The following is a 57,521-nucleotide window of genomic DNA, read 5'->3' as shown; positions in this document are numbered from 1 at the left end:
CGCTGTGCCTGCAGTGCCCCTGCCTACTCAGGGTTAACACGGAAAGCTTCAGAAGAAAATCAGATGCCTTAATGACACATCCCTACTTTTATTTATAATATGTTCTCCTTCTCTGATCACACATACTTGTCTGAAATACATTGTAAATCAATGTGCCCTAATTCAATCTTGTGTTAATTAATTCTTCCACTTGCCTTCTACTTAGTGGAAGCAGAAGAATAGATGTAAAAACCGTGATAGTGATGTTGGAGTGGCTGATTATTATTTTTTACAATAGCGTATTGATAAGAAAATGAGCACGTTCTTTTCCCATTTGCAGCACAACCTTGGGCAGGAGTTTGTTATATTAGAAAAAAAGCAATTTGAAAAAATTGCTCCCTGGCTCCTGTACAGCCACTTGAAAATTGATTTATTTTGGGGTTTCCACAGCTGTGTGTGGGTTTCCACAAGACTTTATTTCATGTTATTAAATCTGGCCGTTGAAATGTTCCTTTGATTTAATGTGAAGTGTGTTTTATTTGATAATTCCTTATAGATATGGAGGGGAGGACTTGTCGAAGCCAGGGAGGAATAAACAAATAAATAGGTAAAGCGACGGCTTGGTGCTGCGAGACACGGCCAGCACCCACTGGAGACGCCCCGGCAGCCCCTGGGGTGTGCGGATGGGAGAAGAAATGAGGAAAACAAGAGGAAGGCTATGTCCTGAGGGTCAGGAGACATGGCCAGTGGGGATGGGGGCGAAATAGGGCCTGGTGGAGCCAGGCAGAAGGGGGAGCAGCATGGGGAGGCAGGGGCAGCGCTGGCCGGGCTCTTCCCAGCTCTCATTCCAGCGTCTCTCTGAGTTAGACCAGAGAGGGACCCTGCCTGCCATCCAAACACAATGTTAAAAAGAAGAATGCTTTCCTCATTGGAACGAGCTGCAGCCTTCTTCCTTTATTAGTGAGTTTTGTGGCTTATCCTCACAGGGCTTGCTAGGGCTGATGCCAGCTTCACCTCCCCATTGTAGCTGCCTTTCTTGATAAGCAATATTTACTTCCACAGTCCCCCCAAAAATCCTCAACAGGAAAAGAGCAGAGCTGCCAATGAGCCATGCGAAGCATGTGGATGCCCCGCAGCACGTGGACACCGTAGGGACGGTGCATTCTGCAAGCTTTCAGATAGATTTTTAACACCATTAAAATTAAAGAAGAGTTTTGCAGCGAGCCTCAGACGAAATTGCTGAAGTTTGGGTTTGAAAAGCTCGTTCTGTGTCAGGAAAAGGCAAATACTTTTCCTTCCAGTTGCAACAAAAGATTTCGGACCTTATAAAATGTTTCCCAAGAAGGCCCTGGTTGAATTTGTTGTGACAGCATTCCCAGAAGAGCCTTGTGGTTTGGTTTTGTAATGGAAATCCTAGTCACCTTAGATAGCTTTTGAATTACAATCATAATTTATGGACAGAGTGACTCCAGTAGTGTTTTTATGTATTTTCATTTAACAGCTCTGGAAATACAAGATTTGGAGCTTGTAGCAGCTGGAGCGAAGCTCCGTCTTAATTTATGTTGGGCCAGGTTCAACCTTATGTGACTCTGCTGAACTCGTTCACCCTTCATTTCCCTTCCTGCTCCAGTTATGCTTCCTAATATTCTGGTTCCCTCCTCCCACTTCCTTCCTGCTCCAGGCCTTGGCTCGCTGCCCTCCCTCGTCTGCCTGGCCCCGGAGCCAGCCCCTGCCCTCCTGCTCCCTCGTGCCTGCGCCCGCAGCCCCCGAGCCCCCCTTCAGCAAACGGCCCCTTGTGCTCCCTGCATTTCGGAGTCCCCGCATACATCTCTCCTGGGGTCTTTGTTAGCCCCAGAAGGTGGGTTTGGGCACATAAACATGTATTTTCCTACGACTTCTCGAAGCAAACTTCCGTGGCGTTGTATGGAGAGATGGCACCAAACGTTTCCTTAATAATTGGTGGGGCCGGATTTGCCCAATTACCTATGCACAAGGAGATGTTCCAGCCCTGCAATATCTCCTTAGTCCAATTGGTTTCATTACAAGTAAACAGACCATCCAGCCAAGTCGAAAGGGCTTGTCATGGTCATGTTCTTTCGGAGACGTTGGGATTAATGCCAATTGCCAAGTCATTTTGCAAATGATATTGCTTTGTTCGGTTCTTCAAATGTTCCTTCATTTCTGAGCCAGGCGAAGGCTCTGCCCGGGTTTGCGGTAGCAGCCCTGGCCCTGGTTGAGGCTCAGAGCTGGACCTTTGCAGGCGGTGAGCACGTCCAGAGGGGCAGGTCGGAAAAGGGAGGGTTTTTAAATCTGCTGGCCTAAAGTACATCATGCAGCCCAGTGGGTCCTGAGCATTCAGGGGCATTTCCACCGGAGCGTGATGTGCCCTAGAGGGTGGATCTGTAAGTCCTGCAAGCATCGATGCCTTTTTTTGTTACAGTGCATCATTTCTCTTGTCGCGCCTCCAAGGGGGGGGGGTCCAGGAACTTCCAAATTTCTTGAGCGTAAATACTCGCTAAATCCTCAGGTGAAATTTCTGAAAAAAATAGCAATTCCTGCACTTGTTCTGCCAGAATTATCCTGGCCTTGTATCCTCTTGGGACAGTTAAAACCCAGCCAGCACGTGCACAGGACCTGGGTGCCTGTGGTTTGTGGGCACAAAGTCACACCACGGGGACTGCATCCACAGAAAACATCGCAGCCTGTCCCCAGACAGCATCCTCCTGCGGCAGCCGCCACGTCCAGGCGTGCAAGGAGGAATGGCAAAATAGGCAAATGCAGCGAGACTGCCCCAGAAAAGTACCCCAGCCCCAGGGACATGCGGGGGCAGAGGCGCTGCCGCTGTGCCGGGAGCCGGAGCCGAGCCTGACCCCGGCTTATTAAAACGCCCTGACCTAATTTAACTGATGGCTCTCTGGATTTGCATAGGCTGCCCGCAGAATAGGCTGGCGCTGGCCAGATTAACTGCAATTATTTGGGACTTACGGAGACTGTTTGCAGAATAAACTGGCAGATTAACTAACTAAAATAATTTGGGATTCGGGCAGACTTCCCACGGCAAATAGACAAATAAAATTACGAGAGAACCAGGGGAAATACATTTGTCCTGCTTATTCGTTGCGGCTAAAATTTCTGTATTCCCTCTTTGCGCCGCTCCGTCTCCTACCTTGCCCCCCCCCCCAAAAAAAAAACAAATAAAAGGTATTAAGTATATGGAGCGATCAATCCTCGCGACCGTCTCCACCGCCATCAAACACAATAAGAAACCAATTACGGATGGGTCGTTTACTCCAGCGCGCTTTCTCCTGTCTTTCGGTTTTATTTGTTGTCGCTGTCGCTCCTGGAAACGCGCCGCGCGCCCCGCGTTCCTGCCCGCAGTCACAACACGATGCTGGTTTTCCTCCGAGAGCGCGTTACCACGGCCTTGATTTACGACCTGTGACCGACCAGGAGCCTGGTGCGGGGCCTGGGGCTGAGCTCCGAGGAGCCATGTGGGAGGCGAGGGCCCGGGGGGGGCCGGCACAGGTCCCCCCAGCCCCAGGGACGGGGCCACGGCCGGGGTCAGGGGCTGAGCACGGGCAGCGGGCTGGGGACCCCCAGCACCCCACAGCCCGTAAAACAAAGTTCTCGTGCTGAGCTTTTGGTGGAATCCCACGTGCGCTTGTGGCCCAGCCTCACGGTGACCGCATTAGCGGCCTTTTCCTTTCTGCTCGCCGCCTTCTGCCTTCTCCTCACGGCATCTCCCAGGCTCTCGGGATGCCGAACACCCCGAGGACGCTCAAAGGCTCTCGGGGCGCTCTGGGACGTGGCAGCCGTGCTTGCGGTGCCCCAGCCCTTTGGCAGGGGGGTAAGGAAAAATCCAGCGGCACGAAGCGGGGGCACGAGGGGCCGAATCCTGCTGGGGACAGCCGCCAGCAGCAGCGCGGCTCGGCACGGAGCGGGGACAGCCAGCAGGCCACAGTGCCACCTAGCGCGGCACGGCCGGAGGAGAGCTGCCAGGGAGAGGGGCCGCCACTTCTCTGGGGTCTCCGCCACCTCTTAGGGGTCTCCGCCACCTCTCTGGGGTCTCCGTCACCTCTCTGGGGTCTCCGCCACCTCTCTGGGGTCTCTGCCACCTCTTAGGGGTCTCCGTCACCTCTTAGGGGTCTCCACCACCTCTCAGGAGTCTCCGTCACCTCTTAGGGGTCTCCACCACCTCTCTGGGGTCTCTGCCACCTCTCAGGGGTCTCCACCACCTCTCTGGGGTCTCCGCCACCTCTCTGAGGTCTCTGCCACCTCTCCGGGGTCGCTGCCACCTCTCCGGGGCGTTCCAGTTCTCAGAGCCGCCATAAACGTAGTCAGGCAGACATTTCCATACTGATAGTGCCAAATAAACGCAGTGGGAGCCCAAAGTACCTTGAGGGACGTCCTGCTGTGCTTATTACCCCGCACTTCTCCGCTAATTACTAGAGCCTCAACTTGGGTACCGGGGGGATTTGTTCACCTACCGCTCCGTCAGCTGCCGCAGCCTGCCGGTGACGGCGCCGACATTTTCCTTCCCGACGGGCTGCGGTGGGGTGGAGGCCGAACGGGGCAGAGCTCCCGAGAGAGCCAGGTCAAGCCTGAGCCCGATTCCCCCCCACGGGCTCGGCCCCTGCCCCTTCGCCCACAGGAAGCCACCTGGGGGAGGCATACACACGAGCGATGCTAACCCGCATCCGTCCCGGGGCACATTTGGGACACAGGGTGCTATGGGGGTGCACAGGGGTGTCAGCCCCATTAATAGGAAAGCTGCCGCCACCCCAAAAAGCAGGGGGCCGGGGGGGTCTGGGCGGCGCTCGCCGCCCGCTGGGCTCCAGCTGGCGCCGAGGCAGCGCCGCGCCGCCTCGCAGGGCCCGCTTAGCTGACAAAATTCAAAGCATTCAAGGCCAATAAATTGGATTATCGCCTGATTGTTGGATTAAGATGAATGACTTTTCCAAATTCTTGGCCTGTTTGCTTTGGCCGCTCTTGAATCCGGTGAACTCGGCTTCTGATAACCGGGTTAGCAAGGGGGATACGTGGAAAAAAGGATGGAAATAGAAATGCGTAATCGACAGATTACTTGCTGGTGGGTTTTTGTTTTATGTCAGAACTCAGAATCCCTCCCTAATTACCTTCATTACTCTCGACCCGAGAACAAGCTCAAAGGCACTTCTAAAAGGGCTTAATGGAAGGATTTATGAGGAAGGGGGGACACTGCAAATAACAGCGTGTCTGTCCCGCGCAGGCTCGGGGGGGTGTCCGTGCAGAGGGCAGGGCTGCCTGTCTGTCCCGCGGGCACAGTGCTGGGCCCTGCACCCTGCTTTGCTTCCCCGGTGTCACCTGTGCCGGGCAGGCAGCTCTGAAAGATCTGGAGCAGGGACTGCGGTGAATAAACCCCTCGGTCCCCAATCCTGCCGTGTCCACTGGCTTCACCCTCCCTGAGCAGCTCCCCAGCACCTCTCCGAATCCCTCCCGACTTTCCTGGAGCTGTTTACGCGCTTCCAGGGGCAGAATTAGGCCAGCAGGAGGAGAAAGGCTGCCCCGTAGCCCATCGCGTGGGAGCTGGCAGGGCTGCGTGCGGCCCCAGCAGAGCTGCTCGGTGCCCGGCCCCGGCCCTGGGGGGGCTGCAGCTGCCGCTGCTGCGCGCGGCGATAACGCCATGTGCAGAAGCTTCAGAGAACGGTGAAAGAAAATCCCTCTGGCCACCTACAGCAGGCTCTGGCCGCAGCCGCAAGCCAGTTTCTTAATCACACATACGCTTACACCGCGAATTTTTTACCGCAGACGGGGTAAAATTATCCTTTTTAATGCATATACGTCCAAATGGAAGCTGCAGAATGACAGAGTCGCCGGGGCTGGCACCTCTGGGGTCGCTGCGTCCAACTCCACCGCCCCAGGGGATAAAAGCAGAGCCCAGCACCGCGGCCAGGCGGCTGCGAGTACCTCCGGGGACGGAAGCTCCGCAGCCTCGCCGGGCAGCCTGTGCCAGGGCTCGTCCCGCCTCGGAAAAACAAATAGAAAAAAAAAAAAAGAAAGAATTAAAATGGAACTGTGTGTGTTTTAATCCGCACCCACTGTTTTTGCTTTCACTGGTGGGAGATGCCCACTGACGTGTTCATGGCTGTGTATTTGAAGTTCGGGGGATGCGCACGGGTGTCTGTTTTGGGAGCAGGTGGGGAATGTGAACGTGCAATCCCACCGCAACGCGCCCCACCAGCGCTTCCTGGGCTGCGTTTTTATTTGCTTTCAGGTTCCCCAGCTCCCCCTGCTGCACCGAAGGACGGTGCAGGACGGAGAGCCGGGAATGTTTCCTCGCACCCGCCGCTGCACTGGGAGCCGCAAAATGGGCGTTTCGTTCCCGGTGTCACATATATCCGCGGAGATTCGGGACAGACCTCAGAGCCCAAGGCCAGGAGCGGGGCGCAGGCTGACCTGGGCGCAGGGGAAGCCCGGAGGGATGCTCCAGCATGGGGAGGGCCTGCAGGGAGCTGGGGGGCAGCAGTGACACTGCACACCCTGGAGACCAAAACGCCCTGTCCCCGCTGCAGCAGGAGGCTGGCAGCCTGGGACGCCAGGGCACTGGGGAACCTGGGGCGTGCTGCCACTGGAAAGGGGACGCAGGGGCAGGAGGGGCCGGAATTGGGTTTATGGGTAGATAACACCGTGGTGTTTGCACGGATGGGCCCCATCCCCTTACAAAATGCTCCTTTCTAAACTCCCTCCCCTGAAAAAGCCCCGGAGCGCCTCTCCCCAAGCTTTCTCCTGGCACTTTGGCACATCTTCGCATCAGGAAAACGTGGCAAAACTGAGTCAAAACCCACCAAGGACAGAAAGAGATTCGAAATCTCAGCAGGGGCAGGGCTGGCTGCCACTGCGTTGGGGTCTCCCCACGAAGGCGACCCACCAGCAGACGCGGCCGTGCCGGCTTGCAGTGCTCGCGTGTCCGTACCCGGTGCCCCCATCACCCTGGTCCCGTCCTCAGCCTTCAATGGGTTAGGTATGGGAAAAACATGTTTGCGCCCTAACAGTGCCTGATAGCCTGGCCCAGGGTGCCTGTTACGGTGTCCTGTTGTGCAAAAATAGTGCTTCTATTCCGGGGTCGAGCCATCTGCTCACCTTGTTTCTGTTAGGAGGGGAATTGATTGCAGGCCATCTTCGTTACTGGAAACAGAACCCGCCTAATGGTTTTATTATCAGAACCTGTTTCTAAAGGGTGTCCCGTCCCTGTCTGATGCGGAGAGCTAATTGCAAAAGCTGGTTTTGATTAACTTGAAAGGTATTGTGACATCCAGCTTTGAACATCTGGAATGAAAAATGGGATTTCTGTTAGAAAGGAACTGCCCGAGACAGCTAACGAGGCGGTAGGAATACATTATTTTGTTAAAAAAACAATGCCCGCAGAAACGAAACGTCCGCCACGGCGCTCCCAGGACGTGTGCTAATCCTGAGCACCCCTCACCTCCCTCTGCATTTGTCTTCCAGCACTCCGAGGGAGAAGGACCGTGGGGTTTATATGGGTGGATACTGGGAGGCAACGAGAAGGGACCCTACTGCTAATTAAGGATCTGGGCTGCGGGAGGACGAGGTTTCTGGGGAAAATGGGTGGTCTGAAGGCCTGGGGTGGCTGCAGGCTGGTGGTGGCCCTGCCCACCGCTGCTTCCCCCTTGGGCAGCCGTCCTGCTGCCCAAGTGCTCCTCCAGCGAGCCAGTATCCTGGCTGGAGATCCCCGAGTCCCCCGGCCCACCAAGGTGGCAGCAGGACAGAGAAGTGACCCTAAAAGCAACCCGAAGTCTTCAAGCCTACCCCGAGCCCTCCCTGCATCCAGGAGCAGAGTTTGCGGGAGGAGCGCGCCCTGGCTGAGCGCCACAGGTAGTTCGCAGTCACTAGTTTGGCGTTTTTTTTTTTTTTTCTTTCTTTTCACTCCTGGGAGAGCTAATTACAAAGAATTTAATTAAGATCTCTCGCTCACTAATGTTCCAGCAGTTCAGCAAGTTTGGGTTCGCTCAGCGGGTTGCAAAGGTTTTATTCCCCCCCCTTATCCCCCCATTAACTCAGCCCGTGCCAGCGCCGTTCGCTTACCCCCCTTTGCGGCACAGCGCAAAGTGTCCTCGAGCAGCAGATCCCGGGACACCTTGTCAGAAGGGACCAGGAAGATTAAAAAAAAACAGGCGAGAAGGGAAGGAGGCTGGGGAAAAGCTGGAACCAGTTCCCTGGGTATCAGCACAACAGCCTTCTCCGCCTGGGGCAAAGAGAAATCCGAGCACTAAGGCCCTGGAAAGTGGAGGAAAAAAACAAACCATCACAAGTGACTGAGAAAAGAGAGGAAATGTATTTTTAGTCCATTTAGAAATCTGGTTTGGTTTTGTTTTGAATTAGCTTTCAAAAAAAAATCTGCTTTGGGTTTGGTTAACGACTTAAGTTCGGCGAGGAGCTCTTGCGCAACGCGGCAGGCTTCGCGGCCCCGGCCCTGCGGTGGGCTGCCGGGAGCCATCCTGCGTCCCCCCCGGGAGCAGCCGGGGACACTGAGGTCCCCCCTGGCTGCTGGGGACCCTGCGCATCCCCAGGGCCATCCCCCGAGTGCGATAAAAGCCAGGGCACCTGCCAGCCGTGCTGGGGTGCCTGCCCCGCGGGGGGGGGACCAGGCAGCACGGGGGCTTGTCCTGCTCTCCGTTGGGTTTTGTTGCTCACGTCGACTTTTCTCTTTGTAGTTCACTGCTTTTCCAGTGAGCGGGCCTATATCTATATCTATATCATCTATATCTAATCTATATCTATATCTATATCTATATCTATATCTATATCTATATCTATATCTATATCTATATCTATATAGAGGCCTGCGGTGCCTGCTCTCACGGCTGGCTGTCAAGCGAGAACGAACGCACGAACCCTTAAAAGCGGTCTCGCAGGAGACCGTGGGCCAATGGTGTTTTCCTGTGATTTAATGAAAAACGAAAGCCCCGCGAGCACGTGGCACGGTTCTCTCTTCGCGGCGCTTGATTACGGGCTCTGCCCTCTGTGGTGTGCTGTGCTGGGGCCGGGGAGGCCCAGCCACCTGCAGCAGTGTCCCCAGAGGGGCAGCGGGGTCTGGTCAGTGCCCTCGGGGACCCGGGGCGAGGGACGGGTGCCCGGCAAAGGTGCAAAAACCTCTTGGACAGCAGGTCGGTACGTCAGCATTTAAACATCCTGTATTTGCCCTAACGCCTCGCATCCGCTCTGGATTTCAGCGTCGTCCCCGCGTGTCCCTTAGCAGAGCAGCACGTCCGCAAATGAAGACAAAAATATTTTGTCAGTCTATCACAGCCTCTCTCCCCTGGGGACCGTTTGTGACTGCCCGACGGGCAGAGGTGGGTGCCGCCACGAGGTGAGCCCGTGCCCCGGGGACAGGGATTGATTTCCAGCTGAAATAAACCCAAAGCATCACGCGACGTCGGTGCCGCCAGCTAATCTCGAAGAAGAGCCATACGCTGGGAAAGGGTGGCGAGGGAGTTGCTAACCACAATAACCGCGCAGCGGGGAAAAGAGATGTTTAGGGAGTCACCTGCAGCCTTGATTGAAAAATCCGAGTTACATTAAATTTTTTCCTATTTAATTATCTCACAGATAATATCGCTTAGATTGAGCTTCATATCTGAGCAAATGAGTTGTGCCACCATTATTAAAACCTACTTAGGAAACTCAATCAGCGAAAACTACCACTTTGAGGCTTAGCACGTGCTAGGAGCAGAACTGGAGAGGTGGTGCTTTGGTTTTTTCAAATGAGCTGAAGTATCTTTATGATGTAGATAAATGGAGTATGAGTGAGCCCAAATTAACACCGCTTTAGAAATCGCTTTTCCATTTAGCATTGCTCCTCCAAGTTGGGAAAACTTGCAAAATATCGTGCAGTTGGTCCCGGCCAGGCTTCTGCCCGTGGGAGCTGGCTCTCAGCTGCTGACGCCCTGGTGGGACAGAGGTAAATGGAAATCCGTGGAGCACTTGCACGGGGTTCATGGGCTCTTTTCTGCGGGACTGCCACCCGAGTGATAGACATTGGCCCTCTTCTAGTCCCTCTGATTTCCCCCCAGGGATTAGACTCACAGAATATCCCATCATATGGAAGAGACCCATCAAGTCCAACTCGTGGGTCCCCAAAGGACCACCCAAAAAAATCAGACCATGTGTTTGAGAGTGTGAAAATGCAGGAGAACGTTATGGAAAATAAAAAATTTGTTCACCAAAGTTTAACAAATCATTTTATACATGTGTATATATATATATATATATATATATACCCGCTTGCTGCCAGCCCTGCAGCAGCCCTCGGCACAGCATCAGCTTAGCGCAAGAGAGGGCTCACTGAGGTCTTAATTCCGGTTCAGCTACGGGCTGAGCTACGCATTCATTCTGTTCTGTATTTTTGAATTGCTAGTTTTACGCTCCAACCAGATTTTTTGTATTTCTCTTTTTGTATTTCTTTTTATTTTTTGTATTTTTTTTTGTATCTCTTTTTTTTTGTATTTCCAAAATGCAATTAAAATTACAGCTGCACCGTCTATCATGAGCCCTTGACAAATCTTTCACCTGAAGGCTTCCTGCTTTCATTTTCATCTGTTAATGTCTCATTCACAAGGTGAATTGTAGCATCGAGCTCGATAACTCGATGTACCGTAGGCTCTTCAACCTCCTCTTAATTGCAGACTCCTCTGATGCTTCACAGCTTTATGTATCTCACACCTTCTTCGTATCTACTTCTCAGTCATCTTCAAAAATAAAGTATCCCAGATTAATACGACTGCGGCTTTTTCTACTAAATCTCTTCTGCTGAAGTATTTCGGGTTGTGGCTGGAGGCCCGGGATGCTGACCCCGGTGCGGGAGGACCCCGTGCCATGGGAAACGCAGCGTGGGCAGGGGGAGTGTGGGGTGTGCTCCTGCTGGGCAGCCCCCATTGGGGTCTAACGGGGGCTTTGGAGGATTTCAGCCCTAGATAATGCCAATAACGAGACCTCTGCTTGCACCCGCCCATGGCGAGCCCGTGGGACGGGGCACTGGGGAGCTGCTGGTGGCTCCAAGAAATGGGAAGCATCCCACCTCCACCCCTCTCTCTCCTCCACCACTGCGGAGAGTGCTGGTGGCTGGGACGTGGACGTGACTGGAATTTTTAAATCAAAATGAAATCAGAAATTATTTTTTTTGAAATTCTGAACAAAAAATATACACGTAGGCTTCTACGCTGCTCTATATTTTTAACGTTGAGATACCCACATTAACTTTTTAGCTGACACAGGAAAATGCCATTTCAAAGTGCTGAAGATTTAGATAACCCCCTCACATTTTTATGTCACCCATTCTGTACAAAACAAGTGCTATTTACAGGAATACTTCTCTATGTAATTACACAATTATTAAAAACATAGGAGTGAAGTAGGAGCTTTTATCAAGTCATTCAAATTAGAGCTGTTTCATTCTAATCACTATCTACTTGAATACGTATCGCTTGGATGAAACTGTAAAAAGCTCGTTAAATATATTTTTCTTTAAAATTTAATTACTGGGAACTTCTTCAGAGAATAATGATTGTGGATCATAATTAGGATCTTTGTTTCTGTTTGTATTTAGACTGAAAGGTATAAAGACGAGGAGAAAAAAAGAGAGAAATTGCAGATCCAACATTTGGAAATGGGGCTGTCAGAGGGGGAATGGAATATTAACAAGCCAGATCCAGCATTACAAAGCAGAAAGATGGTGCTATAATTTGATAGACTTATTAAGCCCTTCGTTTCTGGTGTTAAGAAAGCTGTGTTGTAGTCTTCTGTAAATGTGAGATACTAATTGCATTCTGTTTCCATACAATGCGTTTATGTGCATTAACTTTGTTTAAACAACGATGGTGCATTTGCAACTTCAGCGTGACAGTTGGAGGTTGCCCTCTGTGAGCCGGTTCTAGAGCCCAGACCTGGGAAGAAGCAATGTAAATGTTTTCCATCACATTATAACTGAAACATAGATGTAGAGCAAAGGAAATCACCCATTTTTTTTTTCCAAGGATTGTGACAATGGATGGAAGCAAAGTGGGAAACTGGAGGTGGTGCCGACGGGGGCAGAATGAGGCATGCTTACCGGAACAGTTCCAGAAGATAAAACAACAGCGAGTAAAAGAAAAAAAGAATTGCTCTAAAAAATAATAATGAAAGAAGGAGACCAGAGTCTGATAATTCTGCTGTGAATATCCATTCACTCGCACGTACACAGACAGAGATCGTGAGAACTTCTCTCTGAGGCGTGCAGCCTCCGATAGCAATCTTAAAATTGAAAACAAAATGCAAGCGCTATCAACTACTGACAGCTTTGTTTGTTAAAGCTTCCTCTTTACTGATGATTTTGACTCCGCTGAGAGACGGCTTTGTTGACGAGGGAACACTCTTGGAGCTGTTGGGATCCTCTCCAGACGGGGACGGAGGGATGAGGCGAGGGAAGAGGACGGGCACGGCTCTCCCTGCCTGCCCGGAGGGGAGCACGGCAGCCTTACGGCCCTAGCCCACGAGTTCAGAGCTCCTTTCGTCTTCTGGGGGCCATGGCTCCATCTTTCTAGACGGAGAATGAGAGCAACAAGGATTTATTTTTGAATAGCCCCTGCTCCCTCTGAGGAGGTGCTTCGGATCATTTCCCTCAGTTGCCCAGGGAATGGCGGCGGCGATAAACAAAGCTCACAGAGTTCATCCTACTCTGCAAATACGTTCGCGGCCTGCTTCCAAGGCCTGCTGCCAGCAGGAACCTGACTGCCCGAAGTGTTGTGGCAGGACCAACAGAGGTGTCACCTCTCCCACTGCTCTGAAGGGCTTCACCTGCAGCAAGTGGGGCCTGAAGTGGCAGGGAGCAAGGCCGCGCTTCTCCTCCTGGGCCTGAAAACCCTTCTGGGGCTGGGCTGGGGACACCTCCTGCGCCCGGGGAGCTGACACGCGGCGATCCAGGGTCACACACGATGCCAAAATACCGAACCAAAGGCCCGGAGCCAAGCTGCAGCAGCCACACCGCCCTCGGAGCAACATCTTGGGGCCCTGGGTGCTGAGGGCCCTGGTGCTCCTCCTGGGCAGGTGTCCCCAGCATCTCCCCCTGTGCCTCCACCTGAGCCGAGCAAATGGTTGTATCCGAGGGTCAGTGCTCGCTGCCGGGTGTCCCCACACTGTCATCGTCCCTCCTCCACCTTCCATTGACATCCCTTTACTGCCACGCTGCCTGCCGAGGCCGAATAGGGGATACTGTTATTTTTTGGTGCGATATTGCAAACCTCTGGTTCTTTTTTCGAGGTGATACGTTGAGGGAAAACACCCCAAAGCTGTTAGCTGTACATTTTTCTTCCAGAGATGAATCATAGGCAATTAACAGGAACAATTCTAATTAACTGACATAATTAAAAAACTAATAATGTTTAACATTATTGTTTTATACAATGACATTAGCTTTAACAGCCTAGCAACACATCAAGGCTTCATTTGCATAGTCACTGAGTATATTATTTATTCTTGGTTTCTTTGGTAACCAAATTGACAATAAGAACTGCAATGTGAATTCCTAAATTGTTTTGCCATATAGCTTCATAATTTATGCCATTGGCAGTAATTGTAATGTCTGTATAATTTCCTTTTAATTATCAACTAATGAAATTTACATTCATTTGGGTAAAAAACAAATATTCACGTTCGACTTCCAATCACCTGTCCAAATTTCCAATCAATTTGCCCGTGTTTGCTGTGCCTTATGTTTATTTATATTTTCGAATGTCAAAATGCGCAAGAAGTGCTGAAACCTCTTTGGCTGTTGGTGGCTGGAGGAACCGTGATTGCTCCGTCAGCCTCCGCTGGGCTCTCCTTCCTCCCAGATTTCCAGAGATGATCCTTTCCGAAAAGAAGACGGAAGACGTGGACTTCATCGCATTAAACTCCACGGATTGGAAGCGGAATTAATTCCGTAAACTTTAATTGCAGGATAATCTCTGCGTGTTCCCTTATCTCTTGATTTATTACAGACATTTATTTCTAGTTTGAAAATTTCTCGTCAGTTTCCCAGGGAATTAATTCAGTTTTTCAAAAAGACAAAGAAAAAAAAATAAAGGAGGGTTGGGGGAAGGAAATGGTTTCTAAATTCAAATTGTGAGGCTAATTGCAATAATTATTTCATGAAATAATATAGGAACTTAATCTATATGAGCATAGCCGTTTCACTAAGAAAAAAAAATATATATTTGCACGTAATCTTAATTGAACCAAACTTCTGAACAAGACAACACTTCGGCTCATTGTATTTTAAGCAGCAATGCTTGGGAAAGCCAAATTGGCCCCAAAATGTGCTCCTTGGGTGCGGGCAGGGCTGTTCCTGGGGTGCCCCCGGTCAGGGTGTCCCCCTGGGGGGCAGCGCCGCTGCACCTTGGCGCGCGGCCTCCGCGGCGACTGAGCGATGAAGTCCATTATCCTCAATTACCTTTAAGTGATTCCAATACAGATTTGATGTGAATCCACATGAGACAAATTAAAACAATTAATGGACAATCTGGGCCAGTCCTTGAAGGGAAGTGCTTATTGTTCGCGTCTGGGTTTTTCTTTTCCATCGAGTATGCCTCCTGCACATAGAACCCATTAGCTCCTTTTTGATTAGGAAAAAAAAAAAAGGAATCGTAATAATAATAACTGCTAATATGCTGAATTTCTCGAGGGAGAAAGGCATTGCTATTTGGAGGGCTCGGTTCCCGACGAAGTTCAGCGTGTCTCCTCGGAAAGGAGCCACCTGGGTGCCTCCGGGGTGATGGAGCATCTCTGCTTGGAAAGAGGAGGTCTCGCGCGGGCGTCCTTAGCATTTAGCCACAGGAAAACGGCGGAGCTGGAAAACGGGGAGCTGGCCCCCCGCCCCGCTGCCTGCCGAATTCCCCCTGCGGCTCAGCGGGGTCGGGTCCAGGCCTCAGGGATGCCAGCACGCTCGCGAGGAGCTCGCGGAGCGCACGCCCCTTAAAATCAAAGGGATGGGGCGCTCCTGAGAAATGAGCATCTGTGCTCAGGCTCATTTTACCCAGCAAGCGGCAATTGTGATCTGGGTTTGGGTCCGCTGAGCAGCATTTCTATAGCAGCTGAAAATTCATTTCATTTCATTATCTGAACTGTTCAAGCACCCCACTTTGGATCAGAGAAATCTTTCTAAACCTGCAGGAAACTCATTTACCCCTGCTGAGGCTCCAGCTTCTGTTCTCGTATTAAGGTAGCGATGTCTTCCTTAGGAGCTCTGGCAGGCACGCACACAAGATTTGTTCTGAGGAGGGAAGGAACATTTGCTGAAATCCGGGGTGGAAAGGAGCGGCGTTATTACTCTTCCCCGCTTTATTTAGGTCTGTTTCAAGGCTACTTTACTAATCTCTCATCTGTTACAAATACAGTTCTTGATACGTTAGAAAGGCGAGAGCCGCCTTTGAGGTGTCGCGATGTAGAACAAAGAAAAGACCGTCTACCCTCGGAGATTTTACTAATGAAGAAACTTGCAGTACCGTTAAGTTGAAAAGAGGGGAGAAAAAAAAAAAAAAAGAGGCAGTAATCAAAGTGGGATGTTTTCAGACTGGGGACTAACGCATGAGAGCAGGCACCTTCCCCTTCCCAGCACAGCAGTACCGGCTGATCCGCGCTGCAAAACTCGACCCCGGTTCCCGATCACAGGGACTCAAATACCCGAAAAGTTTATCGAAATCAAGACGTTTACTCCAGAAATACACCAATAAAAATTAATCTGGTAACAGATTGCCTGTATTCATTACACTGAGCTTCCACAAGCACAGAATAAACGCAGGGTGTATAACCGATCTCTACGTGCTCATGCCCTACGACACCTGCAGCAACTCCTCTGTGCCGTGAGTGATGCTGTGCGCTTTTATCGGCCCCGTAAGCTTCTTTTACCATCAAATAAATGACCTGCATTGATCTAAGCATCCGTTCCTGCATATGTGGAATAAGTTACCGAACGCAATTAGGGCAGCTGGAACGAGAGGCGTGCGTTGCAGAGAGGAATGCCCACACGGCGACGTGTTTCGGGGCTTACACCCTCACGCTGCAGCCTTGCCGGTGCTGCTTTGGGCTTCTCTTGGCACATTTTGGAGTCTCTTGCTTCAGCTGAGCAATACGTGGAAAGAGCCTTTTGCCTATCACGTTAGCCTGTCACAGTTGTCTTTTGAGAAAGGGCAACTGTTCTTGAGTTCCTCTTAAAAAAAAATAATAATAATAATAATAAATAAATAACCACAGTGAAGGAATGAGAAATGAACTTTTTATTATTATTTTTTTTTTCCGTTGGTGAGAATCTACAAAACAAAACTCTTTGACTTTCAGGCCGTCAGATTTTCAGGCCTGCTGGACCACGCAGGGTGGCTTTGGTTTTCACAAATCTGGGCCGCGTCTGCCTCCGGGCAGCGCTGGGTGGCGGAGCTGGGTGACAGAGCTGGGTGGCAGCACTAGGTGGCACTGCCTTCCCACTGCTCCACCCGCACCTCCCGCACCTCCCGCATCTCCTGCATCACCCTCATCCCCTGCATCACCCTCATCCCCTGCATCACCCTCATCCCCTGCATCACCCACATCCCTGCATCACCCTCATCCCCTGCATCACCCTCATCCCCTGCATCACCCTCATCCCCTGCATCACCCACATCCCTGCATCACCCTCATCCCCTGCATCACCCTCATCCCTGCATCACCCTCATCCCCTGCATCACCCTCATCCCCTGCATCACCCTCATCCCCTGCATCACCCACATCCCTGCATCACCCTCATCCCCTGCATCACCCTCATCCCCTGCATCACCCTCATCCCCTGCATCACCCACATCCCTGCATCACCCTCATCCCCTGCATCACCCTCGTCTCCTGCATCACCCTCATCCCTGCATCACCCACATCCCCTGCATCACCCTCATCCCTGCATCACCCTCATCCCTGCATCACCCACATCCCCTGCATCACCCTCATCCCCTGCACCACCCTCATCCCCTGCACCACCCTCATCCCCTGCACCACCCACAGCGCTTGCTCTCTCTGCCACACTGCACATGTGCAACACATTGGGATGTTGCACTGGAACACCACATGCTATAGATCAATATATGGCACGGTGCTAATATACCATCACGTATATATAACCCTATAACTCACATATATATACATATTTATACAAAGACATTAGATTTTGTTGAGAGGGGTCCCCCTTCCTCAGGTAAGCACGCACATGCCCCTGCGTGCTGAAAAGCTGCCTGAAATTGTCCTCTTCCTGAAGCAAGAGAGCAAATAGAGCAAAGCTGTCCCCTCGGCTGCTCTTCTCTTGCCTCGCGGCACTTGCCCCCTGCTTGCACAAGCACAAGGCTGGTGCCAGCCGGGTGGCTGGGGAGCGGGGCAGCAGCTCCAGCAGCTTCTGAACTTGTCAGGCTTGGAAACCACACCGGCTCATCGAGCTCCGAGTGCTTAATTAACAACCTCCATGATCGAATTCTCAATCTTCTCCCTCTGCCTTTGCAAACGAGAAAAAAAAATTAATAATAAATCTCTGCAGTTTCCTGGGAAGTGAGGTGATGGATGGGGCAATCTCGGAGTCTCAGAGCTTCCCCCGCAGGAAGTCGAAGAGCCTTAAAAGTCCTTCTAACAGGCAAAAACTTCCTAGCAAAGCAAAAACCGGGATCAACTTCAGCTGAGATGCGAAACACGGTCAGCCACAGAGGTCCAGAATGATGAATTTAAAATGAATTATCTGCATTTAATTCGGCGGCAGCGAATGCGGCCATGTAGCCTCCCAAGTTAAAAGGCATGCATCGTGCCATCACCGGTCCCGTACCCGTGCCTGAGCGAGGGCTGTGCCCCTTCCCCACGGGACCCTCGGTGCTGCCCCAGTGCTGCAGGACTGTCACTGCTCATAAAATTTACATCCCCATCAAAGTGAAGCTTTTAGGACGTCCTGAGCACGGGTATGGCCTGAGCCTTATCTCCTGCCCTTCACGGTGGGCCCATCCTTACGCTCCCGATCAGTAGGAAAACTAAGGGAAACAAGAAAACACTGCTGGCACATCCGCCCCGGCAGGATGTGGCCCTGTGGTGCTGCGCGGGCTGAGCATTAAACACCCCTGGGGCTTCTCCCAGGGCGATTTCATCGCGTTGCTTCCGCGACGCCGTGGCTAGGAGACAAAATCCGGGACCGTGTAAAGAGCCGTGAGCGGCGCTGCCACCGCGCGAGCGCCGAATTGAATGGAAGGGGCACATCTTCAGCACTGTTAGTACGGGAACCCCGAATCTATCGCCGGCTGTCATTTCTCAATATGCTTCTTTCTAAGCCTGGGTTTTCTGAGGAGCAGGATAATTCTGATTTAGCTGCTGTAACTTGGGGCTCCGTTTGCAGGCAACAGATTGTTTATCAAAACCAAGACCCAGGGCAGCAGCTGTAGGATGGGGAGAAGGAGATTGACGGGGAGAGCAGACCGGTCCTGGGGGAAGCAGGGGAACAGAAGGGACCGTAAATGACTACCTCCAAACACGAGTGATCGATTCACCGAACCCGCTCGAGCAAGGCAGCGCTGAGTGATTGGTTTGGGAGGCTTCATTATTCATGTGTGTGCTGCGAGAAGAGACGCCTTCGGAGAGAAACTCCAATTATAATGGGCTTTGCAGAATTAAATCTCCAAGAGCTGTTCTGTTTTGAAACTTGGTGCTCCCGTGCGTGCACGTGCTCCCATTGCGCGGCAGGGGTGGTTTGTGTGAGCGATGCTGCAGGCCCTGGGCCGGTGCTCGTGGCCCTAAATCGCCAGCAAAGCTCCCACCCCATTAACACCAGCAGCAAAGTGCCTGGCGTGACTGGGGACGTGGCAGTGGCATCGTGGCAGGTACCAGCAACCCAGCACCAGCATCCCATGTGCAGACCTGCAGACCTGCAGCATCACACCCCGTCGGACCCCATGGGACCCCAGATAGTGCCGTTAACCCCATGCCATGAGCCGAAGGCGCTGCATGGAGAGACGCTGAGGTTTTCCCCCTTTGGGATTTGATTCTCACACTCGTGTCTAGATGGCTTCAGAGGTGTCAAACCGACACGTTCGTACACATGTCATTTCCACCCTCTACTGCAACCCTATCAAAATAAATGGAAGTACTATAAAAACACGCTGAAATTATATTTTTAAACAGCTTTTTGCTGTGCTTTGCAAGGTTTTTGAGTAGCTTTCTCTTTTTCCATCTGACATTTGCTGGCACGGTTTTTCCTGGCATGAGAGCCCTGAACATAATGCCAAGGTATGAAAGGCAAATCAGTTCCGAGCAGCAAAAAGATGGTGACAGGCGAACCGCCACGCCAGAAATAACGTCAGTGACGGTGTTTAAATACCGCAGTTCTCAAACTGCGGACTTCAGCGAACCTGTCACGGACAAGGAGGGTTAGTAGGGGTCCAAATCTATCATGGCCATGTTGCTCCTGCAGTGTTTTTGGTTGAGCACTTGGTGAAATAATTGCTTGAAAGCCAGTGGGAAAAGTTGGTTGTTGGGGAGATGAAGTGCCATAAATACTTGGTGGGATCTCCTGTGTCCCTGATCCCAAAGAAATACTGTGATCCAGGCAGGTGCTGTCGGACTGCAGGCCTGTGAGAGAAGGACCAGGCCGTTACGTCGATGGTTTCATCCCCCCGAAACCAAAACTGCCGCATCCACACAGCAGCACTCCGAAACCCGTCTGTACACAGCAGCTGCGGCCCGGAAAGCACTTGCAGGCACGCTTTTCAGACACTGAATAATGCTCGGATAACTGGTATTTTCCCGGTGATGCAAGGCCAGGAAATGCCCGAAGGCTCAGCTATGAAAAGAATGAGATGTCTCATCTGACTGCTGCTTTGAGAAACGCAGGTAAGGGAATATCGATGGGTCACTTATCTTCTTCACATAGGCAAGAAAACGTCTCTTGGATGTTCTTCCTCAGCACCAGACCGTGGAAATAATTTTATTTTCTAAAAGCAATCACGTATGAAGGCAAAAACATCCCCTGGGGTGCTTCCCACGGAACGAAGGGAGCCTTCACCTCTGGGTGCTTAGGACAGGATCCATTTGCCATCGGTGCTGAGCATAAAACTGCCAAAAAAGAGACCCTTCAGGACAGTGGTGTCCATGAGCACCAGCCTTGGGTCCGTACTGACACGGGAAGGGCCAGCCCTTTAACTTCTTTCGACCAGAAGCAATACCGATGGCTTAAGGCACGGGCAGTAACCATTCTCTCCACAATCCTGCGTTGGCTTCAACGTATCGGGCTTTCTCCCCCTCCGTGCCCACGTTTCACTCACCACAGGGCTGGTGTCCCGTCCTGTACATGTGGAAGCCCAGCCACTGTTAACGCCAACCTCTCGCGGCACAGATCGGTACGAAAAGGAGTCTCTGAGGGCTACATCCATGTAACCTAGTTCAGGAACCATGGGCTGCGTGGCACAGGGATCAGGGTGGAGGCGAGTGAGGCACGGTTTCCAGGCCTTACTTTCCTCATCACCAGGCACCGAAAACGAGCACCAGTGCTTCACAGCAGCTTGCCGAAACGTCACCAGGGTGCTCTGTGTCAGACGTTCCCCGACTGCTGTGGATTTCTTTGAGCGAAGACAGTCCGTTGTCCGAATTACAGCCCCTGCCCTGGGGCAGCACACGCGTCCCCGTCCCCGTCACTATCACCATCACCAGCACCGTCACTGTCATTGTCACCGTCCCCATCGCTGCCCCCGTGCCCAGCAGCAGCCCCCAGGCCCAGCCCTGCCCCGAGGAGCGACGGGGACGATTTCAAGGCGCAGTAGGAAAATAACCCAGGGCTGCCCAGGCGGGTAGGCCGAGTCTGGAGGGACTCTTCAGCAGCAGCAGAGCATATAAATCTTGTCAGCAACCGCCCCAATTATAACGCCAGTGAAGTGGGTTTTATAGGGAGAGAGATTGTTTAGAGCAAATGGTCTATTTAGGAAAAAAAATAAATAAAAACTAGCTCTTTGGTTCACAAGCTCTTCCGTACATATGAAATGGAAGGAACACGTTTCAGGCTTTAGTTCCCATTTAATTAATTCCAATTCGTGGTTGGCTAGACCGGGCACAAATATTTATTTCCTTTGCGAGTAACAAATATTGCGAGGGGACCTATTTAGTCAGGAGTAAGCAGGCATTGCCTGGTCTTGGTTAAATGCTCTTAAAATGTCTCTATAAACTAGGGGAAGAGTGAGGGCTTCATTTTCCTGCTAATGTTATGTTTTCAGCGCAGGCGAGATAAGAAGAACTCTTTTTCTTCTCGCCCAAACTACTCATGCAACAAAACTCTTATCTTAAAAAGACATTGACAGGAACAGTTAACACACTGTATAATTAAAGCAATAAATTAATTACCAGGCTTCCCTGGTGACTATTAAACACTTGAGGCAAAAGAGCCGTCTTTTGCTCCCTGTTCCAGGATTATCGCTGTTTGGTTTGAACGTTAGCTTCAACATCGAAGTTAGGGCACTTTCCCTGGTGCAGGCACAAAACGCTTCCTAGCTGCAGACACGTAGGCTGCCGAAGCAGTGTTACTAACAGGGAGGTAACCCGATGGCCGTGACGGCCTGCAACACACCCCGAAGTTTTGGGGTCATCTCGGTGCGACCTCAGGCCGGCCTCGCTCACGGCTCCCTCCCTGGGGCTCAGCCTGGGTGCTCGATACCTCTGCCGGGACACACGGACAGCATAAAGGGACACACAGACATTGCGCTGGGACACACGGACACGGTGCTGGGACACGTATCGTGTTTGACATCTCATCGGGATGGCTCGAACACACCTCGGCCGCCCGCAAGCGCGGGGTGACTCCCGGCAGGCAGCAGACAGATGACTCACGGCTTTTGTTGAGCTGCTGGGCCTGTCAGAGCCAGAACATAATCTGACGTTCTTATCTAGAAATCCCAGCATTAAAGCTTTGTTTGAATAACTTCTCACCGTGTTTATCTGCGGAAAGTGGCTCACAAGCCATCAATAAAAGGCTGTTTTTGTAGGGCGAGCTCGGCCCGAAGGAACTTTGGATCTTTATTAAAATTTCTAAGTCCTCATCTTTAATCTTCCTCAACTTTGGCATGAAGGCTGGCTTCGGGTAAGGTATTTGGGGAGCAGGCAGTGCAGGAGCTGTGAGCAGCCAAGGGCAAGGCGAGCTGTGGGGCCGAGCATCAGGGGGGGCAGCTCGGGGACCGCCGGCCGTGCGCTGTGACTGGAAAAACCTGAGTGGGATCGGACGGGTTTCCAGCGAGGAATGCACTTTGCCTCGCTAATCAGCGATCCTCCCACTGAGGAAATTGCTGACTGAGTGCTCACCGTGACCGATGGCAAACCTGCGGTTACACCCACGGGGGACATGGGCAGGAGAGGCCGGAGCTGGGACGAGGAGAGGACGGCATTTCCGCGGGCAGCTCAGGAGCCAGCTCCACGAAATGGCACTTCTGCAGACCAGCACTGCGGGCACCTGTGCTCGCAGCACTGCCTTTTACTTTTATTTTTTTGGTTGGAAGTGAAAGGAAGCATTCACCTCGCTCTGGACACCTGGCCCTGCACGCACCCTGCTGCAGCGCAGGCTCCCACATCTCACCGTGACAGCTCTCGCTGTTCACTTGTGTCCTTGCAAGCTGCTAGGATAACTTGTCCCACATTTTCTAAAACATAGTTTTAGATCCGTGCACGTGATTTGCTCCTTTCTGGCTCTCTCCTAGCTGAAAGCTCTTGAAAATGCAGAACTGAAGCACAGGAGTGAGCTCCGTATCACACGCTTCGCCCCGTTCCGTACATTTCGTGTTACGCACACCTTCGTGAAGACAAATCCGCATCACAAAAGTCATCAGCCGTTTCTGTTTCACATCACATGCCTAACAGGCCACTGTTCTGTAAAATGAGATTTTGCTGAATAAAGAGACGCTCTGTTTCCTTTTCCCTGGAGGAACGGAGGTTACCGTGACCGAAGCACCCTTGCATCACGCTGCAATTTTCTGGACACAGCAGCAGAGGTACAGCAAAGGCGAGGGCTTTCCCTGTACCCCAGCGCTGGTGTTCTGCTAAATCTGTTCCCCTGTCCAATGTTGCCACATCTTAGACTCAAAAATGTGACATTTTTGGTACTTTTTGAATGAAAGAGCCATCATACTCTCAGAGAACGAGTGATGCAGCTGAATTACTGCTTATGTTTTCAACAGAGAAATAAAAATAAGTAATCCTCTTTCACAGACATATATGAAGTTTCTTTCCATGTTATTCAACAGGCTTTGCTCCAGACCTCAGAATTTGCAAATAAGCTTAATGCTTTACTCATCAAAGCACATAATGGAAGTTTGGCGGGAAAACCCATAGTGACATCATAATTTTCTCCATTCTCTTTTTAATGAGTTTGTGGATATAACTGCTTTTAGGAGGTAAAACTCAGATATTTGAATAATGACAGTAAGAGGATGAGTAACTGAACAAGCTCCAGGGGCTGGAAGACCTTCCCTTCATAGGCTCAGCTCCCTGCACATCCCGTACAAACCTGCGTGCGTTGCAATAGCTGGATCAAAACAGGATGCGGCAGGGAGGAATGATGAATCCCAGGGCAAGTCCGAATTGCCAACCTAAATTACCACGGCTCGTCAGCCTCCCCTGCCTCGTGGGTGCTACATGTGTTGAGGACTGGTTAATCTCTCAGTCCAAATTGTCTAGCGATCACTGGCTTGAGAGACCCAGCCCACCTCTTGCGTTTGGGCAGGAATCTGCCCAAATTCAGCACACTGCCTGCTGAAATATTGCTGTGTCGGCGCGAGGGGCTGGTGCTGAAGTTTACACAAGGTTGCATGGAGCACTGCAGTATGCTGACAGCTGGGGTGTCAGCTCCTGCAGTATCTTGTAAGTCACCTCAGAACGTCTTCCCCATTAAAAGAGGTCTTCAGGCATCACCCGTGCCAATGCTAGCCGCTAAATCGCTCAATCGTACACCCTCAGAGATCTCCTGGGGGGAAAGCACAGCGGTGTTTGCAAACCGTTTTACACACGGCTTCAAAGACGCACCAAGCTGCATTTTGCCTCGCCTTCCTTAAGCAGTAAATGGAAGTGAAATCACCAGCCTGGACTCTGCCTTCCCGGGCTGCTGAGCGCAGCTGGAGCCAGCTGCAGGGCTCACTGGGGACTAGAGATTAACCGCTGGTGGGTGGCTAGCTGCTTCGGCGGGTATCACGAGCAGAAAAGACTCCTCTCGTGACCCCATTTGAGAGATCTGAGAGTTTCCAGAGCTAAGGAAGAAGCAGACCTGGGGGATGTGCTGGGTGGTGACTGGGCTCGGGGTGGTTCTGGGGTGCTCCCAGCCTCTCCCGTCCTCGCTGGCGAGAGCAGACTTTGGAGCTGGGCGCTGCCTCGCCACTGTTTGCTCTCCGAACGGGGCTGGAAACAGCCCGACTTTGCCCCCGCGCCGCTCCGCGTCCGAGGGGAGGCGAGAAAGGAGCAGCAGGAGGAAAGAGGAGTAACGCTTTATTATCATTGTTATTTCTGACTGTAATTAATAAGACAACCCCCTTCGCCCTTCCGCAGAATAGACAGCTCGCAGGGGCCAGCAGCTCCTGGTCCTCAGCCCAGCCCAGCGCTGGGGTCCTGCGGCCCCAACGGCGCGGGGGGACAGGGCCAGGCGGGGGGACAGCACCGTGTGGGGGGGACACGGCGGTGGCGGGTGGGCGCCCAGCAGCTGCTCCTGTCCTGGGCCCACACGGCCTCGGGTTCAAAATGGTGCTGGGAAAGAGAGAACTGGGTGCAAAGCGATGTATTTCGTGGTTACGGATGCGGAGGGATTGCTGCGGGCTGGACCTGCTGACGGGGCTGTGGTGTCCGCAGCAGCTTATCGCACGTTTTTCTCCCCCCCCCACCGTTTCCACTTCGCCCGCTGTCCCCGCGGCCAAAGGGGGGAACTTTACAGGGGGAGGGCTGTGAGGGACGGGGGGCGGGAGGCTCCGAGCCACACCGGGCCGAGCTGGGCCGGGCCGGGGCGGGGCCGGGCGGGGCCCGGGGCCATGTTCGGGGCTCCCCGGGGCGGAGGCCCCCGGCTGCCGGGGCCGAGCCATGTCCGCAGGTGAGGCTGAGGGGCCGGGGGGGAAGGTGGCCGAGGAAGAGGAGGAGGAGGAAGGAGAGGGGGGGACCCGGCTGGGCGGGTCCTGGGGGGCACCGCAGCCTGCCCGAGCGGCGGGGGGGGCACCTTTGCCTGGGGAGAGAGCGTGGTGTTCGTGTGTATTTTCTAACAAGGGTTTGTCAAACAGCTGTGAGAAGAGCCTCGGCCGGCAGCTCGGGCAGGCGTGGGAAGGGGGAGGAAGGTTGTCCAAGTCCCCGCTCGGCTGTGGGACGAGCGCCGGGGTTGTTTGCCTGGCAGCTGGCTCCTGGGGGGTGCGTGGGGAGCATGGGCAGGGAGAGACCCGGTGTGGGGGTACAGCGCTCTGCTGGAGGCTGGCCCGGGGTTTCTTATCCGAATATCCCCAATAGTCGCAATTAAATGCGTTAATTCCGATTAGAAGGGCTCCAGCCCTCGCTTCGTTCTGTCGCTGGTCCCATTGCCCCACCTGGAAAGATGCTTAGGGCAAAGACCCGAATTTGGGGCTTATGGCCAAAACCTGTCCCGAGTCCCCGACAGACGAGGACTGCCCCGAGCACCTCCTGCCCCAGCTGGGGACCTTCAGGTCACCTCGCAGAGCTGTGCCCACTCTGTATTTCTCTTGGCTCTGCTTCTTCAGGGCTAAAAGGCATTTCCATCCCACCCGCCCCCCAGGGGACGGGGCCTGGAGGCTTCAGCCTGAATCTCCCCAGGCTGGAGGGAGACTGGTGCGGGGCGCCTCTGTGCTGGGCGAGCTGGCGGCCAGAGGGCAGGCAGGAGGAAAACAGCAGCCCCAGAGCGAGACCCGACTTCGTGTCGGCAGGGAACCGTCCTCTGGAGCTACGGAAACCTCTTCTGCGCGCTCGCTTGAGGTCAAAGCCCCAAGGGTTGTGTCTGGATCGCCAGCTCCTCCTTGCCAGCCACACGAAAATTGTGGGCAGAAAGGGAGCTCGTCGTTTTACAGCCTTCCCGTCATGATTTTCCCTCCCATCTCCCACATCCAAAGCAGAGCAGCTCTGTGCTGGCCGGGGCTGTGGCATCTGCTGATGCTCCTGACTTTTAGAAGCGGGTAAGGAGTGTGAAATGGGAAGCAGGGAGGCTATTTCTGTGTTTTATTGCTCTTGTATTCGTAGATCACCTAGGAACTGGAGTTCTAAGTAACAGCCGTGGGGCTCGTGTATTGATTTTTTTTTTTTATGCTTATTTATGGCTGATTTATGGTTTAGTCTTCTGTATTGTCTGCCTGGGACAGAGGTTAACAGAACGTGGGGAAGGTCTGCAGCGTGGGCCGCTGCTCCAGCGGGGCAGTTACACAACCGGCTCCATGCGGCTCTCTGTGGGAAGGCCATTCCTCCTTCACCGCAGCAATAAATATTTCGAGCTGCCTAATTATATTTTACTAGAAAACGGGTTAATTAAGAAATGCGCTAGCCTGAGTGATCTTCCTGGTAGTGCTGCAACACTCTGTGCTGGGGTGACTCAATGAACACGAGGGTTTGCCTGCAGCAAACCATGCAGGGATGGCTGTCAGCGGCTTAACCCGCAGGAACTAAGACCTCGAACTCCGGTGTTTTTAAATAAATGCATTTTTAAGTGAACTTTTGTTGTAAATGATCTGCAAGGTTTGTAAAACTCAACCATCTTTTTTGTTTTGAGCCTGTCCACCACCATGCTGAGTGGTGTTGTTAACCTCCTGTGTTAGCTTTAATTAGTTCCAGATGCTTCAAACGTGCTCGTTAAAAACCAGCTTGCCTGATGGGCACCTGTAAGCTTGCTGACCCCGCCTGGGACAGGCTGGAAACAGGTAGCTGGAGAAATTCAGGCTCCTTTCAGAGTAAAGCAGCTGACACTGGATGTCACCATTGTACAGGAGAAACGGAACCGAGGCGGCTGGGACCTTCCTCTCGGTGCGTGACACGGGAAGAACAAGCTTTGTCTGCTGTCTCCCATCCGTTCCCCCTAGGTAGTTTTGCTCCAACCCCTCTCCTGAGAGTTGTGCTGTGATCCAGGCTTTGTGCTGCTCCTTGCATCGGAGCAGGACAGGTTATCAGTCCTCTGGACTCGCTGTAATTGGCAGCGGGACCGCTCTGCAGGCTCTAATTGGTTTTGGTGGATAAACCTCTCAGACGAGTGGCAAAAGTTTTGTTTTGCCCTCTGTTAAATTGCAGGTTTGTGTGAGGTATTCGCGTGTTTTCTGCCCGGAGTCTCTGGCCAAGTGTTTTCTGAAATGATGTAGGATGGTGGTTTAGGTTGCTAGCGAGAAGTCGGTGAAATCTTCAGTGAAAATAACGTGTGAATGCATTTATTTTCCCATCTATAAAAAAAAAAAAGAGGATGTGCCTACATTTATTTTTATGTGGCTCTTACAAGTTTTTATAAGTGGTTCTCAGTCTTTACGTCTTTACGCTTGCAACGCCTGAAGCTGAAACGGATTTAAATGGGGTGGGGAAACGGCCTCGCTGCCCTGGTGTAATGAGACAAGCCCCTCTTCTTGTCCTCGTGCAGAGCAGAGGAACGCGCGCATCGTGACCACCACCCTGCTGCTCACTGAAGAAGTAACGCGGGAAGACCGGGGCTCGGAGGGGAGCTACGTCATGTACGGGGCCTCCTGTGCCGAGATCACCGAAGAAGCTGAATATGTGAAAAAGGTATTTGTGAAGCTGCTGTTGTTTCGTTCCTTTCTTCGCTTGGTAACACGGTGAGCAATCGTGATAGCTGCTGAAGGAGAAAATCCTGACCGTACGCGGTTGTTTACTAGAAATACTATTTTCTCCGCAGCGTTGCTTTAATTATAGCGTGCACTGTCTTGGTTAAACCACTCTGAAACTCGTGAGGTTTTTCCGCCCCTTGTTTAGGGTTGTTGCAAGAGATGCTTCTGTGCTGTCCCCACCCAAACTCGCAGCCCTTGCGAGGCGCAGCTGGGGACGCTTTGCGATAAGAGAGTGTTTAGGATGGGTGCCTTGTGCTTTACAGGTGACGGCAGCAGAGTGAGGTGGGAGCTGATGCATTAGAAAATAAAAGGATATAAGGATATAGCCTTACTGCAAAAAAGGATATATTCTGTGGTGGTGACATTAACTCACGCAGGGTGTGTGAAGGGGTGCTCTGCTCACTGCCAACACCACAACAAATAGCTAGAACATGCTTTTTTCTCTTTTTTTTCTTCCCCTAAGAGATCTTGTGAGCAGTGGGACTCAGCCCAGTAGATATGATGTCTTAGTTCTTTGCTCCAAACAACAGAGCAGCGATGATAACATGCAAAAGCTGTTTTTCTGCATCCTGGCCAAGCCTGAAGGAGCACAGGAATGAGTAAGGGGAAGGATCACTGGGCTGAAACGGTGCTCATTAAGAAATAATTGATCACAACAAGTTCTTCAAAATGCTTATTCCTTTTTCTGCTCAGGTGAGGAGTGAGGCGGAAGAAAAGAAGCGAAAAGAAAGTGATTTATGGTTTGAACTCCTTGAAACGTACAGGCAGCCCTTTGTTTTTAGGGGTTTATTTTTAACAAACGAACTCGGCGGAAAGTAAGAATGGCCTCACCTGCCATAGGCATGCTGCGATCATCTACAAGCTAATTATTCGTGTGGAGTAACAATGCAGGGAGCAGAAGGCAGCTGTTTGTAAGGACTGACGTGCTAAGGCTTTAATATGTGAAGCCCTGGAGAGCGGCGCAGCCGGGAGCTCTGCTGGCCCTCGGGTAGGGCTGGCTGCTCTGCAAAGCTGCCTCCCGGGAAAAGGAAAGGGGTGCTTGCAAGAAACCAGCCTGTTTTAGGGGCTCAGTCATCAGCATCAACTGCTCAGGCTGTTTTTCCGATCCCTTGAGCTTGCTTTCCATGTGTTTCCTTTAGCAGCACCCTCCAGTGCCGGGCGGTAGCCCAGAGCCCAGGAGCGGCGGCTGGGGCTCGAGCTGCAGCCCTGTGGCGGCGAAGATGAGGGAAACGGAGAGGCAGCTGCTGCTGGTCAGCAGGGAGAACCAGGTGCTACGGATCAAGGTGCGTGCTGGGGCTTCCCAAGGTCTCACCCGTGCCTCGTGGCCCAGAGGACAACTGGTTTTGGGGAAGAGGCAGAGCTGCCTTTGCTTCGCCAGCTGGTGCGAGCTGCTCTGTTCTGCCAGACCATGAGATTTGTGTTAAAGCTGCTTCACACGCGCAATTTGTGGGCGGTGAGACAATGTAGTGCTGCTGGTGGCTGACAGCAGAGGTGTTCAGGAGCAGTTTGAAGCACCTCGCTCCTTTTAAACCATCGTCCTTTGTCAAGGAGGGGTGCTTCAGTGCTGAATAAATCTGCCTTTGTCTAGAAACTGAACTGCCTGTTGCACGCTGCTGGCAGGTGGGTAGGATTATTGTTCTTTGACAAGGGAAAATACTGAAAATTGATCTTATAGGGTGCTTGTGTTTTGACATGTGATTATAACATTGTTTTTAAAGCACCATATATGCTTATTGTGAAATTCCCTTTCTAGCTGGAAGCCACAAGGGAAGCGGGCGTGCAGGCTCTCCGAGCTGCCTCCCAGAAACTCTACGAGAACTACCAGACTCGGTCAGAGGAACTCCGAAAAGCTCACGAGGATGAGAAGAAGCAAATACAGGTACAGATCTCCCTGCGTGGGGGCACGATGGTCCTGCTCAGGTATCGAGCTGTTACAGGAAGGTGTTTCTTGTATCCAGTTAACTTGCGGCTGCTCTGAGGTGTGGGGTGGGAAAGCTGGGGCCCAGATACAAATGGATTTTTGGAATGAGTGAGTTTAGCAGCTCTTTGCCCATAGAGGGGGATGTTTCCTACTGTGGGTCAAGCCTGCGGGTACTTGGAGCCCCCAAAATCGCAGTGGGGTCCTGTGCCCACGCACCTGCACACCTTGAGCCGCCCTCCTCGCTCGCAGGCCCGCAGTGGGGAACAGGAAGAGAAGCTCCAGCAGAAGGAGGAGAAGGCCAGGCGGCTCGCCGGCGACGTGGAGGAGAGGTGCGCCCGCATCGCAGACATGGAGCAGCGCGTGCGGAGGATGGAGGAGGTGGGCGCCGCAAGGGTTGAAAAAGTATTTCTGAAGGATTTGTGGTCTTCTGGTACCACAGCGTCCTGTAAAGAGAGGTGGCTGTAGTGCTCAGGTGGTTCCCACTGGCGGCTGAGCACGGCCACTCTCAAGATGTGAAATTTTTGCTAACTAAATATAGGCAAAAACTTTTTTTAAGAGTGAATTTTCTCACGGTAAATCAGTATGCTGCCATCCCTTTGTGGGTTGGTTTAGAGAGGTCAGACTGTTCTGTATCTGCAGCTGGAGCTGAGGTTGATGTAGGTGGCTATTGCTGAATTTTTGGAGACTGGCTAGAGCGGTCGGACCTAAGGCCAAATGTCTCTTTGTAATGAAATGACAGGGCGTGTAATACCACTCTCATAAAACTCTGTTTCCTCAGGAAAAGAAAACCCTGATAGAAAAGAAAATGTCCTATGAAAAGATGCTTCTGCAGATGATGTCGAGGAATGAAGACAGCAAACGGTGATTACATGCACGTGGTGCAGTGCTCCCCTTGTTTCTGGGGGGTGTCTTGGTGTAGGGTGTCGCTATCTACCTGCCCCATGGGGCTCCCGGAGCCTCTGCAGCCCCCCTTACAACTTTTTTTTTTAATATCAGATAACGCTTTATTGCTTATGAACTCGTTGGCGACTTCAGCCTGTGGAGTTATTGATAATTTTAATGATCAACAGGGATTCGGGTTGGCGGGTGGTCCTGCCCCACAGTCTGGTTTATTTTGTGGGGTTTATTTTATGGGTTCATTTGCTCTGCTCAGCAGAGAAGCCTCTCTACGCGTATATGCTCGCGCTCACCCCGTGCTCCTGTCCCCAGGTGCCTGGCCGTGCAGCAGGACATCGCCACGCTGCGGGAGCAGATCGGCCACCTGCAGCGCCTGATCGGGGCACAGCACCAGAGCCTGCGCCGCGTCATCCAGGAGGTGAGGCCCTGCAGCGGGGGAGCAGAGGCCTGGCCCTGCGATTAATGCAGAGCAGGCATCACCCCCAAAATTGGGATTATTGGGGTGGATGGGACGAGCTCGGGCTGTAAACCTGCTGTCGTGAACAGCCCTCAACGCAAATTTCTTCCCAACACGTAATCTGTCGGCTCTCTTTTAGTTTAAAGCCATTACCCCTTGTCCTGTCACTCCCTGATAAAGTCCCTCTCCCCAAACCAGAGGCCTAGATCCTAGAAAGACTCCAGCAAAGTTAAAAGCAATCAGCCCCCTTCCCCAAGTAACTATACAATGCGAACTGCTTTTACTTGCTGACTTTTTAAATATATTTATTCCCGCTGCACACTCCTCACAGAATGCTGGCCTGCCTTTTCCCAACCAGTTAAGGCAAGTCCCCACACCACTTAGCTGTCACAAGAACCTTCCTGCACGTACACCAGCACGAGGCAGACTAAGGAAAATGCGACACCGTGTGTTGGGAAATTGTCTTATGCGTTGGGCAATCACTTAGCTCCAGTTTTTCCTCTGGTGAAAGAAGTGGCTGCAATCCCCCTGGCGTGGCAGGACAGTTAACGCTGTGGTTTCGCTTGTTTTTCGTGTTTCGAGCCTCTTGCAAACTTCCTTTCCTAACTCCTAGGTGGAGGAACTGAACAAAGAACTCAAAATCCAGGACAAAAAAATAGAAGACCTGACGGAAAAGGTGACGGCGCTTGAGACTCAGGTAAGGTCAGGAAGGAGGAAGAGGCATTAAGAGGAGAGATCAGCAGTGGTCCCGTGAAATCCTCTTGTTTCTCGGGTGGGGAAACATCAGGGGAGAGGGCAGCAAAAAGCAGGGAGGGCCCTGCAGGCTGCTGAGCTGGGGGCAGCGCCTGGCTGTTATTTATTTGCATTACATCTTATTTTTTTCCCCCCCTGCAGAATAAAGAACTAAAAGACAGAGTGGCGTTATGGTCCGGCCAGCCCAAGACAAAAGTTTCGAAAGCCATCCTGACAGAGTGAGTGCCTCTGCCCGCGGAGGTTTGGGCAAACTGATCCGGGCCTTGGTGGAAGGGAGCAGATCCACGGCCTGCAGAGGATCCCTCCCTGATGCAGGAAAGGGATCCACGAGCCTGAGGGACGCAGGTCGCTGTGTCCTGGGCAGGGGTCGGGCTCAGCACGGGGCTCCGCTGGGGCTCACGGGAGTCCTGGCTGCCTGGGCGCAGAGCTGCCCTCGGGAAACCAAGGTTTGGGGTCAGCTGCCCCACACGCAGGGCAGCAGTTCTGCGTCACTGGTGGTGTGAGCGTGGCTGTGTAGAGAGGGGTGGCTTTGTGATGGGTTTTCAAGAAAAACAGAGGCGTGGGAAGGTTTCTGAGCGATCCCTGCTTTTCTCTGCCTCACTCCGCAGCCCCCTGCGGGACTACAGGGCATCCCCTTACCTGCTGCTGACCAGGATGAAGAAGCAGGACAGCTGAACGAAGTACTGGGCGCGCATCTCCGGCCTTTGGCAGGAGGACTTCTTGCGTTGCAACGCGCCTTCGACACGTGCCGCTTTTCTCCGAGACGCTGGTGCAGAAGGGGTGCCGCGGAGCTGCTCCTGGAAGGATAAGCCTGGAAACGAGGCACGAGGTGACGAGACAGCCCAGGGGCTGCTGCACACGGGGGGCTCCCCGACTGAGGACTGAGCCGATCCCTCGGTGGTAAACCAGCTTCCGTTTTCCTGAACGCTTTCCACGGTGAGTGGCGGCTTTTGTGCCCCAGTCGGCGCGAGGACGAAGCTCCGCGTTCAGCCTCCCCTTCACCCGAAATCCCGTTTGCGTGGGATTGGCCTCGTTCCCTGGATGGTTTCTGGCATTTATGACCTCGTTTCAATCCAGCATCATCAAAGGGTGATGAGCAGCCCCTGCTCTCTGCACTGGTGCCCAGGTGCAGGTAACACTTCGCCCATCCTACCCCTGTGCCCAGGACAGGCCGGTCCCTCTGCTCTCACACCAAAGCGCGCTGGGGACCGGCTGTCCCTTGTTCGAGATGTCACCTTGTGGTGTGACTCGTGTCCCCTGCATGAGTGACGCTATTTGCACGTGCACCTTTACCTCTGCGCCGGGCTCCTGCGTGCGTTAGGGGAAGGAAAGCCAAAGCGTTGCGTAGTCTGGAGTTTGCCTTCTCACCTGTGTCACAAATAGCAGTATTTTGGAAAAAAAAATAGTATTGATCCTTAAATAAGACTTGAATATACCCAGTTTGTCTCTTCCTTTTCTTGTCTTGCTTCAGAAGCGCTGCTCAAACGTAGCGTCGCTTGGGGATTACCTCTGCTAAGGTGCACGTAAAGGCCTGGTGCTGCAGGGACTCCAGGCGCAGGTGAGCAGCGGTGCCCGCTGGGGTTATCCTCACACCAGTGCTGGCTTTGCAGAGCTTCGCGTAGTGCCCGTGGCACGTTGCACCTCTCTCGTGGGAAGGTGGTGAGCTGGTGTTCAGGTCCTTCGGGAGAAACTGAGCTCAACTGCAGGTCAGGAAAAAAAAAATAACCGCTTTCCCCCCAAACAGCTGAGCCAGCCGCTTAAAAATGTACTTTTATTCTGAAAATAACAGTGCAGAAACCGGATCACAGGAATACATTCCTCAGCTGTGTTACACAGACCCACACAGCAGGGGGGGGGGATCATCTGACAGCATGGTTTGAAGCCACAGGTGCTTTGGCACAAAAAAAGTGACAGTAACATTGTTAAAGCAAGCGCCATGGTCCCAGCGAGGGGGCAGCTATAATGAAAATACTCTCTGCGTTCGAGATCTAGTGTCAGCCACGCTCATGTCACTAGATCTGCCGCAGACGAACGTAAACCATGCTTACCCTAGCACAACAGAAGAAACCACTCGGAAAGGAACTGACAGAGGCTCCTTAGTGTTTTTGCCTGGAAGATGAAAGATACCGCAACGAAACCGAAGAGCAATTCGACGTCCGTGAGTAAGTTGGTAAGAGACAAGAGGCTTTTTTCGTAATACACAGTTTGTCCATCAAAGCCCTATTGCACAATGAGGACTGACGACTTTAGGGTTTATTTTCTAAAGTTTTCACTAGGTAACTGTAAAAAGCACAAAGCAAAGAATCACTTCCTCTGTTGCCTTTAACGAGGTTAGATAGAAATAATAATAAGTTACAAACAGATCTGCCCAGCACCTAAGAGCATAATTCTAAGCCAGATAGCATCCTCTTGGGGAAAAAAAGAACAAAAAACTCATCCTATGTGGGGGGGTGCACTTCTGGTTTTCTTTCAGGGGAAGAGGTGCAAGGATTGATTTGTTTAAAGTAAAAGAATTATAAAAGACAGAAAAGAAGCTGTGAAAATTTGGCGCTCTCTTTACAGATGTCTCAAGCCAGGTCTCACAGCAGTCAGGTTAAAAAAAAAATACTCATTTTAACATTTTCATGTCAGTTACAAGACATTGATTTTTTTTTCCCTTTTCCTTTTCTTTGTGCAATATCAGAGCATGGTCTGAAACGCCTACAGCATTCGCACATGTAAAAATAGCAGTCACTGGAGGTTATTTTTTACACCTCCTACGTTTCTAGGGTTATAGTGACGGGAATACAAATTTTAAAATAACAGCTCAATTTTTTTTTCATTTTGTTTTACGTTTAGGCTGAAAAAAAAAGCTAGTTACATCCAGGAGCTGAAGTAGATCTAGGAGATAAAAACCTCTTACCTTGAAATAGCCCCAAGGAGTTGCTATGGAGCAGGTATCAAAATCACATCTCGTACAACTTTTAATAAGGTTTCTTACAGGATCCAATCCTCTAAAATGTAAATGGAGGTGTGACAACCCTTTACACAGTCAGAAGAAGGAATGCTTAGCCTTCAGAAAACACTTTAAGGCAATGGGTTTTTATAAAATTACCAAGCCAGCAACCACAGCCACTGCTCTCAGCTCCATCACACCCTCCTGAGGCCATGCGCAGCTGCAGGAGCAGCAGCAAATTCCCCATCCATCCCTTCTGCTTTTAAAAAAAGCATCTTTCAGGCACCCAACATTTTTTATTTTAACTGCCTTTCCTCTTGCAAATGTCCCAAGAAAGCTGCTGAAAGCGAAGGCAATAGAGAAGATGAGTTATTTAAGCCCCTCGTGCTGGTTTCCCACCACCTTTAGCAGGCACGGAGCCTGCTGGGGGTGACAAGGGGCAGTGGCCCTAGCTGGACAGGGAAATGTGGAGCTGGGAAACCCCATCAGCTGGGGGCACTGGTACCCGCAGGGCATCCTGCTGGCCGTGCCAGCCTGCTTCGTGGGGACGCGGCACATCAGACCAAGAAAAGAAACGCGTTAAAAGCTAATCCCAGATAAAAATATTCCGTAAAATGGAAACTGAAGCTTAAATGATTGCAAAGCCTAAGCCGTGTGATTTGCCATACCCTGTAGCCTGCTTTAAGCAGTGCCTGGACCCCCCTGCAGCATCGACCCCTACCACAGGCAACAGATCCAACTTGTAAGGCCTTCTGGAGAGCGTATGCTCAAGTGTCTTAAAAACTGCACTGAAGCACAGTCAGTAGTACCCTCCTACCATTCTTCAGTTGATTAATTTTCTTTTTTTAAATCACTAGACACTATTAAACAACAACAATACAAAAAAAAAAAACCACAACATTCATACCTGTGCTGCCCTGTGCTTCCCAGCCAGCCCCAGCTACCCGACCCCTTCCACCAGACCAGATTCAACAAAGTCTGCTAACTTGAGCCGTCCTGTAAACACCAGAGCCTGAGACAGCTGCCAGAGACAAGGAAAACATCTATACAGAGAGACAAGGAAACAAAATTCTAGTGTCTGTGAGATCCTGCAGGTTGGACCTGTAAAGGACTGGCCTTGCCGTCACCTCTGTCGACGCACAGCGCTACTGAGTCGGGAAATTACTACACAGAGCACAATAAAGCCTGCAGCAAGAGCACTTACTGGACGGCTGCTGAAAAGCTGCAAGAAGATGCTTCTACAGGGACACAAAAAGACGCCTTGAAAAAAGCACTATGTCTAGACTGAAATTCAGACCCAGGCCAACAGGGTCGGAATACTTGCGCTTAATTCCTAGCATCAAACCGGACAAAGCATCGCTGGACCTCCTCTCCCTCTCCACCCCTCGCGTGGGATGCCTAGCAGGCTCGCAAACAAGCTGTACTTGGCCTCAAAAGCAACTGCTTCCAATTCAAAGACCTATAAGGAAGTTCTGCAACAGCAGGCTTCGAATTCAAGATCTGCTGGGGTGGGGTAAGGCCATATCCAACCAGAGAGATTAAATGAAAGCAAATTCATTTCCAAGGCCACTGTCCCAGAGCCACTTCTAGGGCAGAACACGGTAGAGTGAAACACTTCCCCCCACGGGAGCACAAAAAGGGGGGAAAACAGCAGGGTTTGGCACCTGGGAGGGATACGTTCAGGAGTGCAGAGTGCAATCAGAAGGGTCAGAACCAGCAAAATAAAGCGCTGTGCCAACGTGCTGGGCTTTAATCCCTCCACAACAGGCTTCCTGCGGGACAGCACCATCCATCACGCGGATGACTCAGGTGTGGCCTTTCTTTGCTGCGGTTCCCATTGTTTCCAGGACGTTACACACACATACAACCTGGGAACTTTAACGCTGCCCTCGCTCTCAGTCTGAGCTGCTCCCGACCCAAGGAGTGGCTCTGAGGCACCCGTGCAGGGCTGCAGCTGCTTAGCAGGGGGAAAAAAAAAGGGAGCAAGAGTCAAATGTAGATGGAGAGGGGGACAGGGTTTTCAGTAAGTCTGTTACCTGTTTTTTTGCAAGGAGGGTTAACCTAATAAACAACAAAGCAGTTGGCAGGCATTTAGAATCACTTATTATGCTCCTCCTTCCTCACTTTAATACCTGAGAGCTACCACACAAAACCTACCGGCAGCAGGTAAGAAACACGCTTCCATTTCTCTCCCTTTTCCTGCAAACAAATCCTTTTGGAATAATAGTTTCATCTGCTTCGTTTTTTTAAAAAACACATAATAATAATTAGCTTCCTGTATTAGCAAGGAACAAAACTTTTGCTAGAGTCATTTCCCTTTCATTCCTATATGGATCCCTTGAGTAATAAATAGTGCAACAGCTGGCCGTAAGTTAACTCAGTCAAGCACAGGAGTGCTTCATACACCTGGCTGTATATTATTCACCATATATGCACGTGTATATTCACCACACTTTAGGCACAGCCTGTCACTTCAATAATCTTTACAGTCTCCAAGTGGGATTCGTGGTCTGGTAATTGCAGCGATTTGGTTACTCACCCAAAGGATCTGCTCCTGTGGACGTACCGTCTACCCCTGCTGACACGCCAAATCATCCACTAAACATCATTTTATGAGCTGGGTGGAAGAATCCGTCATTTTTTCATTTTTTCAGCAGTGAATCTGGTAAATCCTCCATTTCTGGGAAGCGCTGAAACACTTTATGAGCTTGCTATTCACAAAGTTTGCAATTGTGACTCGACCAAAGCTGAAAACATTTACATAAATGAACGGCTGCGGTTCTGCCAACCCAACCAACCAAGCCTGACTTGTAAAGAGATCTGCCCCTTCCTCCCCTGAATGATTTTTAAGTAGCTTAAAGCGCAATAACCACAAATAGACCTTTAACTACCAGCTGTATAAAACCCAAACTGTTATTCTATAAAAAAGGACGGGATAAACTCTATGCTGTAACCTGGTTTAGAAAATGATCTCTTCGCTTATAAATATAGTTTTTTTTCTTTACTTTTTCCTGTATTTATCTGTGCTCGTGATAAGCAGCTTGCTATTTCACTAGAAGTGGTTTTCACCCCTAGAAGAAATCCTTTGCAATCCACCCCGCTGCTGCAGCACACCAGCAGAACAACTTCTGTCCCAAAATACCTGGCAAGCCGTGCAACACGTCTTTATCCGGAGCCGGTCACATATTCTGTACAGAATTTAAGAGACAATTGTCCTGTCGTCTCCTGCTGAAAACCTACGTGTACAGAGGACCTGACCAAACCTGCACGATAACCTCGAGGACCTCTCAGCGTGGCACGATTTGCAGTTCCCTTTTAGGCAGTGCAACACATTCACAAGTTCCCATATCCTACCTGGGATATGTAGTTAATACACCCCATCCCCCCAAAAAAAAAGAAAAAAGAAAAAGAAAGAAACGGGACAGTTTCCTCAAAAGGGGGAGACAATTATTTTTTGCTAATGGCAAGATTCAAAAGGTGCTTCATAAAATATAGTTGATATCTGTTCCCATGCATTACATTCCCATCTGTATAAACTGTCCCTGCAGTGCCAGAATCCCTCTCAATACAACATTTTTTTCCTGTAACGCTCCAATCCCTGCTTGGATTGTTGGCAACATCAGCAATGCTGCACAATTCCCTGATAATTTTTTTTTTATTTTTTAATTAAATGCCCTTCTTCCTGCCCCCAAGCCCAAAACGCACGCACACGGACACGCACGCCACCCCCAAGCAGCTTCTCAGTGACTCAGTCGGGACAGCTTCACAGCACCGCACTCCGTGCAAGCGAGAAAGTTTTTCCGAAGAGGCCACGCACAATCTTTCGTATCTCTGCCTTCGAAAACACGCGGGCCCTGATGCAGATTAAGAACCGTAAAGAAAAAAGATTCCGTGGAAAAATGGCACAGACCTAGAAAACCACCCACCGCCATTTAAATTTCAATATCCAGCTGATGTAGACAATATATTCTTCCCCCCCCCTTTTTTTTTCTTATATATATTTTGAATAGAGCTACTTTCCTCTGTTCAGCATCCCGATCACAAAACAACTAAAGATGAGGGCCGAGGGAACGGGAGAGCAGGGAAGAGCAGGTGGGAGAATTATTCAGGACGATGACACCGTATCAGGAATAATTATTTCAGCACAAGAGCCTCACCGCAATACAGGTTTTCGGTTTTGAAACCAGTTCTTTGGAGGAAAAAAAATGCACGATCCCACTAACACGATGGAACTTCGCTTCTGTGCACGGCTCGACGGAGCAGGTTTGAATTGGGTGGTAGGTCAGCCATGTTCTGATGCGATATTTTCGCCGGTCCTCACAGTTTAGAGGCGAGGTTTAGCAGGCACACTTCTTCTCCTCCGGCTTTGCCGAATCCAGCTTCCCCGAGCTTCCTCCGTTGGCTGTGTCAGAGACTTGCGTCTTGTCCACGCACTGCTCCATGCGTTTCATTATCAAGTCCAGCAGCGTGTCCACGGCCTTCTCCACGTTCTGGCCGGTAGCAGCACTTGTTTCAAAGTAGGGGATGCTAGGGCGAAAAGGAAAAGGTTTACTGGAGAGGCTTTTAAGGCAACGGAGACTGAACTCTTGGTAAAACTCCTGGCCCAGCTCTCGGTGGTGGGTTTAGCGTTAATGAAAACGGTGTGAGAGGTTTTTGGGGTTGTTGGACTCTATTTCCCTGCTCGCCAGAACCCGAACTCCTGTTCCTAGCACATGGTGGTGTGACAATATGCACACAAAGCAGAATCATTAATTAAAAAAAAATAAATCTGTCCTGACATTTTGACTTCAAATAGTAAGAACGTCAACACAAACCTCGCCTGAAAGTCCTTCAGTAACCAGGACGTCTGCTTTAAAGAGAAACCGTGGTCTGCAACACAGAAAGTTTCAGGGACCGTACGACATAGCGTATCACTGCAGGCTGTGTGGTTTCTCTAACAGGCATACTTATCAAAATATTTAGAAAAAATTACAGTATGTCTTTCAGTTGTTCAGAAATTCCTGACCCACAGCGGATGGATAAGGCAAAAACTGTTTCCCAACTTAGAACAGGGAGAGATTTTTCCCATATTTAAGGTGGAGATTTTTTTTTTTCCCCCAGGTATTGAAGAAAACATCAAAAATGTCCTTAATTTTTGCTCCTTTTGAGAACAATTTCTATAGGCAAGTTTCTTTAACACATTTAAAACGGAGGCCTTCTTATTTTAATGCCGAGGTGAGCACAGTTTCTACACCTTTCTCATACGCTCTCTGGATGCCGAATCCTTTCACGTAAGCTTTCCATTCCTCCCAATTTCCTTCCAACCCAGAACTGGCACAGTACCGCAGAGGTGCCCCATTACTGCCACTTTTGTCCCGGTCTTTACGCCTTCCAACTTCAGCAAGCGTTAAACCCACTGAGCGCTGGCTCCAGCGCAGAGCTGAAACGCAGCCAGGCACCAGCGCGGGCTCAGCCAGCACCCAGCCACGTGTCTGAGCGAAGACGTACCTCCTACACCAGCCTGCGTGCCACAGTTCCTGCAAGTCTCTGACTCACACCTCGGGTTGTAATCAATCTACGGCAAATGCAGGCATTTGCCTGTTCCGAAAACACACCAAACCTGTGCTCCTTTTTCATACGTGAGCACCTACCCAGCTCCGGCACCTCCCCTCTCTCCCGGAACGCTGCTTCCTACACAGAACCTCTGCCAAAACACGATTTGAAAAGCCCACGCAGGCAACAGACGCATTTATGTCCACTATTTTAAAGTAACACTTATTTTTCCTGTAAAGACGACGCCTGTATCACATCATCATGATCTAGATGTTTTATGGTTTTTTGTGTTTCGTGCTATTTCCTACTCAAACAGGTTGATCTGAAAGTGTGACAAGCTAGGATCACTACAGAAGGCGTGTGATACTGTGCTGACTACATACCTTAGAGTACCTCTTTCTTGCAAGAGTCTCCAGCCAGTCATCAGCTATACTTCCAACAACCGTAACATTAAATTTTGCTTCTGCCATAATGTGCTTACCCGTATTTGTCTGCCAGATCTTTTGCTTGCCTTTCGTTTACCTCCCTTTGGTCGGATAAATCAGCTTTATTACCAATTAACACGATATCTGGATTCTCACAATATGCATTGGCTTGCAGCTGACCTAGAAGGAAAAATAAACAGGAGAGTTAAGAGAATGCTGGAAGTGCCTTAGAGACTCAGACTGCTGACAAAACAATCCAAAAGGCCTGCAACACAGAAGAAAGTAGGGACTCAACTTGGTAAGCAGTGGAAGATTGCGATGACACCAACCTTTTAGTGGGAGGAATCTCTGAAGAAATTCAGCTAGTATATAAAATCTGATGGAGCTGTTTTCACAAATCTGCCTGGATTCTTGCATCATCCCCACTTCAGCTCACTGGCTGGAAAGCTACCAGCTGGAAAAGCAGCAACCTCCGTCCTTCCAGAACTCTAAATACCCTCAATTAAAAACAAACTTTAAGAATTTAACCTTTCTTTCACTTTTAGTCAGGTGGTTGTCCCAATAAAAACTCCCTACAGGTGCCAGCTGTAATTCCATTTGCCTTGTTAAGGGTCAGAATACATTCAGCTGTTCAGTTAGTAAGGCAAATACTATCTGCTTTCAAACAAGAACTTCAAAGACCGATTTTAATCAAAACCTCAAAAGCAGGAAGGAATCTCATTCTGTTTTGCTAATACAAATCACACCATTAAACTAAACAGCATTTCCCAAGCTCCTTTGTATCATCTCAGATAAGGAGACTGGCCAAAGAAGTGTCAAATACCAGAAATTTTCAAGAGGCGACAGATTTGTTTGGATTGTACCAAATCCAAACAAGATTATCAAGTATGTGTTCAGAAGTCTACCATGCAAAAAAAAAAAAAAAGAAGAAAAGCGTGCATCTTTCAAATCTGATGAGACTTTCGCCCCAAACCAAAGGGCATATCCTGCTCGAGGCAAGTCAGCGTAGCCCAAAGTAAGTCACAACAGGGTGCCACACTCCACAGGACCACAATCCACGTCCTCCTACCTCTGGCAGCCCTTCAGTTGTAATGGTGCATGCAAGGATGACAACTCATCTCACGTGCATCTCAAACCTTGATCCGGAGCAGAGGTGCTTTAGAGCACGCAGGCTGTGAGTACCTCACATATGGCCGCTTTAGACATAAATACCTTTGAGGATTTTCCAGTTCACCAACACTGATACACACAAAGCCTAGAAGCACAAAATACATGCAGGAAAGCTTCAAGTCAACCAATAAATGCAAACTCTATAGTTCTACTTACTCATCCAATTTCTGACATTTAAGAAGCTCTGTTGACTGGTGAGATCAAACATCAGTAAAAAGCCCATAGCATCTCTGAAAAATGCTGTGGTGAGGCTTCGAAACCTGGAGGAGGAAAAAAAAAAAGAGCATAGCTCTATTACAAAGTGAGCTCTAAGATTCGAGGTAAGCACATTTCTTTGGCAAAACGGAACTGAGTAAGGAGAAAGAGATGAAGTAAATGAAAGGTTTTCCAAATCACTTGTGAAAAACTATTAAAAAAATCCCAGTCAGAAAAGTCTGCATGATTTAAAGGATGTACATTCCCTTGGAATTAAAAAAAAAAAAATAAAATGTGATTTTCATTTTAGCTATGATACATCACATCAGTCAACACATATTAATCAGTGTGTTAGTAACTGGCCAGAGGAAGCTTATACGTGAGAAATAAACATTGTCGGTGACTAATGCATCAGCTCAAATTCTGTCTGATTTAACCTGGGACGGAGACAGAGAGAGAGAAGAGCTGGCTAACGTAAATAAGCTGAGACAGAAGCATTTAGTGCATCACAGATCACCGGGACACGGATGCTTCTGGTGAGATTACATGCACTTAGCTGATGGATGTGCACTGCCTAGTACAGTAACTATTAAAGAAAATAAGAGTAGTTGGCTGTTTACACGCTTTCGATTGTTCGATGCAATTTTCTACTGGTAAGCTCAGCAGTAAGGAAAGGCAACCTGGTTTTGCAGACCTCTAGCCACACGTGCGCTCTGTGCATTTACACTCCCCTACAGGCTTCCCGCAAAGCCATGGAGCTGGACAGAAGTACAAACCAGGGAACTGCAGCTGTTTGTCACCAGAAGGTCACAACTCTGTTCAAATCAGAAACGTGGAGACAACCCAAACGATATTACGTGTTTCAGAGTGCTGGCAAACCACGCAACGGCACTCTGGTGTTTTGTATATGGCGGGGATCGACCCCATCCCAAAACAGCACTATACAATCCTGCAGAAACTAACGGTGGCAGAAACAGAAACGGGTATTTCATGACACACGTACATACAGATTAAAGCAAAAGCTCTCCACATAAATATGTCAGATACCCTGGCACACTCTTTGTATTTCTTCTCGGCAAAAGGAAATAGCCTCGAAATGTTTAACTTTTACTACGTAGATGGTGTTTGAGGGTAAGCACGAGAGATGCAAACAAAATTTCAGCTTGCTTCTGCTTTTCACATGGCGATAACCCCTCCCACACGGTGTTGGCACTGCTTATTTAGAAACCCGAAATCTGCCTCATCACTACTCTGCTTCCTCTGCAGTAGGCGGACGCTTTCGTCCACTGCTCCTCAGCTGCTGTTAGAGGTGTGACGTGCAATTTCTTCCCTTGTCAACAGATGGTATCAGCAATCATGCTGAGGGCAACCTCACACACAAAACCCAGCCGGGGAAGCTTAAGAAAGCGGCACGCACACTTCTCCCTCTCAAAGAAAAACAACAAGACCAAGTTCGATAGTGCCAAGTGGAAAAGGTCTCTGGGAATAGCAAACATCCCTGCAAACAGAAGATGGGGAACAACTGGTTAAGGAACTCTTCTGCAAAGGAAGATTTGGGCCACTCACGAATTTCGCATCCATCAACCACAGTGTGCTGCTGCAAAGAGGGCAAACGCGACCAAAACCATGCAAGCAGTCAGCGCTGGTAAGACTTGAACCAGAACTCTCCACCCCGTTGCATCCTGGTGATGAAAGGGACATCAGTCCAGGGCAATACAGAAGAGAACGTGCTCCTAACAGAAAGCCTGAGCAAGTCAGGGGCACTTAAACTGGAGAGGACTTAAGGAAGGCATCACGCTGTTCTGGACCTCGTCCATCGGAGCTGTGAACACCCGCACGAATGCAGACTGCACAGCCTCTGGGAGCAACCTGCTCTGGTGCTTAACCGCTCGTGCTGTTAGTGCTTTTTTTTCCTTCTACCTACTAGGCTTTTGCCTTGCTGCAGCTTGAGCTGGCGCCTCTGGTCCTCCAGCCGCGAAGCTGAAAAGAATCTGGTCTGCCTCATGTGCCTCCGCCTCCTGACCTGTTTTAAGGGCACTCCACTGGACTTCAGTTATCAGTATGAAGTACCTCATCCTGGGGGGCCCAAAAATGGGAACAGTACTCCAGATGTGGCCTCAGAAGTGCTAAATAAAGCGTCAGAAAAAGCTTTATTTCTGGAAAATACTTTTCTTGTCCCAAATTAAGAGGATTTTTGAGATTCTTCACATGTATGGGCTAATGGTTTACCCACAAATGTGGAAAAACTCAGACTTCATTTCTAACGAGCTGAACCCTTACCTTTCCTGTCCAGCGGTGTCCCAAAGCTGGAGGTGCACCTTGAAGGCTTTTCCTGCAGATCCATTTGGTCCTCTGCTATTGTATACCTAACGAGAGAGTGCAATCAGTAAACACATGAATCACACGAAACCTTCGTTTGGAAGGTTATTTGGTCACATTTAGTACTTCAAATTAGACACCAGTTCTGTAAAACCTGGTATAGCTCTGTGCTGAGCAAGCTTTCTGCGCTCTGCTTCGTTGCTGTCCTTGCAAGATTTGCAGCTGGCTGACAGCGTTAGCCACTATTACTAGAACTATTTTTGATTCGTTAAGTCCTGTTAGACATCAGTGACTTCCTTACCAACTGCACCCGTAACCTTGTGGCGCTTAAAAGAAAGCACCGTGACCTTTTTCTGGGGCTCAATTCCTTATTGAACAAAAACAATGTGTACACTAACCGTTACAGTAAAAGACAGAAGGAAAAAAAAACAAATACGAGCCATTTTTGTTCTCTGAACTTGCTCAGCAGACTCTTAGCAATTTTAAAAGCAGGGAAACGTTGCCCCTGCATTTACAGCAAGAAGATACGGACTTTTTGGGCATGTCTTTATCCAGATGCTCCACTGACCTTATTCGAGGAAGAGGAATGCTTCTTCGCCTGCTCTCTCTGGGCTGTAAAATACAGCATTCAGCTTTCCTGCTCAACCCAGTTAATATTAATTGGGGGTTGGACTAAATGACCTCGGGAGGCCCACTACGACTTAGGTTATTCTGTGATTCCACGGATTTATTTAAACGGCTGTAATTTCAACACGTAGCTTCTAACCAGAACATGCTTTTCTTTCCTTTGTGGCAGGTGCCAGATCTGAGAATCTGAGAAGAACCAGCAGGATCAACCACACACCACGCTTTGCGAATTAAATAGGCTCACTGAAGCATGTTCCTGCGATACCCAGCGTTATAAACAGGGAATTTCACGGGGTCATTTTTTAATATGACTTTTACGCACCACAAGAACACACACATTGAACCTTTTGGATCTCCTTCTTAAAAGGACGTGTTATTCAGACGGACCTTCCAGATGTTTTAAAGCTCGTAACTGCGCGTGAGGCGTAGTTTCTTCCGTCCTTATAAAACCCATCTCGCCCCAAAATGTACGGCAGTGGAAAATTACAGAAGAAATCTGTCTGCAACCTTTCGCAGAAAAGTTCAGCCCCCTGGAAGGAAGCCAGCACCCGTGTTCAAAACACGCTAACGAGCGTCTGACCAGGCAGGGAAAGAGCACGCCAGCAATCTGCGTGTTCAGACATTTCCTTGCAATAAAACTGCTTTTAATGTTTTCCTCTCGTTCTATCAGGGGAATCCAGCGGTGCGGTGGAGGCACCGGGTTCCCCTCCGACCTGTGCATCGTGCTTAACCGGTCCGAGCTGCTGGAGTGCTGATTAGGAGTAATTTAAGACATACTCCAGAGCCCTGATTCTTTTATTCTACCTCAGGCCTAATGATTAATTCTCCAGTACTGCTGATTTACAAGAGTTACCTGCTAATTGCCTGGTTCCCCAGGGACCTAAATGCACCTAGTGTGTCCTGACCACACTATAAACCCGTGTGCTGCTATGGCTCAAGCAGGGGACCAAGAAAAGTGTGATTTACCCCTAAAACCCATACGGGGCAGGGGACCAAGAAATATATGATTTACCCCTAAAACCCATACAGGGCCATCTCTTCAGTGGGGCTGGCAAGTACCCTCCACAATGGCACCACCGAACTCAACACCACAGCCACAAATGCTCTCAGCCATAAAAAAAAAGTTGTTAGGGAGGTTTTGGGTGTCTGGGGGAATGAAGCTCACCTTTTTGCACAGTAACAGGGACCGGAAAACACGTGAAATGGCAATACGTGAACAACTTTATATTGCCAACGCATTCATTCTCGTTCAACTACTTCAAAACTGGGAAAGCTTTTAAGAAAAATATTTTAAATGCTTTTTAACTTGTACATCGACCTGATGGGGCTAAGAAACATGGCTTTGTTGAAAGTAAGTAGTGGGAAGTTTTGTCAGAACTTGACTTCTCAGGAAAAAGGGTCTGCCCCTCTCCAGACTGAAAAACTCTCCACAAGCAGCGGTTCTCCTGCCCCTTTATCATCTCTGCATTGTCAAGACTTCCAAGGACTTTTCGTGCAAAATCCTTCAAGTATTTAAATTTTAAAAAATGCAAATTTAAAGACGTCTTCATATGTGAACTGTGCAAGTATTTACATCTTTTTTTATCAAATAAATAACTAAAATCATCCTCCAGGGTCTAATATCTTGTATTTATCATGGTTTTACTGTTCAAGCAAGCTGGAACGATTCCTATTAGAAAGTTGAATTTGTCCCCTATATTTAGCTTGTATCTGGTATCAGGATGTACGAGCAGATACATTAGTCATGTGAAATTAAAACAGAGCAAGCATGCTCTCATATTCCTGAAAAGAGTCTGACTGACGCTACAGAAGACTCTCATCTTCTATTTAGGATAAAGAAATAAATGCACTGCGGAGCAGGCTTGCACGCCTTGCATTAGGAACTACATCAATCCTACAAGGGCTGCTGATAACAGACTGGCTGCACTCATTTGCCAGCCTTGCTGCTGACGGGGAAGCGGGGAAGCAGCAGGCTCTTTTGCTAGTTTACCGTCTGATCTGGAAGCGAGCTGAAACTTCTGCGTTTCTGAAAGTTTCCATCTTTTCTCTTTAAATTTTTACGTTTTGGGGCCGGAGTTATTTCTAGTCATAAGCAAGCACACCTCATTCACGAGCACTATGGAAACCTGTTCTTGGAAATATGCAATAAACCACTTACCAGTCCCGCATTGGGATAAAGATAATGGCATTTTTCTCCTTTATCCAGTTCCTAATTATGATTTGCTTAAGCCAAGAGCTAGACCAGGAAAAGCATTATCAACATGCCATATCCCACAGCAAGAGAAGCAGCACGCATCGACGTCAAATTTGTTCTCAGCAGTAACGAATAAAGATAAAAGGAAGCTGCTATCATTCGTACGAGACAACTTACCACTCGTTTTTCCCGAAAATCTATCCCTACTGTCGTGATGAATTTGGGATTAAATTTGTTATCGGTGTATCTGTAGAGGAACGTTGTTTTTCCAACCCCAGAGTCTCCAAGGGCCAGGAGTTTGATCAGATAATCATAGTCTCCATCAGTCATAGTGCTAATTTTTAGGAACCTACGTAAAAAGAAGAAACAAAATGTTTTAAAAAGAGAATGACCCCTCCCCTTTTCTCTTTGTTTTTGCCTCATTTAGCGTTCTGGCCACTGAAATGCCGCTGGCCTGTGTTCACGGTCGAAAATTACGTCCTCTGGAGCTGCACGGCCTTCTGAGGCTGTTCCTTCGGCTGACTCCTCCCGGTGGGCTTCGTCCCAGGAACCATCCACCGGCTTTAGGAGCAGCTTTTCATCGATTAGAAAAGGTTCTGCTGCTGCTCCTCTGTAGGCGGGGGTCAGTGTCACACAGCCTGACGAAAGAAGGCTTGCAAAGACTTGCCTTGGATGACGAGACTTGCGGGGCTCAGGCTACTAACAGCACTGCATGAAGTTATCAGGGCTACGTATTTTTATCTCGACAGAGACGTGTTTTTCCCTCAAAGAACTAATTAAGAAGCAGAGTAGGCAATCATCCCGGGGTCACCGTTAATAAGGGCAGCGCTCTCCCGCACAGTTTATTCACTAGCGCGACCAGAGGCACGCACATCTGCCTCGCTCCGCGACGCACGCAACAAGACCCGCCCCCTAATCAAATGCTGCCCGATGCTAATTGGAGTGAAGACGAACGAAAACCAGATGGCAAACCCGCAGCGTGGGCTCGGCTCTGCCACAGTGAAGTTGCTTTTTTGCCTGCAGCTTGATTTATTTCCTGCAGGCCAGGAGGAAGCGTTTCGGGTTAGGCGATGTCCTGAGGAAACCACAAACAGCTCCGGGTTTAGGCTATTTTCTGCAAACGAGACCAGCAAAGCCTGCCCTATTAGGTACTTGTGAAACAAATACATCAGGAAATCACAGGGTAAGACAAATTCCCAGCAAGGGGGAAATCTCCCTCCTCTTTGCCAGGCTGCCTCCCAGCCCAGGCAGAGCTCCCGGAGCTAAATGTATGCCACCGAAACGATTCCCCTGAGATTTTCACGGCCCCACACAGCACGTCCTGAGTTTTCCCAACCTGCTGAGTCAAGCGACATGGTATATATGGGAGGGAAAATCCCATTACTGTATTGGCTTTGCCAAGTTTTGCCCTGCAGAGGAAGGAAAGGGGACGACATACGCAAGAAATAGGCCTATAAAATATTTATTCACCTGCTTGAAACGCCTTGATGAGGAGAAAACTGGAATTACGCGAAACACCAGCTGGTTTACATCCTCTTCGCTTGTTCTCAATGTGATTTAAGCCCCTCGCTTTTTCCAACGTTTTGTTAATCCCGAGCCCAGATGAACACATCCGTTCCGTTCGCATCTTTACGCTGAGATTAATCGCTGCGATACCAGAGCGGGAGACCCGGGGTCACGCTCCATTCATAAAACCTCCTCCTTCGTTCGGTGCAAGCCCTTAATTTCCATCAGGATAAAACCTACGTTCTTGAGCACTTCAGTTAGCAAGCACTGGCCTGCTTCGCCTGAAATAGAGATCCCAGCCCGTTTTGACTACCCTGTATTTCAAGAGCTTTAAGGATAAAAGCAAGCTGGCTGCGTACCAAGCCATTTCATTGTATGAGCCGCCTACCTCTGACAGATCCAGAGCCACCCAGAGAGGCAGGACAAGCTTGTGATCCAAATCCACCTGCAGATGACAAGGGTTTAAAGAAATCGGAGGAAAAGGCTCTCACCTGCATGCTTTGCTCTGCCTTACTCTGCCTCCGTCCTGCGCTCTTCAGAGGTCAGAGCGCCACCGCAGCACCGTCACCAAAATTAATTCAGTACCTTTCACCTTTCCCACGGTATCTCAGGTTTACCAGCAGGGTGAGACTACTTTCTGCCCAGATGTTCAAGGATGATCAAAATCAAACTGTTTCTGATCAACGCGGTAACTCTTCTTTGGGTAATTCATTCAAAAAAATCAGAAAAAAGGACGATGATTTCCCCCCCCCCGACGCTTGCCTGTTAATATGAACGGTCCTCTCCGTGGCCAGACCCAGGGCATCCTGGCGGCCTCACCCTCTTCCTCGCTTCGCCCTCTTCATTCTCCTGACTCCTTAGGAAAGTAAGTTCATAACACGTAGGACGAAGCCTATTTATTCCCTCGGCTTGGAAGCTGAAGCCACTAAGAAACCCTTCCTAGCTTGGCGAGCTCTTTGATGGAAACCTGCTGAGCACGCTGCGCGAAACGCTGCCGGCGGGGAGCTCACGGGCCAGACCGTCCTCTTCCATCCCACTTCCATCACTGACTTAATGCTCGCAAAATGCTGCCGTGCAGCAAACCGCGCTCTCGTTCCGCGGGAAATTTTACCATGAAGATTTTCACTTCGTTTCGAATGAAAATGCTAAAACTATTACTGCTTACTAGCAATTACTATTAAGTAAAACATCTAAGCTTGCTCTTCACCGTGTCTGTGATTTAACTGGGTTTAAAAATTCTGAATGTTTCGATTTGCTCCATGGCAAATGTTACCTTAGATAATACCTACAACTGAGGTATAAGAATCAAACTATAATATCTGAGGTTCATAACAAAAAAAAAAAGCCTTTACTTCAAGCGTTTTTGCGCAAATCTGAAAAACACATCAAAATTTTCCACTAAGAAACCAGCAAGGCCTTTTTTAAGAAAAGCGTAATATACTTTTCTTCATTCTAATCCAACTGTAATTATAAATGGCTCAATAGATGGAGCTCCTGAAAAGAAATACCCATGGGCTGTAATGTACAAGTCTCATGTAAAGACAACACAACTTAATTCATGGTTTTCCATAATGGTATCCCAACAAACATACACAAAACAGCCCAAACCACCACCACCAACGGATCCTGGCATCTTACCCTTCAAGTCCTCACCATCCCAAGAGCATCGCACGGGTCTGAAATTGTACTAGAAGCTAAGGCAGACGAAAGGCAGCTTGCCACTCGACTCACTCACCTCACCTTCCAGTTCCAAGCCCTGCTCTCGCTCTGGTGGCGTGTTATCGTCCGGAACCCAAACACAGCTCCCAGCCGTTCCTCCCCAGCCTTCCCGGCAACGTGGCCGATAGCCAGAGGATGATAAATGTGTCATTTCGCTGCTGTTCTCCCGGGCTGTGCGTCGAGACAGCGCCTAATTTTAACGACACTTCCCTGCTTTCTTGGCAGACAAGATTCCCATCTAGACCAGAAGCAGCATCCTGTTTCTTGACTGATTATTTTCTCCCATCCCTATTTAATGTTCTCTAACTACAGGGTAAGAGATCGTTTAAAATCTGGCACTTGTCAGCAGATGCTCCAGAGAGCGTTTTCTCAACAGAGAGACAAGGCTTCAAATAAACCAGCCTAACCTTCAGATGTTTTAGTTGTAGCCTACGGGAGAGGCAAATCTACTCCTCGGACACCACACTGCTGCTCTGCACCCGATGGGGAATTCGTAAGAAGCACGCTTTGGCTCTCCCTGCACGCTTGGAGGAGCATCTCGAGCACAGCAGCATGACCCTCCGGCATCTCCTACAGCGGGGACAGAAGGAGTTCGAAGCACATCTGCCGGTATCAGCACATTTCAGCCTGGTATCAGCCGACACCACGAAGCGTGTCCTGTTTTGCTTCCTGACAGCCTCACCCTTTCCTCTGTGGATTTCCCAGTTCTCTTCTTGCACTTTCCTAACAGGCCAGAGATGGCACGGCTGCTCGGGGCTGACTGCACGCCGCATCCTTTCTTCTTCCATTGGCGCTGCTCCTGAAAAACTACAAGTACGGTTCCGAATTGAAATCTAACCCAGTTTTGAAAAAAAAAAAAAAAAAACATTAATTTTGGCTGGGCACAAACTGCAGAAAAATGGTTTCAACTCAGAAACTCTTTTAACTCTCAAGACGTTTAGACGTGTAGTAAAAACAAATCAAGCAGGCTAAAACTCTGATGAACCTAACCTAAAAATAGAGCCCGTTAAGTCATATTTTCGCCCTCTCGGAAGTGGAAGGGGTTATTTTATGAAAAAAATCTTAAAACTTCTAAATTCCAAACTGGACGGGTTTTTAAATGTTGAAAGGATGCTCTAAACAAACAGACGACACGCTGAATTTTCTGATAATGCATTTTCTAATTAATGGAGAGGGTTGTTTAAAAGAGGACATCTTTATACTTACGCAAGCAGCTACTGGGAATATCATTAAGGAAAAGCTATGCCCGCAACGAGAGAGAAGTCAGTTCCAGAAAACAAGATTTTCTTCCCCGACGCATTATTAGTTAAAAGGCCAACACACACAAATGTTGGATAAACAGCATTAGCTCTAGAGAGCGCGGGATGTAAAATGGCAGCGCACATATTGTACCAGCAGCTGGTCAGCAGAGACTCCTTCCCTCTGCGGCAAAACGCGTCGGCACCACCGCGATTCATCTGTTTTTACATTGAAAAAACCCAAAGCTTGAGGACAAAAAGAACCGGTGACGGTCAGCGGCGGGATGCAGGTGACCAGGACACTCGTCACCCACGCAGGCGCGAGCGGAGATGTCCCCGCTACCAACGTGTGGAAGGTGCCAATGGGCAAAGCCGCCCCGGGGGAGGACGGGCTGCCTGCTAGGCGCCCTCTTCCATTCGCTTCTCGACGATAAAAACCACTCACGGCAGTAGGTTCCTGCTGCAAATCGCAGCCGGTACGTACAGAGGGATGGAACCGCGTCGTCTCTAGCTCTGCGTGACCTCCTAACGAAACCATCCGGGCTGTTGGATCAGAATATCCGAGGGAAAACTGAGCTACTGAAAGAAGACAAGGCAAAACAAACCAACTACAGAATCTGCCCTGAGCCCCCAGCCTCAGCAGACAGGCCACGCAAATGCTCAACCAGGACGACGAGACCTTCCAGGTGCCAGACTGGTTTTACCCCAGGTGAGAGCGGTTTTTAACCATACCTTGAAGAGAGAAGCCGCCCCCTGGTTTTCCGGCTTCTTTTTGTCTTGTTTTCAATCCCTGAGGCCTCTGCGCGCTTTATGAAGAGCTAAATCCTAGTCCCACCCCAAATACCCACAGCCTGGTGGGACAGCATATCCCAAGAGACAACCCCTCACCGATCACATCCTTAACATCCGACTCATCAGCGGGCACATCAGACACCTCTTCCCTAGCAGAAAGCACCTCAAGGGAAGTCTGCAGGACGAGGTGGGACGCAGGCAGAAGATTTAAATGAAATTTAAGAGCGCGTTAGCGGACAGTAGCCTCACAAAGCCTTCCCGAGCAGGAGAAACAGATGGGACACGGCGATGGCGAGATAAAGCTCCAGCCAGTTACCCCAGCATCATGCCATGCTTTGTCAGCAGTCACCCGCCAAAAAAGCGGAGCCTCACAGCTGCCAAGGAAATGACACTCAATGAGCCAAACGCTTTTTGTTTTTTCCCTAAAAAAAAAAATAATAAAAAATCGAACAACTCGCTGGAGCTACGCTGAGCTGAAACGAAAGCTGGCTCCTCTCCTCAAAACCGGGCTCACGCGCTCATTCCCACACGGGAGCAACAATACAGAAGAAATGGAGCAGTGGCGTGAGAGGAGAGATCTCCCATCCTTTCCTTCCTTAAAGCAGAAAACCCCAAAGGACCGGAGGGAGCAGCAGAGCATTTGAGCACAGACGGGTTCAGGATTTGGGACGTGGAGGCTCTTGGCCGGCCTCAGCCCGGTGTTTCACGCCTGAATGTACAAGGAGTGGACGTGCACTGGGCACAGCTCCTATTAAATGCAGGCGGAGGAGGGTAAGGGGGGTGCTGTCACAAGCACCGGGTCACCTCGCGCCCTACCAGCACCACCCAACTTGCCATAAAGCCAAAGGGCGAGTCCGAGTAGCTCTTTGCTGCCTTGCCGTTCAAACCCCCTCAGCCTCTCCTGCTCTTCTGATGGCAAGCGCGACCTACCACTCATTACGTTCCTTATCTGTCAGGAAAAAAAAAAAAAATAAATTCTATGAAAATTTAGGAGCTAATACGGTTATCGGAAAGGCACCAAGTGGGTTAGACTTCCCTTTTAACTGCAGGAACACGATATCGTTATCCATGCTTCATCTGTCCCTGACCTTATCAACTTCTTCTTGTTGCGGATCCAAAACTCATCACAAATCTTTTGCAAAGCTCCTTTGACAAAAGCCAGCCCTCGCAACCACACGCACGACTCTTAGGCTGCTTTTTGCCAGCTCTCTGTTTAAATTCAGCAACCCCGACAAGCTGGTGAAGACACCCAACTGGTTGATTACATCTTTAACCCCATAACTGATCCCCAAATCAAACCCAAACCTGCCTTTTGGAGCATCTTCATGGCGGAGAATTTAACGAAAAGTCCGAATCGAGACTAAGCCGAGGAGAATTTCTGCTTTGTGCTGCCTGCAGATAACGAGCTGTATGCACAGCAAAGGAAAAAAAAAAGATGATGATGAAAAAACGGGTATATAAATGTGGGACCGGGTCAGGGCTGGGAGGCCATCCTCTTCACAGAAGCTTCTGAAACGGAGGAAAATTAAAAGCTTCTACTTTTAATCCTCCTTCTTCTACTTTTAATAATACATTTTTTAATAAAAAGCTTCTAACTTTTCATCCTGTAGAGATGGATCCCCGTCCCTGGAGGTCCGCAGGAGGTTACAAAACCATGACTGAGATATTCAGCCGACCCGGCACAGGAGCAGGGACTGACTGCTCTCCTAAAGTCCCGAACCCATTTTGCCATCTTACACCCGGCCCCTTGTAAACCAAAGCTGGTCAGAAATGACTTGTGGAAATTTGAAATTATACCACTCTTCCGCAACCCTCACAGCAGCTTTCCTTCTGCTGTCAGATGGGTAGAGGGGACTTTGGGCATACCTGAAAATTAATGGGTTTCATCCCATACAGCTGAGGACAGGCTCGGAAAGCTCCTAACGCTCTGAGAGCTCATTTAAACAAGCCGGGCAATCATGGTAAGCCACAAGAGCAGCCGACGCCTCCCTCGGCACGTTAAGGCGGATTTCCGTGCCCTGTACAATTCCGGTTAAATAAAAACGCACGACGGTGATCAAAACGGCTTGGCTTGTCAAATAATCCCATCCCACTTATCGCGGCTCTTTAAGGACCGAGAGAACTGTAAGGGAGGTTTCTTGAGACAGAAAGTCATCAGTTCTAACGCGCTAATGGCTATCATACATTTAAAGCACCGCTTTGGAAAGAGCAGATCATTTCCTCTTTCTGCGGCAGCCGATCTTATGGGAGCACTGAAGCAATCTGATTATTGCACGCAAGCTTCGGGACTCCAAGGCTACGGCGCTGCTCAGGCACAAACGCTCGTCCCACAAGTTTTGAACCCCTCGAAGCCGCAGAGGGCAATAAGCTGCCACAAGCAAGGTTAGCAGTGAGTTTTATCACCCTCATCTACTGGAATTTGCAGGTTTTAAAGAGTTAAAAGGATACATAGATCCCCAAGCATCTTTTCTGCTACGGTATTTGACAATTACCTCGTCCGTGCTCCATCAGCCACTCCAGAGAGTTACTCACTGCCTGATAAGCCCACTGCGTTTTAGATCACTGAAACTTATTTCCACGCTGCCTGGTCATTTTGTACGGCTGCACTGCCGAGAACAGAGGTGGAATATCACAGCACGGCAGGCCGGGATGCCCACACCGGGTCACGCTCGGATCTCCGCCGTCACATCAACCTAATGCCACCGAGGCCACCAGCCCGACCCGGGGATGGCGGGGAGGGACAGATTGCCCGGCCTGGCCTCGCCCCAGCACCACCCGAATCAAATCAAATCCTGCCCCACTCTACCACGCAACAGACATTGCTTCGCCGGGCCGTGCCTCAACACACAAAATGCAAAACGCGGACTTTCTGCTGCAGTAATCCTTGGTTCCTCGGTGAATGAGAGCAAACCTGAAGCCTTCACGGGAAGAAGCAGCACAACGTATACGTAGAGCCTCCTCCGCAGCCGCTCCGAGACGACAGGAATGCCTTCACTCGCAGGAAAATCAGCTTGGAGGTCTGAGGCTGCGATGCGTGAACAGGGAGGGAAAAAAATAGCATCCTGCAGAAAAAGAAGCTGCGCAGCTTTCTCGAGCGCGAATTTGGACTTTCGGCAGGCTGGACTCGCAGATATCTGGGTAAGCAGCACGCAGCTGCGTTTTGTGGCACCTTCCTAAGGGAAGCATATTTTTCAAGTTGCCGTTACGCCAGTTTCTGCCGCAGCAACTCCTAGGCACACGCTGTGGGAGCGGGTTAAGGGAGCCTTCCCGCAGGGGCTGCCACGCAGCGCTGCTCCTCCCAGGGCAACGCCGAGCCCCGCGCCGTGAGAGCCGTCGCCTCCCTCTGCAGCTGTTCAAACTTCCCTGACACCACGGCTCGGCGGAGCCTTCCAGCAACGCCGCGTGCCGACCTGCCAGCGGTGCCTCCCTGCGCGTCCCCTCGTCACGCCCCACCTGGGGAGCTTCACCCGCCGCCGCCGAACCCACCAGCTTTGTTGGGAAGAGTCCCTCGGCGCGGGGAAGCTGCTCCTCCTTCGAGTCGAGCCTGAGTAAGGGACGGGACGCGGCGGCACGCTCTCTTTCACTGGAGTGAATTAGCACGACTCCAGCGCTTGGCCTTTTTCCCCCATACGCCTGCAAGCGCGCGATCCCTTTCGCCTCCAGCGCTTTCCTCCACCCGCAGCCCGCAGCTTCGGCTTACTTTAAGGAGCGTTTCGCCCGAGTTCGGAGGCGGCGAGCTGTTTCCCTGCTGCTCCGCGGGCCTGGTGCTCCCGCAGGGAGCTGGGGTCCCAAACCCGCGGGTGACCCCCGTGGGGTGCGATGGGACCCCAGACCCCCCGTGTCACGGTGCCCGTGAGCGGGGCCGGTTTCCAAACGACGAGCGTATCCCTTCTGTGTCTGCGCCCATCTTCTTCTACGCTTCGTCTCCCGTTCTCGGCTCACCCCTGCCGCGGAGGCGCGGGTGCCGGCGGCCCCACGGGAGCCATTTCGGGGTAACCACCTTTTGGGCGCGACGAAGCCGCTTCGGGCGCCCCGAGAAGCGCAAAGCGAGGGGAGAAAGCCCCGGGTGCAGGCGGGTGGGAGCACCTCTGCGCCTCACGGGGCCTGGGGGGGGGGGGGGGGGGGGGCTGCCGGCTCCCTCAGCCCCCCCGGCAGGGACCGGGATCGGGCCCGAGCCCACCTCCCCTTCCCCTTCTTCCCCTTCCCCACCCCTCCGTCCGGCGGCGGGGGCCGGAGGTGCAGCCCCGCAGCCCGGCGAGCAGCGCTAGGCCGTGCCCGCGGCCGCCCGGGCTCCATCGCGGCGCCCCGCCGCGGGGCCGGGGGCCGAGAGCGGAGGGAGGGAAGGTGGAGGGGGGGGTCCCGGTGCCTCCCGGCCGCCCCCCAGCCCGCTCCCACCGGCACCGACCTGCTCCGGGGAGCGCCGCGCCGCCTGCGCTGCTTCCTGCTGCCGGCGGCGGGGGGGCCGGGCGCCGAGCGCCTCCCTCTGCGGGCGGCCGCGGGGCCGGAGCCGGGGCGGAGGCGGCGCCGCCGGGGCCTCCCCCCGGGCCGAGGGCTCAGCCCCGCTCTCCCGGTGCCCGGGGGCGGAGAGGCGGGAGTCGTCGTCTTGCCCCGGTGCCGCCCGTTGCGTGTGGGGCTGGTCCCGCCCGGCCCCTCTCCGGCACGGAGCTCCGCGCACCGCCTCAGCCCGGCCCGTTGCCCATCGCCCCCCTGAGCCCCGGGGGAGAAACCCGAAGGGCTTCGCCTCACCAGCTCGTGCTTCGAGCCGTGCCCCCCCGCTCCCCAAAAGCAGGCTGAGGCTGCCGGTCAGGCCGTGCTTCCAGCCCCGAGCTGTGAGAGTTCACAACCCAGTCGCTGCTGATCCCACCGCCCCGCGCTCCTGAGGAGAAACGGCACCCGGTAACTCGGGCGCTGCTCCTCCTGAAGCATTTTCGCACAGCAGCGGTAGGAGTGAATAACTTCAGGGAGCTGACAGCCAAACAGCACGGTTCTCAGCGGCCCTGCTGCAGGCTCGTCGCTACTGGCGCGTGGCAAGGCCCGAAGGGGC

At 50.7% G+C, this 57,521-nt stretch overlaps 2 protein-coding genes and 1 long non-coding RNA gene across 7 annotated transcripts in view; 2 read left to right on the top strand and 1 right to left on the bottom strand.

Annotated features, from left to right (window-relative positions):
* LOC125184838 (uncharacterized) overlaps positions 1-496 on the top strand; it is a 6,169-nt gene extending 5,673 nt beyond the window's left edge. The window contains exon 2 of the long non-coding RNA XR_007169340.2: positions 1-496. This exon is cut by the window's left edge and continues 254 nt beyond it. This is a non-coding gene — a long non-coding RNA (uncharacterized lncRNA).
* A 24,452-nt stretch (positions 497-24,948) lies between these two features.
* CCDC68 (coiled-coil domain containing 68) lies at positions 24,949-33,309 on the top strand. Of its 2 annotated transcripts, none has more exons than XM_066987959.1 (10): positions 24,949-25,075; positions 27,593-27,735; positions 28,940-29,080; positions 29,551-29,676; positions 29,968-30,096; positions 30,497-30,579; positions 30,928-31,033; positions 31,686-31,769; positions 31,967-32,043; positions 32,434-33,309. In XM_066987959.1, the coding sequence occupies exons 1-10, from the start codon at positions 25,066-25,068 to the stop codon at positions 32,498-32,500; spliced, it is 966 nt and encodes a 321-aa protein (XP_066844060.1). In that variant the 5' UTR covers positions 24,949-25,065; the 3' UTR covers positions 32,501-33,309. The 2 variants fall into 2 exon arrangements, with proteins under 2 accessions (XP_066844060.1, XP_066844061.1); XM_066987960.1 differs by lacking the exon at positions 24,949-25,075 and adding an exon at positions 25,197-26,156 and having other exon boundaries at positions 28,937-29,080; positions 32,434-33,307.
* A 268-nt stretch (positions 33,310-33,577) lies between these two features.
* On the bottom strand, positions 33,578-57,150 carry RAB27B (RAB27B, member RAS oncogene family). 4 transcript variants are annotated; one of them, XM_066987963.1, is made up of 7 exons: positions 49,117-56,135; positions 48,693-49,009; positions 47,400-47,571; positions 44,363-44,448; positions 42,044-42,147; positions 40,774-40,897; positions 33,578-39,287 (listed from the first exon to the last, which is right to left on the bottom strand). In XM_066987963.1, the coding sequence occupies exons 3-7, from the start codon at positions 47,550-47,552 to the stop codon at positions 39,098-39,100; spliced, it is 657 nt and encodes a 218-aa protein (XP_066844064.1). In that variant the 5' UTR covers positions 47,553-47,571; positions 48,693-49,009; positions 49,117-56,135; the 3' UTR covers positions 33,578-39,097. The 4 variants fall into 4 exon arrangements, with proteins under 4 accessions (XP_066844064.1, XP_066844063.1, XP_066844062.1 ...); XM_066987962.1 differs by having other exon boundaries at positions 48,693-51,017; positions 51,130-56,135; XM_066987961.1 differs by lacking the exons at positions 48,693-49,009; positions 49,117-56,135 and adding an exon at positions 56,883-57,150.
* Positions 57,151-57,521: the final 371 nt, after the last annotated feature.

This window comes from Anser cygnoides, chromosome Z (assembly GCF_040182565.1).
Source record: "Anser cygnoides isolate HZ-2024a breed goose chromosome Z, Taihu_goose_T2T_genome, whole genome shotgun sequence".
NCBI classification, from domain to species: domain Eukaryota; kingdom Metazoa; phylum Chordata; class Aves; order Anseriformes; family Anatidae; genus Anser; species Anser cygnoides.
The sequence above is the reverse complement of the archived record's forward strand: the minus strand, read 5'-3'. Positions and strand labels throughout refer to the sequence as shown.

Excerpts from the sequence above, each read along its gene's own strand:
- CCDC68 (XM_066987959.1), top strand. Across the intron at positions 27,736-28,939 it reads AAGCTGAATATGTGAAAAAG|CACCCTCCAGTGCCGGGCGG; the intron begins GTATTTGTGAAG and ends TTCCTTTAGCAG. Across the intron at positions 31,770-31,966 it reads TGACGGCGCTTGAGACTCAG|AATAAAGAACTAAAAGACAG; the intron begins GTAAGGTCAGGA and ends CCCCCCCTGCAG.
- RAB27B (XM_066987961.1), bottom strand. The coding sequence starts at position 47,552 with ATGACTGATGGAGACTATGATTATCTGATCAAACTCCTGGCCCTTGGA. Across the intron at positions 40,898-42,043 it reads AAATGTCAGAAATTGGATGA|GTCAGCTGCAAGCCAATGCA; the intron begins GTAAGTAGAACT and ends TTTTCCTTCTAG. Across the intron at positions 39,288-40,773 it reads GATCTGGCAGACAAATACGG|CATCCCCTACTTTGAAACAA; the intron begins GTAAGCACATTA and ends TTTTCGCCCTAG.